The 72,089-nt window shown below is 41.2% G+C and overlaps 2 protein-coding genes across 2 annotated transcripts; both read left to right on the top strand.

Moving 5' to 3' along the window:
• The first annotated feature begins 18,135 nt into the window (after window positions 1-18,135).
• On the top strand, window positions 18,136-57,764 carry OBI1 (ORC ubiquitin ligase 1). The gene is made up of 6 exons (XM_081046638.1): window positions 18,136-18,251; window positions 28,221-28,356; window positions 30,639-30,730; window positions 32,981-33,229; window positions 36,464-36,552; window positions 54,315-57,764. The coding sequence occupies exons 1-6, from the start codon at window positions 18,180-18,182 to the stop codon at window positions 55,825-55,827; spliced, it is 2,151 nt and encodes a 716-aa protein (XP_080902764.1). The 5' UTR covers window positions 18,136-18,179; the 3' UTR covers window positions 55,828-57,764.
• Window positions 57,765-66,200: 8,436 nt separating this feature from the next.
• Window positions 66,201-68,492, top strand: POU4F1 (POU class 4 homeobox 1). The gene is made up of 2 exons (XM_081046000.1): window positions 66,201-66,440; window positions 67,094-68,492. Exons 1-2 carry the CDS (start codon window positions 66,318-66,320, stop codon window positions 68,234-68,236), a joined length of 1,266 nt encoding a protein of 421 aa, XP_080902126.1. The 5' UTR covers window positions 66,201-66,317; the 3' UTR covers window positions 68,237-68,492.
• Window positions 68,493-72,089: the final 3,597 nt, after the last annotated feature.

Raw genomic sequence — 72,089 nt, forward strand, 5'->3', positions numbered from 1 at the left:
CCACATCCTGTTCTAAGCAGTTCCATCCACTGACACTAGTTTTAAAAGTATGATGAAAAACAAAAGGTAAAGAATTTTCAGAGGTAGGAATGGAGTATATCATGTTTTCTTGATGTTATAAGAAAGTTCCTAATCATTCATTCTGTAAACATTAATTTACTGTCAACTAGAAATTCAAAGATATATGTGAGACTCTTTGCCCTTTACATGCTCACCATCTGGAGAGATATGAGAAGCACAGGTATGACTCAAATATGTTCTACATTGCAGATTAGAATATAACTCTGTGTGTAACTCCAGCCTCTAGAACCTTCTCTTCATATATTTAATTTCACTAGGAAACATTAGAATTGCCAGATTTCTATGACAGCCTTCTGGGGTAATGTGAAGAAGTAGAAGACATATAACCTGCAAGAAGCTTACAATTTGGTTGGGAAGGTAAAGCTCATGAAAAGATAATGAACCATGCACATTATGAAAAATGCCAAAGAAGAGGTACAGACTCCTACAGTTGCAGAAGAGGCAGATAATGGTAGACGTCCATGGTCAGGCAAGAACTTGAGAAAGACATGAGATTTATTCTGGATCTTAAAATATAGGTTGTATTAAAATAGCAGAAGAGGGGAAAACCATTTTAGACAATGGGAAAAATAGCAAATCTAAGAAAACAGATGTTGGCCTGTGCCTGGAATTATAAGGACAGTGATAAAACATACCTGGGCAAAGCAATGACTTTCTTCCCGCAGGAAGAAAGAGCTCAAAGTAGACAGTAGCAAGCTGTGGAGAATCTTTAAGCTGGAGGATGGAGGAGGGGAATAGGGATGAGGTTAGACAGTACCTGGTATTTATGACTACCATTGAAAGATGGATAGAATGACCATAAGAGTTAGAGGAAAATACATGGACAAGGACAAAGAGTTGGGGAATTACAGTGTATCTCCAACATGGCTGCAAAGCTCCACTGGCTTTGGATGGTCTCATGTGGTGGACGAAAGGGATATCTTACTTGCCCACAGTTTTTCGTATTTCATGGTAAACACCATTGCTTTTTGAGCATTGTGCTAACATACTAATTACCACAAACAATTACAAGGTTTGTATTTTGTTAGGAAAAAAAAAGTAAAAGTCACGCTTCAATACGTATTATACCTCTGCAACCCAATGCCAAACCTCTCGGAAACGACTTCTGCCATTCACTCCCCCACATTCGGACTTCAATAAAATGACATCCACTTTTCTCAGCCCCACAGAATAGGCAGTAAATAATGCCTCCCAACCACAGATGCCTCTGTCCCACGCCCCTTAGGGACTCCATTGCCTGCAGCCAATAGACTTAGGTGCATTCCTGCCTAGAGCAGGTAATAATCTAGCCCTGCTAGTTAGCATCTTGCAAGTTAACTCCTCCTCTCCCAGAGGCAGGCATGTTTTCCTGATGTGTTGTTTGGAAGCACATAATTTTGATTGTAAAAGGCAAGAGATATGCTATAAATTCTGCCTTCCAATGACCCTTTGGCCCCAGCACAGAGACCAGCATTAGTATTATATAACTGATTGAACATATAAAACAGACATTTCTGACCATGGTTCTCAAATTTGGCTGTACATAAGAATCACATAGAGACTGGCAGCTAGAAATTGTGATTCAGTAAGCACGGGGTTGGAAACAAATATCTGTTTTTACTTAGTTGGTTCTGACACAGGAACACATTATTATTAGAAGAGCATGAAGTATACGTTTTTAAAAGATATTTCAGACATCTTTCTGGAAATTAAGGCCAGTTGCTCTTAGCTTTGAATTTTTATCACAAGGCTCAGAATCAAATCCTCCATTTCTATATTAGTCACATTTTTCAAGAGATACAAGACACTCCAAAAAGACACTTGTCAAGAAATCTGCTTTCGTTGAATAGAAATCTTTTGGAGTGGGTTGAGTGCCAGTATTAGGTAAACTTGAGATCTGATGATAGTTCCCATAAAACCTCCACCTTACCCAATCATCTTTTACTCTATCCCTCCATTCTTTGCCACAGAAACCACGGAGTTACAAACTATAGAAAAGGGAATGTTGAACTAAACTTGGAAACAAGTTGGCATGGCCCTGCTTGAACATCAGCCAAGGTGGGCCAAAAGAATCTGCCTCACTCCTGGACTTGAAAGCATCGAAGAGATCAGCGAAGGAGAAAGCAAAATCTTCATGAAAATTAAAAATGTTTCTTCTTAAAAGATACTGTTATAAAAATAAAAAGAAAAATCACAAACTGTGGGGGGGGGAAATATTTGCGAAGGATATGTCTGACCACGGACTTGTGTCTAGAATATATAAAAACTCTTACAACTAAACAAAAGAAGACACTTTTAAATGCGGGCAAGAGATTTGAGCAGATACTTCACCCAAAAAGATGTATGACAGCAAATAAGCACATGAAATGATCTCTTAGGGAAATGCAAATTAACACCGTAACAGACACCCCTACATACCTATTAGAATGACTAAACTTATAAAAGCTTAACCATACCAACTGCTGGAGAGCATATGGAGCAACTGGAATTCCAATACACTGCTGGTGGGAATGTAAAACGAGAAACCACCATGGACAATCTTGTGGCAATTTTGTAAACACAAGCACTAACCAACTGAAAACTGTCCGTTGCAGGAGGGTTGCTGTGTACATAGCAATGACATATAAGACCTAAGACACTCAAAATGGAGCCTCCTAATCTTCTTTTGAAACAAGAAGGATAATCGGCTGGCATTTTCCCTTCCTGGGCAAGTGAAATACAACGAGTCAACCAGCAGAGAGGTCTGCCTCTAACGTGTGTCTCGGGATTGGCCTGCAAGGCTCAGTGCCCCAGTGCTTAGCCTTGCAGATTTCATGTCACTCCTGCTGGTGCTGAGCAGGCCTGTCACTAGCAGCAGCATGCCAGCGGGGGCTGTCAGTTGCAGCTGTTTCCCAGCTGTTTACAGCAGATCTCCATTGCTTCAGGCAGAGCGTCTGGGCTTTGTCCAGCCACCTGGTCTGATTTCTTCCACCTATTCTCCACACATCTAATGATGATTGTTTAAATTTCGATGCTATTGGGAACACCATAAAGTCTGATATTCTCGTTAAGAGGTGAATTGCAGTGTCGCGGCCCCAGAGTGGTGCGAGGCATCCCCCTTGGCTTAGACTTACCCTGAGATTAGGTCATGCGCCCCAGGAAGCATACCTGGCCCCTAACTCTGCATCCTGGGCTGATCGCAGAGCTTTCTGAACCCTCGGATTCACTCTGGGGGCACTCCTGTTTATTCACTTTGCCGTTCAAAGAGTATAAGTCTTTTTATTCCTAAAGTAACCAGAGCCTCGATGAGAGTGAACGCTGAAATCTCACGCATCCTCATCCTCATTTACCAAAACCTCCGTTTAGCAAATTTGACCATTCTTCCCAGCCCAGACCAAGTCATCCCTGCTCTAAGAAATCTTTCAATATTCTAGCCTATAAAGATTCATCTCTCTTATTCCCGCTGCATGCAGCATGCATAATATTCTGCTCTTCGTATTCTACAATCCAATCCAGTTTATATACGGTTGATAGGTCAGATTTTCTGAAGTGAAGCATAACTGATCACGCACACTCTGGGTCAGAAATTTCCATTGGCTCCCAAGAGCTTACGGAGCAAAGTTCAATAGCCTGGGGAACTCGACCACTGGCCTCAGCCCACTGACTCACTGGCGGCTGTACGGCTGCCCTTACCCAGCTAAACTGAGCTGCAGGCTGTTTCTGAGTGCTTCCCTATTGGTATAATTTAGTGTATGCTATCACTTCCAGCTAGAATTCCCTTCCTCCTCCTCCATCCTTCTATATACGACAAGCTCAAATGGTGTTTTCCTATGAAGTCTTCCCTTTTATGCCCATTTAAAATAACCTTTTCCACTAACCACCTCCCATTGTCACATATTTGAATCTCCCTTAAGACTCTTGCCATTTTCTTTCTTTTTAGGAGTTCTCTCTGTATAAGTATTCTCCGTCCCCCTGCTGATCTACGAGTGCTTTAGGAACGGTTGGACCCACGTTCCATGTGTCTTTGTTCACTATATTACTATATAACTATATATACTATATAAATATATATATAACTATATTTGTTGAATATAGTTAAGAGGTTAATAAACAACTCTTTCCAAGATAAGTTCAACCGTGTCCTCCAAATAGAGACAGCTGGGCCAGAATTTGTGAGAATTTGAGTCTTTGTCCCAATATTTGTAGTTCCGTGTCCTAGCGCAGCCACTTAGCCTCAGTGTCTTCAAATGTAAAACTGAAATAATAGCATCTCTTCAGTCTGCTCACTGGGTCATGATGATGAGCTAATCAGATAATATGTTGATAGAGCTGTGAAAACTATAAAATTCTGCACAAGGCTTACATTCCCCAATGTCAGCATCTGGTATATGCTTTTGGAGTGCATACATTTTTATACACTGCATCTTAAAGTTTTAGGCACATAAAACTATTATGACATTAGAGTGACTCAGTGACATCTCATCCAGTAGCTGTAAGGCCAGAGAAGCTTGGGAACTTGCCCCTAAATAGTGTCAGAGACACAACTAAAGGTTGCCTAACTCTCAGTCTTGTGCTATTTCCATTAAGCCATGCACAATAGACACCCAGAAACACTGAACCATAAATTCTGAAACATACATTCTGTGACATTTTGACTTAAAAGCTCAAAAGGCACTGTAGATTGAAGTTCTCCTTAGAACTTCCATGGCTGAGAAAACAATGCTGGAACAATAGTTAGGAGCACTTGCTCTATGTCCCACCCCACAATAAATGTCCTATTTTTGATCAAGGTCTCAAAACCTCTCTGAGCCTCCACCGGAACATACTTGTAAACTCTAAGAGGATGGGGACTTTCGGTCTATTTTATGCGTTGCTCTGTACTCAAACCTAGATCAGTCCCTGGCACATAATATGTGTTTGATCTATATTTGTAAAATGAATGAATGAATCTCCATTTTTCTCAAAAGTAAAATAGTAACAATCTCACTAGGTTGTACTGCTGTGAATTAAATGAACAGAAGCACTTATAGCTCTTAACAGTGACTGGAGTCCATTAAACTGATCATTTATTAGTCTCCTGAAAACAAATGAAATCATTCCTTCCAATTGGAGAGGGGAAAAATGAGAGGGCTCCAAAAGAATGGGTTCTCTAATCTGAACACTCAATCTTGGTTACTAGGGATGGCAAATCTAGAGAGAATTAAAAAGCACATTCTGGCAAATGTTGATTGCCTAGAGATGCCTCTACCAAACCAAGCATGATCACTGAAGATCAGAACTTGGAACAACTAGAGACAAACAGAGTTACAGAACAAAATCTAGAGAATGAAACACTACACTGGAGAATGAAAAGAGTTCACTGATGCCATACACTAACATTCTATGTCAACTTTTTTCATAAAGCAAAAAAAAAACAAATCTCTTTTCTACCAAATACCTCAAAAATTAAATGTAGAAGCAAACATATAAATGAGGCAGCAGTAGGGCATGTAGATTATGTCATTTTTATATTAAAGGGATATTTTATTAAATGCCACATTTGTACTGACAGCTAAAGACCAGTTATGAAATCAAATGTGCATGTTAACTCACTTTTTCACAAACATTCACATACAGAAAATTAAAACATAGTCAATTAACTGCTTAGGTCAAATGACAGCAACAATATATCACACAGAAGGATAACCAATATCCAAATCATATAGCAAAATTGAATTAACAATAATATTGACCTTGACATAATATACCCTTCAGGATGCCACAAGCATCTCAAGATCCTTCAGAGTCACAGAATCATCATTAAAAATTTCAATTATAATCATGTAATATAGATTCTGGTTATCCAAGCTTTCTAGTTATTTGAATTTTGTACAATAGATATTTGTTATATGGGTATATAAAAGCAGGCATGTGGATGGGGGGAGGGGTGTGTATACACCTACAGCATAAATACAGTGTGAATACAGAATGTGTACATTTCCTTAATGCCTTGCTTTCCTTTTCTAGAACATTGCCTCCAGTTTTCCATAAAAAGCACACCATATTCTAAATAAAACATTTTCATCAGTTTAAAAGAGGCCTTTAGGCAGTACTTCAAAATTTTCCCATTTAGCACATGCTTTGACTCTCAAAAACTTGTGCTTTCATACTTCTTTCAAAAAGTTTATTTCAAAACAATGATGTTTTATCCTTTGTAGATCCGTCCAAATAATGGTTAAAAATGACAAAATAATGACCGAGTTACAGAAAGATCAATGAATTCAATATGTACTTTTAACAGTATCCTGTTATCATTCAACAAGATTGCATTTTCTGGTGATCACCTATCCATTATCCACACACTGCATTGGTTTCTCGTATCTATATAAACATTCTAAATCTGAACTCTCCTATTTCACTAATTTTTAGGTATAGATTTTAAATCGAGTCCTTCATGAAAAGATTTGCACATTGAAGTATACTGAGATATATTCTGTTTTTCCAAGATAAATTCCTGCAACAAAAAATACCCGATTTTAATTCAGTCATCTTTTCCCACAACTTAGTTATTTATGACAAATCTTAACAGTTTAGAAAGTGTTCATTCTTCCAGACAGAGAGTATCTATGTTAAAGTCACAATTCTGAATCTTGAGTGAACTTATAAAATTCAGTCATTGCCTGTCTATTCCATATCACCCCCTTGCTGTCCAAGCTACAAATTCTGGAATATTTCTGACTTTTCCCCCTCCCATAGCCAAACGCTTGCACCCATCCTGATAACAGAAGACTCTCTTTCACTCAGTCGGTTCCTCTGCACACACACCACTGTTCTAAGGGGCTTTGCTGTCCCCTCTGGTTGCTGGATATTCTCACTATCCTTTCTCCACGATGGAAAAAACTAGCTGATCCCTCCCTAAAAGCAACTTTCTCCTTTGGGTCCCCATAGAACGGTGCAGACCTCACAACTAGCCCAGAATAAGTGCTCCACAAGTGGTGGCTGTTATGGCTATATTGTCTTGCTATATGATCACGTTTTAAATGTATCTCTAACCCCAGAGTGATTCAAGCTCCTTGCGAACAGACACCATGACTTGTTCACTTTAATATCCTCCAGGTATAATACATGTTTTCTGGAACATAGTGTAGTCTTGACAAATGATTGTTGAATGAACAGCCACTGGAACACAAATTAGAAAATCCATTACAGCTTCTAATAGCTATGTAGTTTTGCTACTTCTCTGACCCTCAACTTTCTAACTATAAAACAGGAAGAATGGCAGGCTATGGGGGTTGTTATAAGGAACACATAGTACACACTCCAGAAAAGTCTGCTGAGCTGATTACTATTCTTATTGGCTTACCTTTTACAGCTCTGCTAGAGTTACGTGTCTGAGAAAGAAATTTCCATAAAAGTTAGACCCTTCCCTTTCGCTTCCCCTTAGTTTTTGCAAAGCAAGAGCTATGTTGATATTATTTTTTGAAAACATAAGATATTTAACTGTATGCTTTGGTGAATGGGGTAAGAAGAGGAGGAAATGAAGGCAGAGAAGGAAAGCATTCATCAAAGCCCCTTTGGGTTGGTAATATCCCTTCTAGCTTAGCGTGGGTGACTGGGGGAGGACTAGAAGACTCTTTTGGCCCAAGTCTTAAGTTTATCATATGACTGAAATATTGACTTTTAACATTATCTCAGAAAGAATGTAAATATTTCATCATAGACACACTGATGATATTAAAAGGAGACATCCATCATTCAACCTAAACTTGTATATTAGGATACTAGTTCTCAAACTTTTTAATATAAACCTCTGGAAAAATCTATCTTACATCACAACCCAGCACAAAATAATATTTATCATTACCATATGCAATGTATTGCATATTTGTGTTCAGTTGAAAATTTCTTAAAGTGTTGGTTGCAACCAGGACAGATGGAGGTGAAGGTGAAGGGATGGGAAAAGAGAAAAAAGTCAGTATAAATTACCAAGACCCTGTGGGCTAGAAGGGGGCAAACACAAATCCCACAGACAGACATTTCTCCAATTCAACCTGGAGGGAGAAAGAGAAGGTGCAGGTGTTTTTCGCACTTTGGTTGCCCTGCTCTTCACCCACTAATTGGTTTCTTGACACACTAATGGTGACAAGACCCATGGATCAAAAACAAAAACAGAAAACAAAAGTTTTATAAGACAACATTGCCTGTAGTGCCAGGAATTAATATTCTATAATGAATTCTATAATTATTTTGGGCAGTGAAAGTAATTGTATTGTATTTGTGTGCTAAAGGAATTAATGTGTTAAATGTAAATTTTCAAAATATACCACAGTATTTGTGAGACTCTATCGGCATTTTTTCATTGTTTTAATATACTGAAAAATATTAAAAATAAATAAAAAGAAACACAAAGTGGTCCAGCCTCTTGACCTCTGAAAGTTCCTTCTTATACCAGTGACTTTAAACCAAAAAAACTAGGTCACCCTGTAAAGTTAAACTTGCACATTTGACATATCCATTGGAAAAAGGCAGACGTCTCTGAGGCCCACAAGAGCGAATACTGACTACAGCTACTTGGCACTAATAGCATATTGACAGAACAAAACAAGGAAAGGGAGGAGACACCAAAGCACAGAGAGCCATTGGCAGTGTATACGAGGTCAGACAATTACATTTGCGAACTCATCCTAGAAAAAGTGCTACATACCCCATTGCTGAATATCACCATGGTCACCTTCAAAGTACTCCCCTTGGGAAGCTATGCATGGACGCCAGTGCCTAGTCCACCTTTCAAAACAATTTTGGAACTCCTTTTCTGGAATGGCCATCAGAGCTGTCATCGAATTATCCTTGATGTCCTGAATATCATAAAAATATATTCCTTTCAATATTTCCTTTATCTTCGGGTAAAGAAAGAAGCCATCGGGGGCCAGATCAGGTGAGTAGGGAGGGTGTTCCAATTTATTTGTTTAGTGACTAAAAACACAGACAGTGCTGTGTGAGCTGGTACATTGTCGTGATGCAAGAGCCATGAATCATTGGCGAAAAGTTCAGGTGGTCTAACTTATTCATGCAGTCTTTCAGCACTTGCAAATAGTAAACTTGGTTAACTGTTTGTCCAGTTGGTACAAATTCATAATAAATAATCCCTCTGATATCAAAAAAGGTTAGCAACAGTGTTACAACAAGGTCGCAAACTTAATTGTCAGACTTTGTAAGTGCGTGTGTACACACACACAGACACACACACACACCTTATTTTTTTTTAAAGATAGACATGTTGCTGAAGGTTGGGTTCTGTGGGCAGAAGCCTCTGAAACAGAGTTGAGCATGTAGGAGGTTTATCAGGAAGTGCCCTTGTCACCAACACCTGTAGATGGGAAGGGAGGGAGTAGGGCTGGGCATAGGAAAAAGTCAAGATAGAGGCAGGCCCATCAACACCTCAACAGATCCCATGGGGAGCTCTAGAGCTGAATGGCCACCCTCAGAGTCATCCTTTATATCACTACCTCCATCAGTAACCAGATGAGGGCCAGCCTCGGAAGACAGGACCTCGGTTGAAACAGTTGTGTCTCTGTAGCTGAGGCAAACCCTGAAGGGACTGAGAGCTGAAGGACGTCTGCTGACAATACTCTCAACAACAAGGACTGAAGATCCCTCTGAAAGGGAAAACGGAGTGGGTTATCTCTGTGTCTATCCCACATGTAGTCCCACGAAAGGGTTAGCCTGTGCTGTGTGCACAGACACTGCAGTCTCACACAAAGTGAGCCCTTAGAGAGCAGGGCTGTTGTATCTGTGAGGAAGGGCTAGGATTTGCAGCTATAAAAAAATACTCCAAAATCTCAGTGGCTTATAACAGCAAAGACTTATTTCTAGCTCATGTTTCAAGTCTATTGTACATGACCTGAGGCTCTGCTCTGTGTTGTCTGCACTGCAGGACCAAGTCTTAGAGAGCAGTTGCCTCTGCAAGACGTCCAGCAGCTGTGGCAAAGGAAAAAGAGGCGTGAGGAGGCAGGGACAGCTTCAGCATGGAAACTAGCTATGTTACTCCTGCTCACATGTCATTGGCCAAAGAAAGTCACCTGATCAAGCCCAACATCAGTACAACTCTAAAATATAATCTTCTCCCAGGCAGTGGAGGGGACATTGATTTTCGTGAACAGTCATACAAATTACCTCAGTTAATCACCATTGAAGTTCATGAAGTACAGAAATGATGTGTACTATCATTACAAGTCCAGCTGCAGAAAGCGAAGTAGGAGATGTGTGTGAGATCCTTAAAATAGTGGCCATGAGAGCAGTGGCTGGACACTCACAACTTTTCTATGAAATTGAATTGAACTGAGATTTTCAGGTGGGTTTCCTTTGAATTAAGTTCATTAGAAAGACAACCTAGGTAGCCTATCTACTAAAATATACGGTAGAATGATGCATGTTTTGAAGGATATTTTTTTATGTTAAAACTTTTATGGTTATAAAAGTAATACGTTTTATAGCATAAAAAACATAAGTAAGAAAAATCATAAGAAAGTCATCTGAATAAGTATAAGTAAGAAAATATGAGTATTAATTTTTTAAAAAGTGTCTTAGTGTGCAGGTTGCCATAACAAAATACGATAGATTACATGGCTTAAATAACAGAAATTTATGTAATCACTGTCTGAGACTAGAAGTCCTAGATCAGGGTGCTAGGTCTAGTTGAGTTCTCTTCCTGGCTTGTAGATAGCCACTGTCTTGCTGTGTCCCCCACATGTGGTGTGTATGGGGAGAGAGACAGAGAGAGGGAATGAGACTCTTCTCTTTACAAAGCCACAGTCCTATCAGATTGGGGTCCCACCTTTACGACCTCATTTAACCTTAATTGCTTCCTAAAGACTCTCTCGCTAGATTCAGTCACATTGAGGGGTTTGGGCTTCAACATGTAAATTTTAGGAGACACAATTCAGTCCATGGCAAAAAGTATAAACAAAATAAAAATATATCACCCAAAGTTATATCAGGGGAGACTAAATTATGCTATGATAACATCCCTTAGTCACATATAATAATAAAGGTTTTAGTTCCCTTTCAGCCTCATATTGCTTCACTCTGGAACTGAAACTAAATAGCGAAGCATGAACTGTCTTAGGTATTACTATAGGTCACCATGGCAGACAAGAGAGCTCTCAACAACCTCCAATAGGCAACAAAATGCTTCAGTCAAAAGGTAACCAGATTATTTCTATTTGCATCTTATTTGCCAAACTACGAGCTTGTAGAACCAGAGCCCCGCCATAGACAAGAGGGCCAAGCAGGACAGACCAATCACATGCTCAGGAGGCGGGGACTTGGACATCACTATAAACAGGATTGGTGGCTACTGTTATAGGTTGAATTGTGTCCCCCTCCGCAATTCATATTGAAGTCCTAACCCCCGAACCCCCAAATTGCGACCTTTTTTCAGAAATAAAATCATCACATATGTAATTCATTAAAATGAGGCCATACTAAAGTAGGGCAGACCCCTAATCAAATATGACTGTTATCCTTATAAAAAGGGGAAATCTGGAAACAGACATGAACACAAGGAGAACACCATGTGAAAATGAAGACAGGGATTGGAGTGATGCTTCTATAAGCCAAGAAACACCAAAGATTGCCAACAAAGCAAGAAGAAGGTTCAGCTAGGAACATTGAGAAAGGCTTCATGAAGAGGTGACCTTTAAGATGGAGATTTAGGGGTGGATAAAATTTCTACTGCTAAAGATTAGGGAAGGCATTTTATGCAGAGGAAATAGCATGAACTCAAGTTTACAGGTAGGAAAACACAAAGCTAGGAGAGAAGCATGGAACTGATTCTTCCTCACAGCCCTCAGAAGGAACCAACCCTGCTGACACCTTAATCTCAGACTTCCAGCCCCCAGAAATATGAGACAATGCATTTCGATTGTTTAGGTCACCCAGTTTCCAGTCATTTGTTATGGCAACCCTTGCAAACAAATACAGCTCTCATTAAATTCAGTCTCGGTGAACAGTAATACTTGTTCACTGCAAAATGACCTTCAATTACACTGTTAATTTATGGTGGATTGCAATGCGTATTTGTTCATGCCTTTGCCCCCACTGGATATCATCTTCTCTAGTCACACAAGTTGATCTCTAATAAAATAGCCAGACCTTCACTACTAAGCCATGCCAAAGAAGGAGAGAACTCTAAGTGTTCCTAGATAACTATGATTTGACCATCAAATTACCACAGCTTCAGAATCGTTTTGTGTATGTGATAGTTCTAAAGTGATCACATAATTTCATGCCCTCTTTGAATGGCAATCAGACTCAGCTACTTAGACGGAGTCCACTGGCCTTGTGGAGACCACTTCTAGACACTTTCTGGGGCTAGAAGGCCAGCACTCTGGAAGGGAGGGGAATGCAGACAGTGGACGCAGTTGGTGGAGCAAGGGTGAAGGAAAGGTGTTTTGATGCTACAATCCTCCCAGCTGTTTCTGAGGAAACATCGCTCATTACCTGTTTTGTGATGCGGCTGCACCTTTTCCTCTAAGTTGAATTAAAACGCTGTACAGCAGAAGAGGCCATTCCTCTAGCTACCCCACAGGGCTCTTGACCATCACTTTGCTATTCTGAACAGATCCTCCTATTTCTTGCAAAGAAACATCAAATTGTTTGATGGGTTGAAAATATCATTCTTAAGAATACACACACACACACACACACACACACACACACACTTACTTGTTCTCTCTAATCCTAAAAACTGCTGAAATGAATGAATATACATTCTAAAATGGTGATATGACGATAGAGATAGAAAGACCTAGAGACAGAGCTAAGGAAGGGATAGATTGCCAAACAGTCAGCCATTATTTGCTGAGATCCACTGTGTGCTCAGCACTATGCCACCCATGGATCTTCCGTCTGGTCAGGGAAAGATTTTTCAGACATGGAGAGCCCGGTAGAGGTGTCTGTGCCTCTGTGCATGGCAGAGGTAGGTGCTTTCCCTCCTACTCCTGCACGAATTCACTCACGACATAATTGGTGACTTTCTCATATTTTTGTTTTCCTGCATTTAGACTATAAACTTCACCAGGACAGGGCTGGACCTTCCTTTCAACGTTTTAGCGTTAGCATTTGTCACAGTGCTTGACCCACAGGAGATGTTAAATAAGGGTTTGTAGCATAAATGCATAAGGTAAAAAAAAAAATTGGTTCATATAGAACCTACATGATAAAGAATTTGAAAGGCCAGGGGATTAAGAGGAGGCTGGAGTGGACAGGAAAAGTATCATGAAAGAGATGAAACTTGAGACTTGGTCATAATAAATTGTGTGAGGGGGGGAAAGAAAGAAAAGTCATAGATCAAACTGTTGAGGATAGTGATGTGAGGAAATGAAGCCATATCTTAAATAACACTTGTAATAAATGATTCAGCTGCTAAAACAATGACTGGGGGTGTTGAGTGTAGAAAGGAGGTGTCGATGTCTTACCTAAAAAAGGAAATGCAACTTGGCAAGACTCCAGCCAACTGCTGAGGACATGGTCAAGTGTAGGATGCCCTCCTGGGAGAGGTGCCCTAAGAGAGAAGGCAAATATTTACAGGGTTTCAGTAAATAGGATGAAAACAGGGGCCTGACTTTAAGATCCTACGGGAGGATCTTATTTTGGAAGGTGTGCTCACACCTACACTACGAGCAGGAAGAAGTGCTCTGTCAGCAATTTAAAGACAAAAACAGTCAGGATCTCAGAGCTGGGTTCTCTAATCTGCTACTCTGGAAAATCCCAGACCCTCTCTGTTTAAGTGGTTCCTGTTATGATATTCCAGGAGATGATATTTGCTTCATTTATTCTCTAGCAATCAACAAACATTTGTAAAGTACCACTTAGCCTTAGGCGGAACTAAAATATTCTTTTAAAAATTACCTAATTTAAAACAATCATCCAATTTGCAACATTTTTAAATATTTAAAATTATAACTTGCTGTGTCACAGTCCCAGGGGCTAACCAACAATAAGACCATCCAGAAGAAAAATTACTGTAGAAATAGACATTTTATGGTGGAAGAGAAGAGTTGGGTCATTTATAAAGTGGCTCATTAATAGTACAGTGGCTGGCACATCATTGGTAGTCAATAAAATATTTTTTGAATGAATAAATGCAGGCAGTGACCTTCTTTGTCTTATCCACAGCTGTATATAACCAACCATTAAACCAATGCTTAGCACATAAAAAATATTTATATTTTGGTGGAATAACAAATAACTAATTACATGCATTATTTCTTCTGCAATCACTTATATTGTGACCACATACAAACTTGATGTGCAAATTCAGTATTAAAACGGTAAGTGCTAATCCCAGGAGGCTGGGATTTGGTGCCAAGCCAGTGCAGCATAACTTTTCTACTAGAATGTATCCACGAGACAGAACTTTGCCTGAGTTAGTTGTTCCTTAATGTTTTTAATAAAAATACATTAAATGAATGAATGTTAACTTTTGGCAGTATATTAAAAAGAAAAACTGTGCAAGAAAAAAATCAAGCTACTCTGCTATAGTAACAAGCATCTTTCATGCCATGATCTTCAGACATTTTAGCTCAGAATTGCCAGCCTGTGAGAAGATGGTACCATGCCTGATGTCCATGCAACTGGGCCAGAACCTCTGATTAATTTTTAATACAACTTTTATGAGTTTTATCAGTGTTAACCACAATCCAAGTGGGGGTGTATAAATTCAAAACAAACAAACAAAAAAAGATTGTCTTTCAGGAATGAAAAATAAATGTAATCTGAAATCAATATTTATGAAGTTGTGATTAATTGACTGATGACCAAATGATTACAAAATGTCTGTCTGAAACATCTACTCAAATTTATTAGCTTTGACCAAAAAAAAATTAAAAAAACAATCTGAACTGGGTCAATGAAAGAATAATGCATTCCTAATCAATTTTTAATAGCACTTAAGATTTTATATTTTTTTAAGCTTGCTTTTAAATAATTTATCATAAAAATGAATCTGATTTAAACAAGGGGTAAAAGGTGTTCCATAGCTATTTGATGGTTTTCTTAGGAAAGAAATTCAATTATGACTGGCTTTTTTATTACTGAATTACTTTATTAATAACGATACATCTTGCACTTACATGAAGGCATTGGGCCAACTATCTCAGAGAGCACAAGTAAGATCGAGGATTTAGCTCTAATTCCACCATTATCTGGTGGTTTGCCTTATCTATGCCTCAGTTTCCTCATCTGTAAAATGAAAGTCCCACATAAAAACCCCCAAGATCCTTTCTAGTTCTAGAAGGTCGTAATTCTAAGGATTTAGGAGGGTTTAGCCCCTTCCAGGTGCAATATCTGCTAGAACTATACAGGTCACAGGACTCCCCGCTAAGGCTACTAACAAGTCGAGAAAGAAATGAAGCAGAAAGTTAGGGAGCCATATGTAATCTTTGTTTTCCTATTAGAGTAATGGCAACATTATTTAACAATTTTGGCCAAATAATGACTAAATGAACATGATTTGTAAAACAGCAAATGCCCTTCATAGAGCAGAGGGAAGACATAGTTCCCGGTCTTAAACCATCTGCATTATTAAAAGCAAAGCCTGGGAATTGGCCTGGAATCAGTCTGGATCTAGAAAGAGTCCTAATCAGCTAGTATTGCTAACAGTATCATTTAGATGTGTGTGTGTGTGTGTGTGTGTGTGTCTGTGTGTGTGTGCTTATCTATAAAGCATTAGTGAACAAAGCAGGTATGCTATTGTATGATCCTATTTGTGTTTATGCACACAGTAATATATCAATTAAAATGTTTGTAAGGATATGCTCTAGAATGTTAATAGTGATTACCTCACAGGACAGAGTTGAGGCATAAGTGTAGAGGAAGTTCTACTTACTATTTTATATATGTATAAATGGCTTAATTTTCTTAAGACAAGCCTTATTATTTTTACAATTAGCAAAAAGGAATACAGTCTTCCATTCTGAAGTGAAACAAAAACAAAGACAATCAATGTTTAAAACACCCTGGGTCTGTAACAAAGGTACTTTGTAGCTAAAGAAAATATTATGGTTTGCGGAATAGTACTTGATACCAGATACTAGATAAATCAGATACAATCCCTGACCTCAAGAAACAGACAGGTCTGTTGTAGGGGCAAACAGATAAATAATAAACTCTAATACAATGTAATCAGCACAGAAATATATGGGTCAGATAGATGTATGGACAGAGCATTAGAACAGCTCTGAGAAGCTGTGACAATGACAGTAAATGTGGAAAGAGATGCTGGAAATAGTCTAGGTTTTAATATTCTCCTTAAAGTGTTGGTTATGATTTTTAAAATTTATCTTTGTGACTGAGAACACCAATCACTGGAATGGTTAACAAGAAACGAACTTGCCTCAGTAGCAATGGATAAGTCTTTCAAAGGAAAATTGTCTTCAACGTGTCTTCCTCTGCACCATTTCCAGGGATGGATGTGAGAGGCAGAACATTCTCAATCCTACATCCTATTCAGAGGATGGGAATGACAGGCCCTAAAATACGACCTTAGGTATAAGCAAGGTGAGAACAGGGAATGGGCAAGATGAGAATAGGGGAGAACACACTAAGATGGGGGAATCGGAATGGCACTAGAGTTTTCTCAATCTGAAGCCTGAGTTCTACAGCCAGGAAATGTGAAAGATGCATTAGCAAACATGTGTATTCTAGTCCCCGTATAAATATGACTTCAAACAGCCAGGAAATAGCCACACCAGATGACTTTTATGCCAGGCATTCTGGAAAAAGTGACATTAAACCATCAATATGACTATTTTGCTCAGTTCTCCAATTCCAAGCACATGATAGTCCCCAATTCCTAGGAAATGAAGTTATTGAGCTATGTGGAAGAATTCTTACTGTCGCCGCTGAGGACTTGGGCTTCTTCAAGTGAACTACTAGATGCTCCAATCTTACTGTCTGTTCCTTTTATAGACATGGTAGTAGGCATACAATGACCTCATTTAATACACACACACGTTTTACCAAGGAGGAAGCTAAAAAGGCAGAGAGGTTACACAAATTGTCTGAAGCCTGGAGAGCCAGAAAATTGTTCCCACAGGGATTTCTACCCTCACAGCCCAGGTTAAAAGAAAACCTATTTCTTTTAACCAGGAGGCTGCTTCTGTGATAATGCTGCCTCTCTTTCCAGAAAGATTAGTAAAAGTAGTTCCATTGGCTTTGTTTCCAAATCTCCCTACTCCTAGATTGGATTTGTTTGCATAAATTGATCACACTGGCTCTTCCTCACTTAAAAGTTGCAGTTAAATTCCTAATGTTACATTCAAGATTCATTTAGGAACTTTCATTAGCGTTTTCCTTTTTCCCTGGGAGGGCATGGGAACTCACAACCTCATCTATTCCCCTTCGGAGTTCAGCAGCAGTGGCACGTTTCACATCCAACCTTGCACCTTATGAAATAAGGGCTTTGAACTCGAGTGCTTTCGGGGAGTGTGGAAGACTCACTATCTGCAGCTTCGTCACCCGTGGGTGCTAATCAGTCTGTGGTTCCGTCCCTTAAATCTCGTCTTGGCTGGAAACCACAGACGGGCCAACGGTGAAAGCGTGTCTTCAGGGAAAGCTGCGACAAGTGTGTCCACCGCGTCTCCTGAACAGATACAGGGGGACCGTCGCACTGTGTTGCTTTTCAATGACATCACCTCGCTGAAGGCTCCAAAGAGAGCTGAGAGGGGCCAGGTGGTTTTGAAAAGTGAAAATGTAGAGGTCGTCTTTTCTCCTCCTGGTGTGACGGCGCCGTGTGCCTGCGGAGGGTGCAGGGAGCGACTCGGGGACTTGAAACCCAGCGTTCCTGCTCTGCCTGTCCCCTCCCCACCACGACGCTTTCGTTTCGCGTTGGAAGCTGCTCCGCAGCTGTAGCAAACCGCCTTCCCTTTCCCTCGCTGGAGCCTCGCAGCTCCCGCACAGCAGGAAGTTTTGTGCTTTGTGGTGGTTTTGTAATGGAAAGAACGCGGAGCGGAGCGCCCGCGGCCACGGCGCGCCCCGAAAGCGCGTTTCCGTGCGGGGCCCGCGGCCCGTGGCCCCGCCGGGCTGCCGTAGCCGCCCTCGCGCGCCCCCGGAGCGGCGGGCGGCGGGACTTCCGCGTTGGCGGGCTTCTGAACGCTGCCATGGCTCAGGCGGTGCAGAACGTTACATTGTCGCTCACCCTGCCCATCACGTGCCACATTTGCCTGGGGAAGGTAACGGGGGATGCCGGGCACCGCGGCGAGGCGGGATCGGGTCGGAAGGAGCTCGCGGGAGCCGAGGGCGCGCTCGGCGTGCAGCGGGGACGGCGCGGAGACGGGCGCAGACGCCGCGGCCGTGCGCTCGCTCCCCGGCGGCGGGAGGCCGCCTCCCGGGTGGGGGCTGCGGGGAGCGCGCGGGCTGAGCGGGCTCCTCCGTGCGCCCCTCGGGGGAGGATGACAGCGGCCCGGGTCGGAGGGAGGCTCCGCGGCGGCCCCCGCGCCCGCCGGCCAGCGCCCACCTCCGAGGGGGCCTCGTCCCACGCGGGTCGCGGCGATGGCTTACGCCTCCGGCGCCGCCGCGTGTGGCAGGTAGTGAAGCCCCTGAAGGCACGTTCCCCAGGGACCTCCCCGAAGGTTCCTTCGTCCCCTCCACAACCGGGAGGGTCATGGTGTTGGGCCCGCAGGGCCGGTCGGGGAATCATCCACGTCCCACAGCCTTCTTTGTGCCTCCCCGACCTTGCACGGCCTTTGCTCCGGGTGCAGAATTTGAAAAGTCCATAGAACGGGTCCCTGAGTGGTGGTTGGCATGAGGGGTGTGGTCTTGAATCCCACGGAGGGACGAGTCACGCGATGGAATACCCTCTCTTTGTGCTGCGAGAGGCGCCTCACGTGGGCGTGAAACAAGGTGGAGAAAGTTTTGGATGAGAAACGCGCGTTTGCAGTGTTCCGTGGCGTGTGCTTCCCATTCGGTTTCCAGAAGAGCGTGTCTTTACCATGTGCATCAAGAATGGGGAAGATACTGTGAACGACCAGATTTTTTTTTTTTCCACTCTTAAATTTTTCTTAACGTTTGGGGTGTGTCAGTGTGTCCCCCCTCCCCGACCCCCCAAGTGCAGACGGAACCTACAGCTGCAGGCTTAGCATTGAGAAATACAAACTTCATGGAGCAGATGTTTGAGTGCCAGCCAATACGAGCAACTAACTGCCTTAGGTGTTTGGGGTTCTGTGTGACTTTACTAAGTTCAAGAAGTAGTAAGAAGTCAGGCGTGAAAGCAGCTAATGACGCTTGATACCCATCAGAATGAAAGGGCAACAAAATGTGCTGTGAGAGCACATAGGGAACGGCTTGATCAATTCTGACTGCAGAGATCAAGGAGGGTCTGGCGTTGGGTGGTGTTTGAGCTGGCCTTTGCTACCACGGCCTGTGTAGGTGGCTGGCAGCAGGACGAGATGATGTATCTATTCGCTGCCATCCACATTTGGCCCTTGCCATGAGTGCCCACACGTACGTGCTCAATTCTGAGTGAATGCCCTAAAGGCTGATGAAAATATCCTTGAGAAATACATTGCATTCGGTCTTAGTCGTGTACCTTATATCTAGTTTCCATTAGTGAATAGGCTGCCTTTTTCAGTTGTGTTGAAAATGTGTTCTCTCCTGGTTGATTTTCCATACCTATGCTTTTTGTGTGTAACAAAAAAATGATACCTAATAGAATATAGGGATTTGCAGATTACAGAATGCTTTTGTATGCATTTCATTATTCTTTCACTCCCTGTCACCAGTGCTATAAGATAGAGGGGGCTGATTTCCCCATTTTTTAAATAAGAAGACTAAAACTTAGTTGCCGCCATTTGAACCTCTATTGCGACCATTGTCTTGAGTAGATTACGTCTTAAAAACTCACTTGAGCTCATCCATGACAGCAGACACTTTTGGGGTCCTATATTTTTCTTCCTATATTAGTTAGCTGTATTGTAACATTAACTATGATAATAAAAGATGAACAGATTGTAAACAGGCATTTTTATCCGTCTACTATGAAGGCAGAAAGGTGTTGTGGTGGAGGGCCGGCCTGAGTTCTGTGTTCGTACTGCATGAATTCTAATCTAGGCTCTTCCACCTGTTAGTTGTATGAGCTTACGTAGGACAAGTTACTGATCTCTCTGAGCATTTTCGTTATCCGTAAAATGGGAATGGCAATAGTATCAATACCCCTCCTTGTGTTTGGAGGAGGATTAAATGAAGTAACTCGTATGTAGAGCTTCGCATAAAGTCTGGCACATAACAGTATTCAATAAATGTTAACCTGCACTATGGGCACTGAGGCAGGCCCTCAAACTGAGGAAACCAGCCTCTTCTAGTAACTGTTCTTCCCATTTGCTTTGTGAGGCCATTGCACTGACTGGGTGTCTTGCATTCCTGACAGAGTGGGAGACCTGTTTTGTCTGGGAATTGCCACGGTACAACCCAGGGTTCTAACTGGTTCCATATGACTGTTGCCTGTGGTACAGTTAAAGCAAATCTAATTTGCTTGTGCTCCTCACCCTCCTACACACACAGCTGTATTTGTAGGGTACTGGAGACGCCATGGCCTGGGATAGTGCCATGTTCCAATGTCACTTCCACTTCTCTGACGTACAGCATCTCCAGCCACCTCTGAGGTCTGCTGTAAGGTCCTTCTTGCCTGTCCCCCTTCCAGATAATGACTGTTGTGCTGCCCTCAAGATTTTGTCCCCAGATCTTGCCATCAGCAATCTTCACTTTTGATTGTTCAACAGAATTAGGGGCCATTATTTCTGGAGGGTCACTATGGAGGCGGGAAGGTGTATGTTACAGTAAAAGAGATGTGGGTGGGGGGCACTGAATCTGAAGAGATCATCTAGATACTGATGGGATGGGGGTGGGGAAGAATGAAGAGGAAAGAAGTAGTGGAGATAGCAAGTATGCATTTGGTCAGTGCTTTGTTTTTTGAATACAAATGTAGGACTTAAAATTGGAAAGTTGAAACATTTTGCATTTACTACTTCTGTCTCTACCTTAGTCGTAAAGGTGAATTCTCTCTGCCCATTAACGTTTATCAACCTTGTCAGTGTTGTAAGAGCTCTATGTGGCCTGAAGAAGTTAGGTACAGATCCTATGGGATGACTTATGTATGACATTGTCTTGCCTCTTTCTCCTTAATTTTTTCCCGTGCTTTGGATTAGTGAGCCAGCAGAAATAAAGGAATGGTCTAGCCCAGGATATCTGTTAAGGGACATTTTGGTACTGCCACCAGAATACTGGCAGACCAATTTATCTCTAGATAATTCCAGGCATTTATCGCTTCAATTAGGATTCAAGCCGAAACCAAATTGTTGTTGCATGGAATACTTTAATTGACCATGTCTGTGTTTAGCCATGACAACCAAATGTGGCCCAGTTTTATGAAAGGATGAATTACAGATTATAGGGTTGATCTTTCTCCACCTAGGACTGCCCCCTCAGGCCCATTCCAGTGAGAAGAGCCCACTTGCATACCTTGCTTTCTTTCTCTTCTCTCCCTGTCCTGCTCCTCCCCTCTCCCACTCCCTCCCTCCTCCTCCTCACCTGGCCTCAGGAGTCATTACCTAGGATATCATTTCAGCCTGCTTACTCCAGATGAGTTTGGAATTGTACATGTCACTTACCCTTGCCATTGTCATCTTGCATTTTTATTTCGTAAGAGTACTGTTTTATTCCCACAGCTCATCTGAGATTAAATTAGATATAAAGTCTAATAACATAGGCAAATGATGACCATTTCCGTCATAATTAGATCTTATTAAAATTATGTGTGTATTTTGGTGTTGTATACAGCAGAATCTGGGTCGAGGGAGGTGGGTGGACAGCAATTGAGGGAGGGCTAGATTTTTTGTATTTTGCTCCTAGAGTCAAATAAATAACAAATGCTCTAATTTGGTTTAATAGTTCTTTCTCCTTTATAGGTTTCTATTCTCCTAAGCTAAATTTAAACCTAAAAATCATCATCTGATAAGTACTTGGTCCAAAGAAATGAATTAGTCAAGTGTTTTAGAAATCTGATACAATGACAATACCAGATACTGAACAGTGAAAATCATTCTCCTGTAGGTGGGATTGCCAATGGCTCTTAGATTCAAGTAGTCTGCCTGTGGCGGTTCTTCTGTGTCATTGTGACAGCTTAAAGGGAAAGGTTCAACTTTCGCATTTTCAGTTCCACAGTGGCCGTTGACCTTTTGCTTCTTGAAATGCTTTCAGGAGCATTATCTCAGCCTTTCATTTTAAAACATCAGAATTCACTTTTATTAATGTTAGAATGTGCAAGGCATGGTACCAGGTGCTGTAGGTGGATACAGAGATGCCCAGGACACTGCCACTGCCCCCAAGGAGCCGGAAATCTAGTAGGGAAGGTGGGATATAAACTGTTTTCTAAGCCCAGCACAACACAAAAAGCAGTGAACATTACGTCCGTACAGGAGTACCCTTATGCGGATCAGACAAAGACCCAATCGCTTCTAAAAAGCATCAGTAAGGCCTTGCAGAGGAGACAGCATTTGATTTTCATTTTAAAATGTAGGAGAGATTTTGTTTTGATTGGGGAAGCTGGAGATAAGCAGAACAAATCAAGCTAAGTCTCTACTATTCATATTCTTTTTGGTGAACGTCACGTAGGTCTGTGTGGTTGCTGTAGGTTATGTCAAGTATTGAAATAGCAGATCAAGGGAAATAGCTATTTAAGAACAAGAATATGTTGCTCTTTGAGTGCTATACTTAAAACTGTGAGTAGAGAAAAACCATTGCTGTTTTGCCGGAGAGCAATGAGAGCTGCTTATCTATATTTTAGGATGATAGCTCTGGCATCAGTATGAAAGGTGACCAGAAGTGAACATTTGGAAGCAAGGAAGCTTGGGAACGGGTCATTATAATAGATGAGAGATAAAAGAATGAGAACCTGAACTCACTGAGGTTAAGATGGAAAAGAAGGCATTGATGATAGGTAAAAGAACATTTAGAGGTAGATTTGCCATATTTCAACTCTTCTGGGATGTACTTTTTTCCACATTGTAACATCTCTGAAGTCTGGTTGTATCCTACAAGTGATAGCATCTTCTAATTGGCAGCATTTTACATTCATTGTACTTAGTGATACATAAGATACTGTTGTATCTTAAAATCTCTTGATAGATGATACCAGGATTTGTTGACAGATTGGATGGTGAGAAGTAAAAAGGGTGCGTTAGAGACAGCTCTGAGTGTTCTAGCCCAAGTGGTAAGGGGGCGGGTGCCATTAACTAGAACTAGACAGGAGGGAGTAGAGGAGGAGGAGCGCTCGTGTGGAGGCCAGGTTTGGTTTTGTACACGTGGTGAAGGCAGTTACAGCACCCTCACAAGGAGGATCAGACCTACTCTCCAGCAATATTTCAGCCTTACCCAGACCCATCTTGGACTCTGTGACCCTCTCCCTTTTTCACTGTCATTACCGTTCAAGTGCTCATTTCCTTTATTAGCCATGGTCATTTATTATCATCAGTCCGTTATCTCTATCTTCCTCCTTGGCAGAACTCCAACTCTGGGTAAACCCAGCTACTCATTTACTTCCTGCCTGAACCTGAGCAGCTAAAAGTTGGTAAGAAAAATATACACCTATGTTACTGTGTTTCCTCGAAAACAAGACCTAGCCAGACAATCAGCTCTAATCTGTCTTTTGGAGCAAAAATTAACATAAGACCCAGTATTACATTATATTATATTATATCATATTATATTATTACTATACTATATTAAATTATATTATATTATATTATGTTATACCTGGTATTATAGTAAAATAAGACCGGGTCTTATATTAATTTTGCTCCACAAGACGCATTAGAGCTGATTGCCTGGCTAGGTCTTATTTTTGGGGAAACACAGTAATTGGTCTTATTTTACCGTCAAAACCGCAGCCTCAAGTAGGAACTCATCAGTGTTTGGCAATCCTGCTACATATCCCTAGTAAATTTATTTTCTCACTTTTCAAAATAACTGCTTTATTCTCCTGTATTTTTCAAGTCGATGTCCCTGTCCGCTTCTCACTTTCACCTGGTAACCTCACCTCATATTTAATGAGAAAATATAAGCAATTGAAGCATCTGCAACACGAGTTCACCAATCTTTCCATCAGCAGATCTTCCAGCTCCTCCCTTTGTGTTAATTATCATTCCCTGGGTCTTCCCTTCTGTTACAATGGAAACAGACCCTCATACCTGTACAAACGAGAATTTCCCCTTGTGCTTTATACGTCATTCCACCTCTTGACTTAGGAACTTGGCTGTGTGGCTCTCACCCTCCCTTCCTTCTTTCTCCATCATTAATAGCCTCTCTTTACTGTATCGTTCCCATTGGCATTCCTTAACATGGCCTTATTTTTGTTTTCTCCTTTATAGCAAAACGTGCTATAAAGACAGAATTGTCTATATTCTCTGTCTTCACCTCCAATCGAGTTTCCATCTCTGCCATTCACTACAACCGTGCTTGTCAGTAAGCGATCGCAGTGACTTCCATGCTGTTAAGTCCCATAGCCACTTCTCTGTTCGCATCACCCTCAGTCCGTCCTCAATCTTTGACATCCTTGGCCACTGTCTGCCTCGTAAATTTTCTTTTCTCTCAGCTTCTGTGAGACCCTACTCTCCTGTCCTCCACCGCAGGCCCCGCCTTAGTTCCTTTAACTGATGGCTCCTCCTCTTCCTCTGCTTGCTGGAATGCCATGTCTCAGCTTTCTGCCCATGCAGGGGATTTCCTCCCGTCCTGTGGTTTAAATGCCATCATTTTTTATGCCATTGATTTTCAGAACCCGCCTTGTCCACTTGAAAGTCAGCGTGGCCTCACAAATTTAACATGGCCAAGACAGAATTCTTGATTTTCACCGTGTGTCTTTCTCACCTTAGTTAATGATGGCACCAGCCATGGAGTTGTTCAAAAAACCATGTTTTTTTTCAGACTGGGAGATATTTAACCTTTGTTGTGGGCGCAATTACATAGAAAATACTGATTGCCTTTAAATGAGAGCTTCTCATAAGGGAATCCTGTAAGGGGTAGTAGAGCATCTTGAATCCCCTTAAATAATGTGCACAGTTTTATGTTTTCAGCATTGGCTTTCATCCATTTTCCGATGGGTTCGTGACTTAAAAAACGAAATTAAATCACTACTCTAAAAGTCCAAGGAGATAAGTCTTCTTTCTTTAGCTCAGCTTCTTAATTTTGGGAGTATACGTACATCTAAGAGTATTGTGGGAATTTGGTGTATGTGCTTGTGGGGGTACATGCATGTGTTTGTGGAAGCTATAAGACAGACACAGGAATATCTTCTTGGTACTTAGCTTGAGACTTCTTGTTCTTAAAACATCTCATGACTTAACGATGAAATTAAAACACACATGAATATATATGGTCTAGACTTTCGAATCACATGAATTTTTAGGGAAAAAAACAGAATCTGCAATGAAAATTCAAGCTTTTCTGCCTCTTGAGACGCTGAGTAGGAATACCTCCCTGAAAGTTCCTAGACCTAATTCCAACTTGTAGTGTGTGTGTGTGCACATGTGCGCTTCCCCACACCAACAAGCACTTCTCAGAACCCAGTAGGTTGTCTGAGAAATCAACTCTCTTCTGGCACTATATACCCAGAGATAGAATCAGATGCCACAGGTAAAGGGCTTAATCCCACAAAACCACCGTCCACTTTTTGGAAGCCAGCCCCAATCCCAGGCTGTTCCCTGCACTTCTGACTGACTGACTCTAAATCAGAGGTTGCCATGACCCCCTCCTCGGGGTTCGATTAATTTGTTCGAACAGCTTACAGAACTAAAGAAAACCCATTTACCCACTAGATTACCGATGTATTACATGGAATATTAAAGAATACAAATCAATAGCCAGGTAAAGAAACACATAGGGTGAGGGCTCAAACAAAGGAGCTCTGTCCTCTTGGAGCTTGGGGCCTGGCACAGTGGCATATGGAAGCGCTCTGTTTCTCTGACGTGGAAGCTCTCCAAAAGAGGCCAACAGGCTGTCCTTTTGGGTTTTTATGGAGGCTTCATTACTAGTCATGACTGACTGAGTCATTGACCATTGGTGATTAACTCAACCTCAAGCCCTTCTCCCCTCCCTGGAAATCAGGGGGTAGGACTGACACCTCTAACCATAAAGTTGGCTTCTACCAGCAGCCAGCCCCCACCATTGGGTGGAATCCAAAAATCTCATTGATAGAGACGCCATTGTTGCTCTCATCACTTAGAAAATTCCAAGGATTTTGGGAGCTGTGAGCCAGGGCCTCTGGATGAAGACCAAATATATCTGAGGAATATATGGTATTTAGGTCATCTGAATGACTATATATATATTTGGTATATACACGTACACGTGACACACACACACATATGTATTTCTTATAAATCACACTCCATTTCCTTCTGGCTGTTGGTAGGAATACTTTAGAAGAGTTTGAGAAGCTGTGCTTCCTGATCTGTCTTACTTATTTATTTACTTTAGACCTATCAAGTCAGTTGAACTGAACGGATTAGAATTGGTTTCTCCAAGAGGAAGTTTAAATCCATGTTGAATTACCTTCTTTGTTTAGTTTCTTGTTAGGGTTCGTAATCCAGGAAGCATGTAAATGTTTGGAAAGGCAGATTAAGACCAGAGAGCACTTTGCAGTGAGCCTTGAACTGCTGACGTGGACCGCCATGTGTCTGTGATTCCTTTGAGGGTAGGGACCCCTTTAAAACTAATGAATACTCCTATTCTGAGTATTCACATACTGAGGTGGACATACAGCAGCACAAGTGTTTTCACTGCGGAAAGCAGTCTGTGGTGGTTCTGTCCCTTCTTCCTCCCTTTGCTTCCTCTGCTTTCCTGTGATCTTCCAGTCGATAGTCTTATTATCATTAGGACAGAAGAATACTGAAAATTCCTATAAACGTTTTTTAAGTCCCATAGGAAAACTACCATAAATCAAGTGAAAGCCTAAGCATTTTTGTCTTTTTCTGGTTGTTTTTATTGTTAAATTTGTGCTATGCGAAGAACATTAAGTCATTATTCCCTCTGTCAAGTCCCCCAACTAACTGAATGTTAAGTACTGTCTTAATAGCAAATGACTTCATTCACCAAACCTTTATTGAGTACCTGCTGTGTAGTAGGCTGTCTTCTAGGCACCAGGAATTGAGGAATGAATGAAACTGCGGAAGTTCTTGCCCTCATGGAGCTTTCATTCTGATAGGGGAGATAGAGAACAAATACGTAAATAAATATTTATCAGGTAGAAAACTAAAACAACTTTTCTATTTTCCTTCTGGGGTGATAGATAATAACTATATAAACAACCACAGCATAATATCAGGTACAAAACCAAAGCAACCTCTTTTCTGTTTTCTATCTAGATAACCCTGAGCAAGCCACCTACATTTTTCCCACTTTGGTTTCCTTATTTGTAAACTATATTTACTCTGTTTATCTCACAGGGTTATTTAAAAACAACACAAACCCACACACACACACAGAGAAAATGCATGTGAAGGCCCTTTGTAAAATATAAGACTATATACATGTAAAGTATTACTAATTTGTACGTGGTTAAATGGAGTCAACGATTTGTGTATTTGGTGTATGTCAATATTTCTGTCAGCATTGTTTGCTGTTTAGATTATATACCACTTGAGAGTGGGACTCATGTCTTTTAGGGTTGTTTTAGCTTTCATGCCTCTGGTTTGGGGGATTTTCTAGTAAGATGTGAATGCTAGTAAGATGTAGTTTGCTGTTGCTCTGTAACATACTAGTAGAATGAATTGAGGGAAGGGTTCAAGCATCAGATAGGTGTTAAAAGAACCTTCCAATCCTCATTCATAATTATAAAATGGAATAGTTAAAGGAAAATTGCCCCAGCCTTAGTGGAACAAAATGTATTTTCTTTTTGGCTATGAGTGTGGTTTGGAATAAAATAAAACCATTTCATAATATGTCAAGAGTTTCAGTCTCTATGACAGGGTATCTCAGGTAGTATCTCTGTTAAACATAGATGAGAAACAATGTGGTAGCAGAAGCAGCTACTCTGCTTCTAAACTTACTCTGCTGTACTCTAGAGAAGCAATTTGTTTGCTCTTAACTAAACCTACTGGGATTCTAGTTACGACTGTTGCTCTGTATTAAAAATAATGTTTCTTTTTTCAAAGGTGCGCCAGCCTGTCATATGCATCAACAACCATGTATTTTGTTCAATTTGTATCGATCTGTGGTTGAAGAATAATAGCCAGTGTCCAGCTTGCAGAGTCCCCATCACTCCGGAAAATCCTTGCAAAGAGATTATCGGTAAGGGCCTATTTTATAAACACATAGAAATAGATGTGAAACAGTCTATAAATAGTGTATATTTAGAAGAAGACCAAAATAGACAACTTTCAATGATGTTATTTTGCAATATCATACTGGATGGATTGATCATTTATATCATCCATAAGTGGAAGAACTGAGGAGCACAAGTCAGTATGAGAAATCTTAGAGCTTCTTGGAACTTACATTCTGGTAGAGGTTGTGCTTGCAGACCAAAATATTAATAGTTTAAAACAGCAACTGTTGAAAGGCCAAGAAAAGACCCACAGAGTTCAGGCAAGCAGGTTCAATTAGGAACATCGAGAAAGACTTCATAAAGAGGTGGCCTTTAAGATAGAGATTTAAGGATGGAGAACATTTCAACTTCTAAAGATTAGGGAAGGCATTTTATGCAGAGGAAATAGCATGAACTAAAGTTTAGAGGTAGGAAAACATAAAGCATGTTGTTGGAAATGATCAGTAGTCTAGTTTGGGTCTGACTACTGAAATAAGACTGAAAAGGTAAATGAAGACTTCAGTGCAGAGAATCTTGAGTGACAAATTCAATCGGGGACTTGCTCTGTGGGTGAGAAGGATGAGGTGGGCATGATGGTTTTGAGCAAGGAAGTGGCATGACCCAAAATATGCTTGAAGAACATTACTCAGGTGATGATATGTAGGTTGGGTTGTAGGGGAGAGACAGCAGTTCAGGTAGGAGGCTTTTGCCTAGGTGAGGGAGAATATGAGTCTGGATTAGGTAAAAAAAGAACATTCAGGGCCATGCTAGTATGGGTAAGAGGGGGGATAAGAATTGAACTAGAAGATCCTTGAAAAACATTCAAAGAGCTTTTTTAGTGTTGGGTTTTTGTTCTGCTCATATAAATTATTTTTCTTAGGTTGCAACAATTAAAATTATTTTTATTTGTTTTTGCTTTAGGAAAAATTGAAAGTAAATATATCATTAGCTATGTGTAGAAAACACCTTTCTGAAAACTTAAATCATTGTAGTAGTCCCAAATTAGGGGAAATAGACTTAAATAAGATTTTCACAATGGAAAGGGAAAAGAAGATATAAGCTAGAATAAAAGAACCAGTGGGACTTGGGAACTAAGCTCTGAAGGAGGATGCAGAGATAGCTCCGAGGTTTCTGTCTTGGGTGATGGGGTGAAGTCTGATAGAGGAATGTTTTTCTGTCTGCTACACACCGCAGTGTTAACCTCTCTGCTGCGAGTTTTTTAAGGGATTTTTTCATAAATTCTTTCAAGTAAAGTAGTTCCTCTATCCTTGCATTTGGATAGAACGTCCTGAAAAAGAACATCTGTAAAATGCCTTTGTTATGATGATGCTAAAAAGCATAAAGTCACCACAGCATAAGAGAAGAGCTCTCAGGAAAAACTCATTTTGAGTATTTGTAATGAGTCATTACTGGTAGACGATAATGCGGTAATTTATAATCCATTATAACTGAGTTGTTAGAATCAGTGAAAACACACGTTAATCTGTTAGTCCTTTACCAGTACCTAGATATGTTTGAATGAATATATTGGTTATGATAATGTATATCAGAATGTATCTATTATATGTTATGATACATAGGTAATTATATGTGAAATATATAGATACTATTGATAACATTATTTTTGTAATGTATTGGTATATATATATATATATACACATACATACATATACAGATATATATGTATGTATGTATATATATCATGTTTCCCCCAAAATAAGACCTAGCTGGACAATCAGCTTTAATGCGTCTTTTGGAGCGAAAAATAATATAAGACCTAGTCTTATATTGTGTTATATTTTATAAGATCCAGTCTTATTGTAAAATAAGACCGGGTGTTATATTAATTTTTGCTCCAAAAGACGCATTAGAGCTGATGGTCTGACTACGTCATATTTTCAAAACATGGTATATACATATAATCATTGGTTTTATCATTATTTAACAATTATCTGGTATTAATATTTGCAGTAGTCTAAATGTGATAATTAATAAAATACAGTATTTGCCTTCATTAAGTTTGCTATAATAAGATGCATAGGTAAGTAAATTCAACATGATATTTTACTGAAGGTATTTCTCATGATGTTATTTGATATTTATCTTTTCTTAGGTTTGAGATAGAGAAAAGGCCAAGATGGCAGCCCGAAGTATGCATATAAGTAGAAATCAAGCTGGAGAACTGTATAAAACAATAAGGAAAGGGTTCATTTTTTATTTTCATTCTGCCCAAATGAGAATGAAGTTAGATTTTTTTTTCCTGTAGGAGGGACCAGTGAAAGTGAACCTATGCTGAGCCATATAGTCCGGAAGCACCTTCGGAAAACTAGGCTTGAGTTACTCCACAAAGAATATGAGGTAAATAATAATTAAAATTCAAAATGATGACAACATTGAATTCAAGGTAAAACTGAGCTGTCTCAGTTCCTGGACTTCTTAAACATCCAATGAAATCTTATTTTAATGCCAATTTAAAAATGCCTTATTTGATAAATTCTTTTTTCCCTTTTCTGTTTCAAATAGAGGAAAGAAACAGATAGAAGCATTTTCTTTTTTTCTTTCTTTTAATTTAAAATTTGTCCTCAACAGATAGATCATTTTGTATTTACTCCCTCAAGAAGTTGGGAGATAAAAGAAAACCTCTTATAAAAGTCCAAACCCCACAAGAAATTAGGAATGCTCTGGTAAATAATGACTACAGTGCTCATTCTGTTTTTGTTTTTGCCTATAAAGTCACTGGTAATTATAATCCACATCAGTTCTGAAAGTAAATATATGTCAACTACCAGCAGAGAGAATTTTTTGTGTGAAATACGGTGTTTTCTAATTCTTTTTTTTTTTTGCGTGTAAAACTTCTTTTTTAATAAAAATTGTATATTTTTAAGGTATATAACATGATGTTTTGCTATACATGTACACAGAGAAATTATTACATCAGTGAAGCCAATTAACATGTCTATCTCCTGACAAGGTTACTGTGTTTTTGTGGGTGTGCGCATGCGCATGTGGTAAGAGCACCTTAAATCTCTTAGCAAATTTCCAGTATACAACGCCATATTATTAACCATAGTCATCATGCTGGATATTACCTCTCCAGACTTATTTGTCCTACATAATAACAACATTGTACCCTTCAACCCCACCTCCCCATTTCCCCTCACCACCCCACCCCTGCTAACCAATGTATAACTCTCTGCTTCTATGTATTTTAGACTTTCTTAGATTCCACGTATAAGTAAGATCATGCAGTTTCTTTCTGTGAAGGTGATATGACACGGTGATGGAATTTTTCCAAATTAGCCTCATGCTGGTAGAATACATATACTTTTGAATAGTAAACATTAAGCCCAGTTTTCATTTTATATAGACTAATAGGGGGTTATTATTGATCTTTTGATATTGAATATCTTTAAGTTAAACTACATACATGTAAACTACTTCAGGTGCCTCAAACTTTTTTTGAATAGAATAGGGCATAAACAAATGACTGATAAATATTCATTCATATATGTTTTTTTCTGCTTGTATTTGTTTATTCATTAATATATTAATTCAAACTAAGTGATTTTCTCATTTTATAATTGTATTTAACTTGAAATGAACTATGATTTAAATAGTAAGTAGTACTATCTGTGTTAATTCTAAAATGTATTCTTATAAACTTAATGAATATCATACTTAGATACTAATCAGTATACAAGAAGATCACTGGCATATTGAGGTACTTGGAGTTTATTTTCTAATAACAGTATTATTCAGCCTTAGTTTAAGAAGAAGTATCCATTATAGATGAATAAGTGGTATCACAGAAAAAAATTCCAGTAGGCAAATGTGTAGTAATTGGATTTAAGATAATAAGCATCTAATGTATGGTGATGGAAAGAGAACCGACTCTGGGTGATGAACACACAATGTGATATATAGATGGAGTAATACAGAACTGTACACCTGAAATCTATGTGACTTTATTATTGTCACCCCAATAAACTTTAATTTAAAAAAAAGATTATAAGCAGTTCCAGATGGAGAAATCTAATACTTGGAATAGTCACAGGAGTAATTGAAGAAACAGAACGTAGAAAGTTAAAAATTAACTACAGGTATTATTCTGAAATGGAAAATGGAAGGAAATGGTGTATGGCTTCAACTTGTCAACTATAGAAGGAAAAATACAAACATGAAACAAAACTATAATATAATAGATCACCTTCATCAGCACTGTATTTTTAAATTTCCCTCAGTAAAGCAATTAAATACACCTCAGAATTTTTTTCTGAGGAATTTGCTTCCTTTTTGAATTCATCCGACTTTCATTTTCTGGACATTTTAAACAGAATCAAAGAGTTGACAACTTTATTTTTAAAAAACCACAAACTATCACTGAATCTAAACAAAAAAACAGTGGGAATGCCAGTTTTTCTCAGAGTTAAAATACATTTTGAGAATTTCAACTGTGGTGACTTTCTACCTACAAAACTGTTCTGATGCATAAAGAATCTGTATCTACAGAATTTTGAGTATATAATTTAAAAACGCATAGGCCTCGGATTAGCTTATGTATGTGCTTAATGTCTGTGTCTACCTAATGGCTTTGCAATGCTTTTTCAGGACGAAATAGATTGTCTGCTGAAAGAGGTAGAAGAACTCAAGAGTAAAAATCTCAGCTTGGAGTCACAGATCAAAACCATTCTGGATCCTTTAACCTTAATGCAGGGCAATCAAAATGAAGACAAACATCCAGTTGCAAATAATCCAAGTAAAACTGATCCAGAACCTGGAGCAGAGTGGAAGGAAAAGCTTAGAACAGCTAATGAAATCTATGAAAAAATGAAAGATGATGTAGATAAGTTAAAGGAGGTAAGTTGTGGTTGTTTATAAAATTCTATTATAATTTTTAAATTTCTATTAGAGTTGTTTTTAAAATTCTGTAATATTTTAATTTCCTTCAAAACTATAAATATCGATATTATCTTGACTCTCATCATTAGATGATTTGTGGTGAAAGGACAGAATCCCCAGATGAGTATTTATAAGCAAGAGGAAAACTTTTTCTCCTTAACTGTCATTAGCTGCCAAGAAATATCAGGTGGTTCAATTTGCGACGATAATTGGAGACTCTGTAGTGCTTCTGTGTGAGTTTGCGTCTTGTAGGAAAGGGACATCAATTTAAAGGATGTGTTTCTATTTCCCCGCTTTGTGGTTTACCTTAATTTTTTTTTAAGCTTTTGTCAGTGACTGCCCTGTATGCATAAAAACAAACACATATCCATTTCCCTACCTATAAAATGAAAGACTTGGACTGTGTCTTTTCCAGCATTACCATTCTCTGATTTTTCAGATTGTAAGTAGTTAAAGGCTTAATGAAGAATGCCTCTTTAGACTACTTCAGACAAAAGGATATTGTGGCTTATGAGGCGGGTTCATTTTTTTCAGTTATTCTTCCATCCATCCAACAAGATAGAGAAAGCATACCATAGGTGAAAAAGCCAAAGCTCCAGAATTTTCCATTCTGGAAAAGGAGATAAGATCCATGCAGTCAGCACTAGAGATTATAATCGAGTGCTGTATGTCCTTGTTTGCCAGAGGGACCAGCCTGTCGCTTGACTTCAGGTTTATCCACAGTGCAGTCCTGTTGTGCTGAGTGGAGATCGTTTTGTGGTATCCAGGCCTACCACTACGCATTCAACCTATCTGCATTCCCTTAAAATACTGTAACTGCACTGAATTACTAAATCCTGCCTCCTAAAATCATTAATGAGCTCCATATGATACTTTAAAGAAGTAACCACCACATACTGGCCCTTTGATCCTCCTGTGGTTAAGTAGCAGAGAAGTATCTGCAACTTAGTGTAAATACTAAGCCATTTTCAGATATCTGCATATAAAAGAAATGCCATTTGGGCTCAGAAAAAAGAAAATAAAACTACAGACATAATTGTACTGAGTTTGTCACAAGTTTAGGGGAATGGAATATTTATGGCCAACATTAGCCTGTTGGTTTGTCTAAGAAGAGAAAAGGATGCAAAAAGGAAAGGCAGCTGGGAAATGACAGTATTTGTCTCTCTGCCATGTCCCCGTTATCTTTCCTTCCTCTTTTTGAGCCATCAGTAAGTTTTATATGGTCTCCTTTATAGTTATTAAACTTCATTTAAGTTTCTGGCATTAAATGCTTCTTACAGCATGTGGCTTGGTCTCTTAAGAGTGGTGTAGGGGATGTATGTAAAGGGAAAGTACATAAAGCACAGTTTTTCTTCTCCCTTTTAAAGGTCACGTGTTAAATTCAATGTCCAAAGCTACCGTGAGACCTCAGAATTATTTGGGATATTTAATAAGCCCATTTTGGGTGCCTAGTGATGGTATTAGGTAATACTGGGCAATAAACTGGGGCACAAATGAATTAAAAAACATGGTTTGTAGGGCAAAGTTTAAATGTGAAGGACAAAATAATAACATACTATAAATTAAATGCAGTGTTCAAAATTCAGAATAAAGGAGTACTTAGAATGAGGAAAAGTGGACCTTTTTTCAGGGCTAAGTGAGTTTTGAACCATTATGAGGCCATACCCAACAGTGTTGAGAATGTAAAATAGCTGAAGACTTCATTACTCTTTTAGATGCAACAAATAGACAGAACTCTGCCCTTTGTAGTCTTTATGACGCTAACCCTCCTGAATTTGAAAATATCTCCTGATAGTTGAGGAATTAGCCGGCCTTTAAAGAGAATGTGAGAGAAACCCGGGCCTGGTGAGAGACCTTGAAATACAGTGATATAGTATAGAGGGGAAAAGAAATCTCAAATGAGTTTCTCATTTAAGCTTATCATCATCAAAAAGTATTCACTAAGTGCCTCCTCTTATGGTGCTATGCCTGAGAGATTAATTCATTGTCTGTGTGTATGAGGAATTAAATGACTCTTCTTACTATTCAGAGGGGCAGTAATGGTGTTTATCAGTCACTTAAAGAATTAACCCTCCACAATCCAGGTTGTGTTGCAACCATGAAGATAAGCAGGTGCTCAGAGCCCAAAAGGAACCTGCATGAATCTAAGAGAGTTAGGCTTTGTTCTCTGCCTTGCTTCTCTTGTCATCCTCTTGGGCATTTTTGTGTGGATGGGCAAGTAATATAGTCAGAAGTTCTGGAAATTAGTCAAAAACATTGGTCAAATGTTTGAAATCTGTCTGTTTAAATCTTATTGGTTTAAACCTTTCAGTTGACAGTTCTTGTGACCCATTAGTTTGAAAGTTAATGTTCTAGTCAAACAATGAATTTCTCTTGCCAGGTTGGTGAGATTGGTTTCCATTCTAGAAAGTCGTATATTTCTTCAGAATTCAAAAAATGCAATGACGTGGCAATTTAAAGGCGGAAGCTTTTAAGAAAACTCTAAAATTTATATACACTACTTTTCAGGCTGTCCAGAATCAATATTAAGCCTCTAGATTTTCCCGCAATTAATGTTTTGTTAGGTAATTTTTAAGTATCGTACAATTAAAAAAATAAAGTCAATCTTGGGATTTTTCTTTTAATCAAAAGAGAAACCATAGAATTTATTACAAAATATTAACTCAGTTTTGAGAGTCTCAGAAGTTGTGAGCCAAGGCATTTGGGAAAGCCTTTTGAAGAAAGAAAGCAAGTGGTTTAGTCATATTAGATTTGGTATCACTAAAAAAACTTTTTAAGTAGCAACCAAAAATCAGTCTCAAAGTCAAGAATTAACTCAGCATAAGTTTTGCAAATAATTGCATGTGGTATAATGTTGTCATGCTTAGAGTATTCAGTTATGTAAAAAAGGGAAAAAATGTCATTAGTATAGTCCCTTAATGACTCTAAGCTAACTAACATAGCTCCGTTTATTTCCCTGGATAGGAGATTTGCAGAGTGCCTGGGAAATACTGATTTCAAATGCTTGGTTGTATTCACAGTTTCACAAGTCATTCCCAGTGGTGATTTTAGGTTTCTGAAGGCCATGCTCTAGCATTCAGTTTTCTGATATTATTACTCTAAAAAAATACTGATGGCTCATGTCGTAGTTTTTACAAGGCACTTTCGTGTTAGCTTGTGCTTGATTATTTTCAACTCTTTTTTTTTTTTAAGGCAAATAAAAAATTGAAATTGGAAAATGGTGGCCTGGTGAGGGAGAATTTACGACTGAAGGCTGAACTTGATAACAGATCACCCCAGAAGTATGTATTTTGTTCACAGAGCAATGTTTCAGATTATGTCAGTGTTTTAGAATAAGTTGTTATTGTATGTGTTCATTTGATTCTTTATTGAAGCATGTAGGTTTAAGAAGAATGTCTTGCTTCTAAACGTCAAGTGTATAGCGATGGTATTGAGACTAAACTCTTAGTCTCAATTAAGACTAATTCTGAAGAAAGGATTTCATTCTTATTGTTTTACCTTATCTGATTAGCAAGAGGATTGTTTTGTGACCTAAAACAGATGAACTTCCACTTGGTTTTACATATAACTGTTTAATAGCACGAACAAACAGTAGGGAGACTAACATAATGCCCTTTAGAAGTCTTCTGAAATAATCTTAATAATAGTTAATGTTCATATAGTGCTTTCTCTTTGCCCGGTATAACAACCTGTGATGTAGAACTGTTTTCATTTACGGATGAGGAAATGGAGGCATAGAGAGAAATTAAGTTGATTTATCAAAATCTGCACAGCTAATAAGTAGTGGAAATAGGACTTGAACACAGGTAGTTCAGCCCCAGATTCCGTCTTCTGTGCCATTACACTGAAAATCATTACACTTTTACACTACCCATTACACTAAAAAGCCTATCTGAAATAGAATTTAAGGCATTAATTGTTCATTTTTACTGATCTGAACTATACAACTAAGTGATTTTATTCTTCCTTTTATGATGGGATAGTTTTAATTCAGTTCCAAAATGTAAGAGATTGCAGGTATTGACCCGCTTAACAATCTGTTTAAAATTCTAAGAAACAGTTGAGAGTTAAGAGTTGAATATGGAGAAAAGATGGAATATGGCACTTGAAATTTTTCTAGGGAAAAAAATGACAAATGAGAAGAGAATATGGCCCCCATCCCTCTCTGAGTGGTGGCATGCCACACTTTCTTCCCATCTAACCACTAGATTTCATTCCTAGTGGAAAAAGACAAGGCAGGCATAAGCAAACAAGGGATATTTGTCCTACCTGAAATAGCTCTCTGCTTGTCATTTGAAAAGGAGAAAATGTTGCCTTCAGTAAAACCAAGTGTGGTAACAGGAAATGGTAGAAGTAAACCATAATTACTCAAAACAGAGATAACTAACCAATAGGAAAAGAAGCATAGTTTTTACTTTTCAGTAGTTCCTTCCCCTGTCTTCTCTAACCTCATTTTGCTTTCACTCCAGATAATGACCTTCTTTGACGAATTAGTGAAATAAGCTTAGGAAGTGTTGCTGTTATGTGGTGGTTTTGAATCTCTGCTCCTCTCATTTATTGGCAGCGCGCCTTGCCAGTCATAGTAATGCTTGTCCATTAGCCATTTCCCACAGCATGCTGAATGGAACTAAAGCTATTTTGTTTGTAGCTTTTATTTCTTGAAAAGTTGCCCACCACATTTCAGATTTAATGCCAGCTCCCAGTATGTGTGTTTTTAAATATCCGTGGCTCCAGCCTGATAAGTAACTGACGAACCTCACCTGAAAAAACCTGGCCTCTGCCTATTCTAACAAGTGGCCACACTTCTGAATCCCATGTAACTTTAAGATTTGCTATCTTTAACTTCCATGCCTTCCCTTCAGGGGAAGGCGACAGTTTCACTTAAAAAAATGATGTTAACTGACCCCTATTCCAGATCAATTTGCAGTGCACTGGGGTATCACATGCACTGCATTTGATTTATAGCCTTGCTCACTCTGTGTCGCCAAACCCTAGAGGAATACAGAAACTGAGCACTACTGAAAATACCCAGATCTGGTTCACCAGAAGAGAGCCTCTATTTGTATTGAAAAGAATATGAAAATTCAGTTTAAAAGTACATGCAAGGAAGTAAAAACCATTCTATTTTGTTCCCTTGGTTAGGAAGCACCTTGACCAATTATTTTCTGTTGTCTACTTAGTTAGATGTCAAGGAATGCTTTTTATACACATGGCCTTAGTTTCTGATGTATCCTTCAGATTATGCAGACATATTCTATAAATCATGCAGGAGAGGTTTAAAATTTAGACACTAGAGAATTTAAACTAGGAAGTCATGTTTGCCATCTTGGGCTGCCATAACAAAATACTATCGATGGGGTGGCTTCAACAAAGGATATTTATTTTCTCACAGTTCTGGAAGCTAAAAGTCCGAGATCAAGGTTCAGCAGTTTGGGTTTCTGGCGAGGACTTTTGGCTTACACACAGCCAGCCACCTTCTCACTATGCTTTCACATGTCAGAGAGAAAGAGATATCTGGTCTCTCTTCCTCTTCTTAGAAGAACACCAATCTTATCAGATTAGGGCCTCGTCCTTATGATCTAATGTAACCTTAATTACCTCCTAAAATTCCTCTTAAATATAGTCACATTGAGCTTTAGGGCTTCAGCATATGAATTTGGCAGGTGGGAAAAACAATTCAGTCTATACTAGAATTTCTTTCTTTTCAAGATACTCAAACGAGTATCATGCTAGTGCCCCAAAATAGATTTGATGTGTTTAGAAAGAGGGGGACTTAAACGTTTACATTGTTCTCAAGTAGACAGTATTGTACAAAAGTAATACATTGCAAACAGTGCTCTAATCTTTTAAAATGAAGATCTGGATTATCATTTATCTCCTCTGTTACTGTTTTTCTATTCTATCTTTTACCCTCCGTTATATCCAGTCTTAAAGTGTACCCGGATACTTTTCCTTCCTCAACTTTAACTTAAAATCCCTTTGGAGCAGTGTGGCAGATGTCCTACAAAGTTTCAATATCCATTCTATTCCTCGTCAGAAATTCATTGTGCTAATATCTAAACTGGCGGTCAGGAAATTTGATCTTTTTCTTTGACTTTATTTAGCCACTTCCTGAATTCTTTCTGTTCTAAAATAAGTTATTTCACCTGGGAAAAACCATCTGTTTGCCCTTTCAGTTTTCTCCTAACATGGACTCCTAAGAGAATCAGATTTGATATTCAGAACTCAGGAAGTGGTGCTATATCCTTTAGTTGAAAGGCTGATATCTGAAGAAAACTCACTCTCCCAGCCAACCCAGAAATACTGAATGTTTATTTACTTAACATTGTATGAGATACTTTGAACTATACAAAATAAATACTCTTCCTGACCTCTAAAGTAGGTTAGATTTCTTAACTATATATAATTTATCTTACTACTGTGTGCTTTCCCTTCTTAGCACATACGCAATTGCTAATAATTAATATTTTGTGTAATTATTTGTTTTATGGCTTTCTTCTGTTTGAGCTAGGGCTGTAATTGTATTCACTGTTGTAGCCACTGTATTTCCTAGAGTTCTGGCTCATACTCTGCTCCTGATAACACATTTGTTGAGTAAATGAATGAAAAACATGGGCCCTCCGACTGTGAGGAAGCAGACAGACAAATCCAGAATGTGGGACACTCAATGGGAAAAATGACTAGATTCAGTGATTAAATCATTGGCACAGTGGGAGGGGGAGGCCTGCTTTACAATAAAAAAGAACTAAGAGACACGATAACCGAATGCAGTACAGTTGACCCTTGAAAAACATGGGTTTGAACTGCATGGATCTGCATACTGTGGACTTTTTTCAATAAATATACAGTTGGTTCTCCATGCACCCGGGGATTTCACATCTTGCATTCAGCCAATCACAGATTGAAAACAGCATTTTCGATGCGCTGTTAGGAATCCCTGGATGTGGAGGGCTGACTGTGGGTTGTTCTGTGCCCTTTTATATAAGGAACCCATCCACCACAGATACCAATGGATGGCAATAGTTAAGTTTTGGGGGAGTCAAAAGTTAGTTTATATAAGGGAATTGAGCATCCACAGATTTGTCAACTGTGAGGTGGGATGAACACCCTTAACCCCCACGTTGTTCAGGGGTCTACTGTATATGAATTATGTTTGGATATTGATTAATAGCAAATGTCCAGACATTTTTGAGGCAATTACGTAAATTTAAATATGAATTATATATTAGATTATACTAAGGAATTATTGTTAATTTTGTTTAGGTATTGTGGTTGCTTAAGAAAATGTCTTTTTTTAAAGAAATGCATACTAATATATGGACTACAAAATGTTTTAACAAAATGAAAAAGGGATATATATACATATATATGAAATGAGTCAAAATCCTGATAAATGTTGAAAGTGGGTGATGAATATATGGGAGTTTGTTACATATTTCTCCCTACTTCTGTGAATGCTTGAACGTTTTTATAATAAAAAATCAAAACCAACAAAACATGGTTCCTGCCTCCAAGAAGCTCATAATCTAATGAACTTGAGAGACAAAAATATATGAAACCATGAAATACTAAACAGATACGAAGCCAAAAAGCAGAGACTGCAATGTGAGTTCAGAGAATGGCAGGTGGGTTGTGGTGATGACAGTCTTTCTCAAAGAAGCAGGATTTGAGCCCAGCTTTGAAGGATGGGGATTTCAGTGAGCAAGAAGGCATTCTGAGCAACAGGAAGAATGTGAGCTGTTAGAAGTATTATGGTCCCTTTAGCTCCAGTCCCTTCTCTCTGGTAACAGCCACAGGTCATGCTCAAGAAAGGTGGTGGCTTCCCTCCCAAACTCATCAGAGCAGAAGTCCTCTGTGTAATTTGCACAGCTCTCTCTTGTGACCGTCATTAATAACCCTAGTAAATAGCTGGTTGGCATGACTCTGCTGTCTCCACTACACTCTGCTCTCAGGAGGAAGGACTGTTCCGGGTGCCCTGTTTAGTGGAGAATGCCAACAGTGTCACACCTCCATGTGGTAAGAAACAAGAACAGGAAGGAAAGACTTAAGTATTGGCGTTTCTCATATTCCGAAGTTCCCTTGGCTTCACTTACTATTCCTGATCTGTTCCAGGAAATGTGGATATATTTGTCCTTGATAGAATTAGGAGTTCTTTAGTGATATGTTAGCTTGAAGAAGTATGAAGGATTTACCTGTAAAGCGTTTGAAAGTTCCATACCCTCTCACCGAGTTCTCTCTGTTCCGTTGCGCCATTTTTTTGCTCTTGGCGCGCGTGATAAGCAGGTTTGTTCCATGTTGTCAGCTATTATGAGGCTGTAGCAGAGCAGTTCTTGCATTCAGCTACTAACTCACCTTAATAGCATAGGGTATAAAACTTCATAGGTCATTATATCAAACTTGGTTATAATTGGATTAATGGCCTTCCTTTCTATAAATATGTATTCAGGAATGTTAGGTATTCTTGTGATTGTGTCGTTAGTGAGATCTGTGGGTTTGATAATCTCTCCTTGCACCAGCACCTCTTTTATGGCACAGCAACTCCAAGGCTTGTCATTATGGACCAGTCTTCACCCTTGCCCCAGCTTCTTCTGGGGGAAGATAAAGGCTGCAGATACTCTCCGGACAGTCAGCAGTATTTCCTGTTACAGCATATGAAAAGAAGTGCCCTGAAGAAGAAAGAATAGGCTTCATAGATTAGGGCCTGGCTTCCTTCCCTTTTTGCTGTAATTTGTGTTCCTTGAGCCATCTCATCTATTCCCATGGCTTTAATAATAATCTACCTGTATGTGAAAGATTACAAAAGAAAATTTAAATCATTGGCCTCACCTTTTCTCCTGAACTGTCTACTTTATACCTTCACCTGAGATCCTGTACCTTAAATTTAGAGCAAAGAGGTTAAATACAGTCTTGTGCTGCATAACTTTGATTAAGTCAATGAACAACCATATATACAACAGTGGTCCCATAAAATTATAATGAAACCGAAAACTTCTTATCGCCCATGACATCACAGCTGTTGTGACATAGCACAGCACATTAATCACGTGTTTGTGGTGATGCTCGTGTAAACAAACCTACTGCGCTGCCAGCTGTTTAAAAGTATTGCGCATACAACTAATTACAGTACTTGGTTATACCACCCAGGTCTGTGCAAGTACAGTATGATGTTCGCAGAAAGATGAAATCTTCCTAACATCGCATTTCTCAGAACATGTCCCCATCTTAAGTGGTGAATGACTGTACAGTAGCCCGCCACCTGCCTTTATCTGCAGTTTTGCTTTCCACGGTTTTAGTTACCTGTGGTTGACAGTGGTCTAAAAATATTAAACGGAAAATTCCAGAAATAAACAATTCATAAGTTTTAAATTGCACGCCATTCTTAGTAACATGAACTCTCAATCTGTCCGGCTCCCTCTTCCCAGAACTGCATCATCCCTTTGTCCAGCATACTCAGCATGGATGTGCTCCCCGCCCCTCAGTTGCTTAGTAGCCATCTCAGTTACCCGGATGGCAGAGTGGCAGTGTAGCTGTACTGTGTCAGTATAGCAGTGCTTGTCAAGGAAGTGACCCCAAGTCATTCACATAAATTTTATTACAGTATATTTATTATAGTTATTCTATTTTATTATTGTTGTTAATATTTTATTGTGCCTAATTTAGACATTAACCTTTATCATAGGTCTGTGTGTATGTATGGGAAAACACATGGTGTATATAGGGTTTGGTACTATCCGTGATTCAGGCGCCCTCCGAGGGGCTTGGCCTGCAGATGAGGGGGAGCTACTGTAAATGCTTAGCTCTGGAGACAGAATATCTGGATTCAAATTCCCCTGCTTTTGCTTTGCCTCTTCTTCCCTTACCCAGTTCATTCATTTTCACCATACTCAAAGTTCTCTTTTTATCACTATAAATTAAGTTTAAATCTCCTACCTAAAACTATCCAGTGTTTTCCTGAAATAAAGTTCAGATCCTTGACACGCTAGTCTACGCCTGCTGTTCTTCACCTCATTCCCATTCCTCTAGCTCATCCTGCTCTGGCCATACTGACTTGTTTCTGTGTCTATTAGGTTGGTGCAAAAGTAACTGCAATGTAAAAGGCTAAAAATAATTGCCAAAACCACAGTTACTTTTGCACCAACCTAATAAAACATGCTAGACTTTCCCTCTCTGCTTAGAATGTTCTGCTTCCAGATCTTTATGTGGCTGTCTCCTATCATCGATGTAGAGAGGCCTTTCTGATCATTCAGTCAAAGCAGCTCTCTGCTTTAGCACCTTCTACTTCCCCGCTCTGTCTTACAGTGACACCATCGTAACAAAATCATGGTGGGGTGAAGCAGTTTAGTGTGGTTATGAGCTCTCCTAGGAGCCAGGCACCCTCGGCCTGAACGCTGGCTTTGTTTACTTACTACCTCTGATTTGGAGGAAGATGTTTTAACCTTTCTGCATCTCAGTTTCTGTCTTCTGTGAAATGGGGACAGTAGTACTACCTATCTAGTTGTAGTGAGAGTTAAGGGAATTAAAACTTGAAATGCACTTAGAGCCCATGGTTAATGCTCAGTGTTACAATATTACTGTCTTAGCCCTTACCGCTGTCTTAAATTATCTTGTTTGTTTAATTGCTTGACTTGTTTCTTGTCTGTCTCCTTCCTTCTAAACTTTAACCTCCACAAGGGGAAGGACCTAGCTGTTATCTCCCTCACTTGCAAAACCCCAGCACCTGAAAGGCACCTGATAAATATTTGTTGAATAATTAAATTAATAGATAAATAACATCCGATAAATAACCTCTTGGAGCCATCATTTTCTTTGTGTAAAATGTCGATAATGTGGTATTGTAAGGTTTAAAGGAAATAATTTTGTCTTTGGCATGATATGTAGCACAAAGAACTGGTAGACGTGTCTGTGCGTGTGTGTGTGTGTGTGTGTAAATAATTGTGTCTGTATCTATCCCACGCAAAAGATTGTTTATCCTCTTGCTTTGTTCCTGTTCTTAATGGCTTCACTGCTCATCTGGTTGCCTAAGATAAAAACCCCAGTCTTCCTATGTTTCTCCACCACTTCTCCTCATCCCACACTTAATTGTTCACTATATTCTGTGCATCCTACCTCTTAAATGCCTTTGAAATCCATCTTCTTCTCATCCCCACTGGTTTAGAGCCACATGATTTTGTGCTTGGTCTGTTTTAACAACCTTCCTGCTTGTTCTTCTTTTCCACTCTCAACCCTGAACATCTGCTTTATCGTTGCCTCAGTTCTAGAATATACATTTGATCGTCTCACTCTCTTGCTTAATAACCTTTGGTGATTCCCCCTTGCCCGTAAATTAAAACCCAAATGTCTTAGTATCGTATATGTGAGGCTCCTTACTAATATGACTTAAATTTGGCCTTCTTGTCTCTTCTCCAGCCTCCCCTTTCTTGCACTCTGCTTTGGCCATGCTGAATTTCTCACTGGGCCCAGATTCGCCATGTTGTGACAGATCTTTGTATCTTTGCCTTTTCCTTTGCCTTCCCTGGTCCTCTCCATTAGTCTCTCCTTTTTATTCTGCCTGGTGCATAACTACCCATCCTTTGAGATCTAGCCAGGTTGTGTCTTTATCTGTAAGGTCCTCCATGATTTCCCGAGACAGAAGGAACACTATCCTCTTGTTCCTCCCATTGTTCTATCATATTGTTTTAAGGATCACACTGTATACTGACCAGTTCCATGATTGTCACGCTCAGTTAATCTACCAGCTCCTTGGAGCTAAGACATATTTTTTAAAATGCATGTATATATACATCTATATAAAAATACATGCGCGTGGATGCTTGTTATTTCCCATGGCAGAAAGAAGGAGTCCTTATACTCTAGTACTCTATCCTGCCACTGGGAGAGAACTGACCAGGGGATTGAAGTTTTCAGCTTTCTTGAAACTCAAAGTACAAAAGGTGTAAGAGGGCAAGAAACCAGATTCCTGGCATTTTCTCCAAATGAGGAGAGCAGAAGGATTTCCTGAAGTTGTCCTAAGCTGTAATAGTGACTGGGAGTCAGACAGGGGAAAGGAGGAGGTGCTGTTAGGGCTTGCCTGGCTCCCCGACAAGGTTTCTTGTCTGAGTCGCCTCGTTTGAACTGGGTGTCCTACCCGTAAGCTGTCTCCGTGCTGACTCTGTGCTGTGGCCCTTTTCCCATCCTTGGGTCTGCTCTTCCTAAGCTGTGTTGTAGGCTAGGCCTATGTCACTGGGACGACTCCTGGCTTTCGACTTCCTCAGCAGCACCTCTGGTCTTGCTGACCTGGCCTGTTGTCCCTTCTTGACCTATTCTGGCCTTTTCTGTTTCTCGTGATTCTGCTCTGACAAATGCCATGATTCCTGGTATTTGACCCCAGCCTGATCCAATGAGTGATTCTGTTGTGCCCTTTGGTTTTCCCGGAAGGGGAACTTGTAGACTGTCAGGGGAGCCTGATCATACCCTGGGGCCAGACTGTGACAGCCAGGTGTGCTCAGGCCCCTCAGCTGCCTGAGGGGCCCTTCTCTCGATGTGCAGCTAATTGGGGGTGGACAGTTACTGCAGTTTTCTGTCAGCTTGTCTTTATTGTATTGATAAGATATTTCAAGAGCCCGCAGTGCATGCTAATGACTGAGCAACTGGGTTGCCAGAAAGATTATGAACTGCTTCAGAACAAGGATAATGTCTTTTACTCCTTTTGTTTCCCTTCCTCATAGCCCCTCAGCGTACATTAGTCCTCAGTAACTGTTATCTGAGTAATAATTACAGGGTGGTTGGATCACAGTTTTTAGTTTTGTTTTATTTTGTTTCAGATTGTTCCTTGTACTGAGAGAGATTGATTTAACTATAGGGAAAAATATATCGATAGATACTAGTCCAGAGTTTTAAAGTATGCTTTTTTCACCAAAGCATAGCTGTACTCTTACACTATTGAGATTTTGTTATTGTTAAGGTTATTGTATTTTTGGGAAAAGTGTAAGTCCTTTATTCCTCTTGGAACTGTAAAAAGATATGAAATAGCATGTCTTAAGGTTCTCTCCTTCCATGAAAGATCGGGATCCCCACTGATGTCATGTAAACAAGGTTGATCTTTTCAGATAGAAAATGAGGGCATTTCTGAGATTGAAATGAAATGTATTTATTAAATAGAATGGACTTTATTCCACAGTAAGTTAGCCCACCTTCACAGGCAGTATATACATATGGGACAGTCCTTTTAAGAGACCGACCACAAATGGGAATCTGTTCTTCAATTTATACCTGCTGCCCAATACTCGGGTTGTTTTTCGTAAGAATTTCCAGGTATCTCAGCAAAAATTTTCGACACCACAATTTTTGACTACACATGCCTGGTAAGTTTAATAAAATAAACATGCACACACATAAAATTTCCCTTAAAATTGTGTTATAATATGAACTACTATTTTTAAATTCTGCTCTCCATTTGAAAGCTTGCAAAGCAAACACTACCTTAATTTTTAAACAGTGCTTTTAGAAGGCATAGGGAGGAGAAATGGCCGCAAAGGTCTCAATTCTTCATTCTTTGTCTAGTTCCACTGTCATGTGACCCTTGTCCTGAAGGGGAAAAAGTGTGGCTTTTTTTTTTTTTTAATTCTTGCAAATAATGAAACACTTTAGATTTTATGATTAAACTAAGATGCAACATAACATAGCTGGCATTTTTCTCCCTCGATATTAGACCCTGAAAGAAGTACCTATGTGATGTTTAAGCCTTAAAATTTTGTATTTAAATTTTTGCCTGTTTCACATAAGTCGCATTGTTTCCCATAGCTGAAGACACCTGCTGATTGTGCATGAGGTAGACAATATGATCGTGTATACTTTCTACACTTAGCACACTTAAAGGTGGCACTTTCAGTTCATAGCTCTGGTTCAGATTTAGTCTTCATATCTCTGGTTAAAATAGCCACCCTCTTTGGGTTGGCATTTGCCAGGGTGATCTGTTTGTGCTGTAGTTTTCTGCAAGACTGCTGTAAAAAAGTGATCTTTGGTAGTTTCAAAATATTCTTGAGCTTGTGTCTAAAACATAGTAGGTGTTTGATAAATATTTATCAACTTTGTATTTATCAGCATACATCCCTGCATGTCTTCCCACATCTTGTTTCCTTATTTTCTCTCCATGTTTCTATTAGCAGTGTACTAATAAATATTGCAACACTGCTAGTCCCTTGACTGTGTATGTAGACTTTGTACTCAGTAAATCTAGCTTGCATTTTATACCATTACATCGTATAAATAGGTGCTGATATTACTTATGAAGGGAACTCATGTTCAAACACTTCAGATGAGTTCAAACATGGTATTTGGACTGAAACAGACTTGAATTCAAATCCTTTCCTGCTGTTCACTTTCTGTATAACCTTGAACAAGAGACAACCTTTTTAAGCTTCTTGTTTCTCATCTTTAAAACAAAAATAACATATTTTGCTTGACATGACAATTGTTGTCATGTCAACAATAAGGTTGACAGTTAAATTAGATAATATATCAAGAATATAGTAATGTGCTTGACACAAGGAAACATCAATAAGTTGTGGCTGCTGCTGTTATTCCTGTCATCATTGTCAATTGTTGTCACTTAGACTATTGCTAAAGATTTATCTGTTACCCATACTCTTGGTAAGTTCCATCCCAAAAGTTCACTTTCTTTTTTTTTTTATTATGGGCCAAGGAACAAAAATTTTATCTTGAGTCTTCAGGGGGGGAGAATCTCTTCCTGTTCTCTCTCAGTCTGCCTCCTGTTATATAATACATTTTTTTGTGGAACCAATTTGTGTGACTAAGATTGGCCATAGACAGAACATTTATGATTAACAGATTCTCTAGGACTGTAGCATGTTCATAACTGTTTAATTTTAAAAAGAGAAAACTCTCTTGAAGAAACACTGCAAGTCCGATGGCTCTGCAGCAGATAAAGATGTATATGCCACTTCCGTAGCTTTCCTAGTAGTTTAAAGACAGGTGCCCCCCCCCATCCTCCTGACACACACACAGGATGAGGTAGATAGGAGTAATGCACAAGCAACTCGTTGGAAGCAGGTGAGAGAAAAAGGCCCCACCACCAAATACAGTTTTGAGCTCCCCATAGCCCTGGTTCTCCCTGTCCTCTTTCCCCAAAATTTGCCCCCTGCCTACCTTGTACACAAAAGACATAGCAGAGCACAGAACTGGGACCTCTCCCTTTTCGTCCACTCCTAGCATAACTCAGATTCCTGAGGAGCTCATGTTACAAGCTACTCACTTAACTCAAAACAGAGTTTCCAAACTGAAGGAAACTCTACCTAGTGGATTACACTTTAGGAGAAAATACTTAGGAAAGGGAAAGAAAAAATGGAAAATTTTATCTGAAACTCTACTGCTCCTCCATGTTTAAAATAAAGAAGACACGGGGCAGCCAGATGGTTCAGTTGGTTAGAGCGCAGTTTCTGAACAACAGGGTTGCCGGTTCGATTCCCACATGGGCCAGTGAGCTGCACCCTCCACAACTAGATTGAAGACAGTGAGCTGCCGCTGAGCTACCAGAGGTTGCTTGTTCAATTCCCACATGGGATGGTGGGCTGCGCCCCCTGCAACTAAAGATTGAAAACGGCAACTGGACTTGGAGCTGAGCTGTGCCCTCCAGAACTAGATTGAAGGACAACAACTTGGAGCTAATGGGCCCTGGAAAAACACATTGTTCCCCAATATACCCCAATAAAATTAAAAAAAAAATAAAATAAAGAAGATACTTTCCTAACATCTCTGACAGTCCAGGAATGAGAAGATATGCAACTACAGCTATGTAGAAGGCAACTGTGCAATAAAATCTACTCTATATGAATGGGTCTTACAATAAAATTCACTCTATATGAATGAATCATTCTTAGGGTAAGTATGGCAGTTCTTTAAAAAAAATGATTTTGAGACCCGTATAAGTTTACTTGGTTTTCTCACATACCAACCCCTAGGTAAGCCCATGCTTGCTTCAGCAGCACATATACTAACATTGGTAATCCTCACTTTGCATGGTTCTATAAGACCATAAAAATGACCATTCAAACTAAAACCACGCAAAACAATCTTAATAATCAATGGGAAAAATCTAATTGTTCTATAACCTTTAACAATTTTTGTCAAAACATTAAATCTCTTACTGTCAATTATAAATGTACGTGAAAATGGAAAAAAAACAGTAAAAGTAATACGTATTTCGTATGCTAATATTTATGTAGTACAGTTGAAAACATTGAGAATTAAAGTATTTTATTTCTTTGTAACAAACTTATGGAGAATAATCTGAATAGTGCTTGCCGCCTGATCAGATAACTTATGATAGGAAGCTCTAGCATCTTTTCTAATGCCTTAACAAACTGTCACACTCCTAAGTTTGCATCTGCTTCCAGCATTTTGTCCTTTGTGCTTTCAATGTTGTGCAATATCTCCATATTGCTTTAATGTGAAGTTTTTTGCCAGCCTGTCACTTCCTCTAGATATCTTTCGCCTTTTCGTCACAATCACTATCCTCATTTATGTCACTAAGTTGGCCTCTCCCAGATTCCTCTGGCATAATCTAGGGTCTCTGAATGGTGGTAGTTTCAGCTAGTCATGTATAACGACATTTACATTTGATTCTAATTTCACTTCTAACATTAATCACTTCTCATCTTTGCTGCACCTTCATCTCTGCTTGCTAATTTATCCACCTTTGTAAAATACCATGTGGCAGCACAACTCCATGTTTTACTGTGTATGAACTGAATAACAGACAAATAACACTGGCCACTTTCAGACTTTGAAAGACGTGATTGGCCACTGATCACCATGAACATCTGTTATTTACGTAGTGTTTTGTGAACTGAAAAGCTAGCAGTGAAGTTTTTGCCTTATGCAGTTACTCACAGTTAATATAATGTGGTATGTTTGAACCATGTTGTTAAGTGACTGCTGTTATTCAATTAAACTGTGGTAACTGAAATTTGTGTGTATCAGAACCATATACAGCAAGGGTATCAACACTGAAAATCTGTCAGGCCAGATTCAAAGATTGCTTTCATTTTGTTTCACTGTTACGTCAGCTAGTAAGTAAGGAGAAGATATAAAATCAAAGATACAATGGGAGGCAGGTGGGCTCACTTCGCCAGTGTCTCCCTTGTATCTCAAGCGGTTGTTTCTGAAGTTTGGTGGTCTCAGCAACCCACTGGGCTTCCTGCATTTATCCCTTTTGTTGGGGATGCCATGGAGAACTAGAGGCAAAATAAATTGCTCAGTTTTTCACCACTAGTTAACGGCAGCATTCCACTGGAGGTTAGTTCTTTTGATACTTGGTTCTGACATTTATTCTTTTATTACGCTTGCTTTCTTCTGATCCCCTTCAAACACACCTGTTCCTCCTATGTGATGGGCTATGAGAACATGTGATCTTGGGAACTTTTCTTTGTTGGAGACACCCTTACAATAGCCATAATATCTCAAAGGTGAAACCAATAGGACTTTCATTTCTCTTACTTCTAGTAGGGACAGGAACAGTCTTGTACTCTGTAGCTTTTTGGACAAGGGGAGCCCTCAACCAGATTGTACACCTCAGTTAATATTCCAAGATCAGAAATCCTTTAAGCTTCTAGATTCTAGCAGAACACACTTCCAATATCAGGTGCAGCTCCCATACTGCTCTACGATGTTTTCTCTGACATAATGAAGCCTTTGGCCATCACTGCTACTTTGAAAATCAAAGCCTTTTGGTCTCTAATGGAATGTTTATGAAAATACTCCGTTTTGAAATTTGCTCGGGAAAAGGAAGTACGTATGGCAAATGATGTTAGAAATCCCTCCAGCTTGCCTTGGCACTGATTTATTTAATGATATGTACTGTGGAAATATCTGGAATGAGTGTGAATAAGTGTATTGAGACCCAAAGTTAAATACGTCCTCATCCTCACTGTGTTCTCCTATGGAAGTGTAGCGTCAGATACATGCATCTGTCGTCGTCATTTCCGTACGATCAAGTAAATGGCCCTTTGCCAAATTTAACATACGTATCTAGGGTAAACTACAAATCCCTAATCCCTACGTCAAAAGCCTCATCTGTTTGCATTCTTTTGCTAGGATGAAAATGAAAGTTTTTTGGATAGAGTAGAATGGCAAGCCTGTATTTAAAAAACTATACTGTGTATATGTCATTCTCTGTGGCTTTCCTTGGTGTCAATGAAAAAAAGGAAATAGTCAATTATATGAAACATTTAATTTAGTAACATAGTGACTCGTAATACTTGTGTGTAAAAGAGGCCTAAGGAATCCTGTGGTGTTGGCTCTGCCTTGATGTAAGGCTTTTATGTATATGTTAAATAAAGTAAGGAAATAATATTTATTCAAGAAATATTTAATGAGGGGCTGCTGTATACCAGCAACTGTTCTAGGGAGCTGGCAGTAAATATAAGATGGTCAAACTCCTTACTTTCCTGGAGCTTATCGTCTAGTGGGGAAGAAAGAGACGGAAAACAAATAAATTATGTGGGTTGATTAATTAATTGATCAGTTCCATGGCTTTCACTCTGTGTTTCTCTTCCTTTGCCCATCAGCCCAGGTCCCTTACTATCATGGTAAAAACATCTGATCACTCAAAGTATTAGACACTTGCAAAGTATTGAAATGGAACTTTGGGAAATTGAGGACAATGACCTTTTTGAAAAAGCCAGCCTCCATCAGTGACTTCTGCTTGCTTGTTCCTCTCAGATATGCTGGCCTTTGTGGTCAGTTCTCATGGTACTTCAGCTTTCTCTCGGAAATAACACAAGAAATATGGCTAAGGCTATCATTTTGACTTCAACTCAAGACCATTTGTTAATTTATGTCTTTTTAAAAATAATTTTAAAAAAACACATGGGGCAAATATAGCATCTTTAAAGATGTTATTCTTGAAATTCTAGGCTAAAACCTGGAATAAGAGGCTGCTTGTATTTTGGGTAATGTTTCTTATTTGTCACTAGTCTTTCCTTATGTAAACCTCTCAGTTCCCAAGGACATCCTTTGGAAACAGACTTACTATCTAGTGACATTATTTGATTTTAAATTGTTTGATGTTTTTCATCTGAAACTATCTTTATTGGAAAAATTGCTCTTAAGAAAAAACAAATTTTATCTTGGTAAACAAATTGAAGACTGTCACTTCTGCTGTGTGCATTAAATAAACATGCTATATAGTTTTTCCATTTAAAAATATGGGGGTTATTTGATGATACCAGGGTAGTTACAATCAAGAACTCACATTTTTGCAGAATGCACTACAGATCTTTGTCCACTTTTTAAAATTCTATTACAGAAACTACCGCTCTGTCAAATACCACATTTACAAACCAAAATATTTTTCTTTAACAAAGAAGGAAAATCTCCCATCTTTCATTTAACCAAATACTCATTTAACCAAAAACTTTGTCTTTGAAACAGGGAGGCTTGTTATTGTGGCTACTTTGGTTTTGTTATACCTATGCTTTTTTCTTTTGCCTTTTAGAGGTTGAAGGGAGTGTGCTTTTTATGAAAGTTCAGTTAATTGCAGTGAGTAGATCAATATTTGGCAGCAAGTCTTTGAAGGCCCTTTCTAAGTCTGGGATTTTCTGAGTCTATACTTGCCTTTGCCCCTGCTTTTCTCCCTTAGTGGCAAGAGCAGGGATCGTGTCAGGAATCAGCTGGAGAGTGAATTGGGCTGTAATTTAAGTGGAGGTGATGGGCATTGTGTGGGACTCACAGAGTATGCAGTGGTTGGCTCTGAGAGGTGCAGTTACTATTGGTCCCTTCTTTATAGTTTTTATTTGTTAAATACTTAATCCATTTATTAATTGTAATCATTTTTATTGTTGGGGGGAGAAAAAGATAAAACTATTTTAAGAAGTCAACTTCTCAAGTACCTTCCTCCAAAGAGAAAACACCTGAATTCTTCAAGATGGAAAAACAAATGATTTTAAAAAGCCTTTATAAAAGAACTTTCATGGAGAGAAGTTATTTTTCATGGGGTTAGAATGTAAGGCTTGTGTTTACTGGCACATAAGAAGCAGTTTCCTGAAAGATGGAATTTTCCTTGATAGTCAGATGGAATTTAATGTCCCTTGAAGCTGGAGGAGTCTTTTTGATCTTTGTATCCCCAGTTCCAAATGTACTACCAGCTCATACTAGGTGCTCAAAATATGTTTTCTGAGCTAAACCCAATACCTATTCTTAAGGGAATAATGAAAACAAGGTAATCCCGAGTAAAAAGTGAATTTTTTATTGTTCTTTTTCAGTCTCTCTCCAAAATGTTCCTTTTCAGAAAATGTGAAAATGTTTGTATGTGTAAAGTATTGGAACCACAAGTACTGACTTTGTATTTCAAAGTTGGAGGAAATGAGATTGATGTTTCACACAGTTGTAAAATGCCAAAAATAAATAGAACTGAAATGAATTAAAGCCCAGTGTTCAGAAAGGCCAAGTCAAAGCGTCAGATCAAGGGTGGTTATAATGGAAAGGGTCCAAATAAGTATTTAAAACCACCCCTGCTGGGACTGCTAAGATTTCTGAATTTCAAATTGGCATTTTATGTTTGACAAGGTGACATTGTATAAGAAATGTATTATAAAACAGTACTGTACGATAGGAAAATGATTGAATGTAAATATTTCAAGATGTGGACCACTGTTCAAATGTTATCATAAATCTCTGCCATTGTTTTAGGGGATAACTCTCCATGCATATATGAGCTGAATTGATAGAGCTAGCTAGGTCTTAGGAGGGAAATCTTCAGTGAGTTTCTGCCTCTTTGCTACCACCAGTTTGATTTGACCATAAAAGTATTCTATTAGATCTTTGCCATTATTATCATATGCTTATTATTACATAAGTGAGAAAACCCCTTTTTTTTTTTTTTTTTGGAAGATACTATGTCTGGTTTAGTTCTTGTCCTATTCATCGAGTGGTCTGAAATGTCACTGTCATATGAAATTAGAATGGGCTGAGACAATTGGCAGTTAAATTTTGAAAAGGAAAGAAAAAGTTTGAACTGTAAGGTTAACTATCCTTCCATTCCTTGCAGGTTTGGAAGGTTTACAGTAGCTGCTCTTCAGTCCAAAGTAGAACAGTATGAACGTGAAACCAATCGACTCAAAAAAGCCTTGGAACGAAGTGATAAGTACATAGAGGAACTAGAATCTCAAACTGCACAGTTGAAAAATTCAAGTGAAGAGAAGGAATCTATGAATTCCATTTGCCAGAGAGCACTTTCTGCAGACGGCCAGGGGAGCGAAGGCAGTGGGGAGGATATGCCATCAAAGAATCAAGGTGATGGTGCCGGAAAGCAGCTTGGCTCATCCGGCTTGAGTGCTCACCTGGCACAGCATTCTAACAGTTCTGCCCGGCAGGAAAGCACCAGCAGAGCAGAACCAAACTGTTCTAAGAACAAAGACCTATGTCAAAAACAGGTGGAAATAATGTTAGATGGGACAGATACAAGTATGGATACCTATTTGGAAAGAGAATGGGGTAATAAGCCAAGTGATTGTGCGCGCCACAAAGATGAAGAACTTTATGATCTCCCGGCTCCCTGTACCCCCTTGTCCCTTAGTTGCCTTCAGCTCAGTACTCCAGAAAATAGAGAGAGCTCTGTGGTCAAAGCAGGAGGCTCCAAAATGCCCTCAAACCATCTCAGAAAATTGGTGTTTGATGATTTTTGTGATTCTCCGAATGTCTGTAGTAAAGATTCTTCAGAAGATGATAGAAGTGAAAATGAAAAGAAATCAGAATGTTTTCCTTCCCCAAAGACAGGGTTTTGGGGTTGTTCCACAAGCTATGCCCAAAGCTTGGATTTTGAAAACTCAGAGGGGAACACAATAGCAATTTCTGTTGGAGAAACCTCTTCAAAACTGAGTGAGAAATCAGGTTCATGTTTATCCAAGAGGTTGAATTCTATTCGCTCTTTTGAAATGAATCGGACAAGAACATCCAGCGAAGCTTCAATGGATGCGGCATACCTTGACAAAATCTCTGAGCTGGATTCCATGATGTCAGAGTCAGACAATAGTAAGAGCCCTTGTAATAACGGTTTCAAGTCAGTGGATTTGGACGGGTCATCAAAGTCGTCTCAAGGCAGTGACTTTCTTGAGGAACCAGATAAGTTGGAAGAAAGAACTAAGCCAAACCTTTCCAAAGATTCTCTAACTACTGGTCAGTTAGTGAATGGAAATGAATGGAAACCCACTTCATTTTTTCTCCTTTCTCCATCTGACCAAGGAATGGATGAAGATTTTTCACTCCATCCCTGTTCTGACTCAGGAACTAATGAAATCAAACCCCCAAGCTGTTTGTTTCAGACTGAGTTTTCCCAGGGTGTTCTGTTAAGCAGTTCACACCGGCTGTTTGAAGATCAAAGGTTTGGGTCATCTGTGTTTAAAATGTCCTCAGACATGCGTGGTCTCCATAACCACCTGCAGTCTCCTTGGTCTGCTTCTTTCGTGCCTGAAAAGAAGAATAAAAATGTGAATCAATCGACCAAAAGAAAAATACAGAGCAGCCTTTCCAATGCCAGCCCATCAAAAGCAACTAAAAATTGACTCATTAGAAAGATGTCATTTATGTTTTTGTCCTGAGAGGAATATAAGTTTTTAAAGTTACTTTTTTCCCCTCATAAAAGTTTTTTGAATTGATCATCTTTAGTCAAGTGTCAAGTCAGAATGGTGGATTGCCTGTACTTAGAATACTTTGTTCATTTTGAAGAGTTTGTTCTTTTTCATTAGGGAATCTTTTTGACCAGAAAAGGTAGAGAGGGGGTTTCTTTTTAATGAATAGTGTATGTATCCGGTTTGGGTATATTTTTTTGAATCTCTATTAAACTGTTAGATACAATGGCCTATTAATGAGCCTCAGTCGTCTCAGATCGTGTATTTCTTAAATGTTATAAAACTTTATGTTTTATCTACACACTGCTCATAGGACACTTGAGTTTCTTTAAAGTTTTTCCTAGAGTGGTCATTATTTTGCCTGCCCCCTTTTATTTATGTTTAGTGGTGGCCTTTTATGCAAGGCCATGATGGAGAAATAGCACTCTAACCTTAGACCAATCAATATTCATTTACCTTTTTTTAGGTTTTACATAGATGTTTGCATTTTTAATATGTTTGTTCAGTTTTTGTAAAAACGTTTTGCTAGTATGAAAGAATACATTTCTATGTGTATGTTTTATGTCAGATAACTTTCACTTGTTCATCTTTTTGTGTGTGTTGAAAATCGGAAATTGAGCCTACTTTGAAAAAAAAGGCATAGAACAGTTAGGGTTGGGGAACCTAAACACGGTAACGTCATACTGCCAGATGTACCGGTACAAAATCACTCACTGACAAGTTCTTGATCCACTGACATCCCAGGAGAGCTTTTTGGAGTGGTGAAGTTCTTGTTTGCATGTCATTGTTCTTTGTGAAAACATTATGCATGGTAGCATTCTTGCTTGCACTGTTTTTTCTTACTTAAGAAAAAGAAGTTTCAGTTCGCTAATAGAATATCTTTTATGTAGGACAAAATTTCATTTTGTTTTTCATCAAGAGTGTTGGGATGAGAACAGGTCAGCTAAGCACAATTTTTAATTTAAGCTCTGAAAAAGTATATTCTAAACATGTTTGGTAGGCCTATATAGGCTTTTAAAAATGATTTGTATGCTAATGACTTGTTTATCTAATGCGCACTGAACATTTTACGTTAATACTGTACTGTTTTACATTACTACTGCATGCTTTTCTATGTGAATTGAATAAAGGATGTCATAAGCACTGTAATCTTGTTGTTTTCTCAGATATTGAATTAGCCTACAAAGATCAATCAAACTTACCATTTTTAATTGATCTTATGACATGGGGGTTGACACACTATGGCCCATGGACCAAAGCTGGCCAGCACCTGTTTTTGGGAAAGGCCGATGAACTAAAAATGGATTTTGCACTTTTTAATTTTTTTTTTTAATTCAAAGGCTATTTCATAACACAGGGAAATATATGAAATTCAGATTTCAGTGTTTCTAAATAAAGTCTTATTGGAGCACAGCTATACTCATTTGTTGATTATCTATGGCTGCTTTTGCCCTTGCAGTGGCAGAGTTGAATAGTGACAGAGACCATGTTGCCCGCAAAGCCTGAAATATCTCACAGAAAATTTTGCTGACTCCTGTTACAAAGACTCTAAGGATTCAATGAAACTATAGATGTATAACAAATCACTTTTGATGTGGAGAATCATGCCCTCCACTTTCAGAAGTAATAAGAACCAAAATAAAGTTTTGAAAAGCTAATATAAAGCATATGTTTTTGGTTTTATCATATATTTTCCAATAAGTATTTGTGCATCATTGTATCTTTGTGATACGGAAAAAGCTAATGGATACTTTCAGAGGTATTAGCAGTTGAAATATCTTTGAGAGTGTTGTTATATACTTGAAATTAAATGTAGAAATATGAAATTTTTCTGAACTAATAGAGTAAATTTGGGGATAAGTCTCACTCTCATTCTGTGTGTAACTCTTCTTTACCACGAATGTATCAGTTTTCAATCCAAATGTATACTGATACTCTGCCATGGAAATCCAGTGTGTAATCTGATTTACTAATGCCTACCCGGGGTGACAGTATCTGTATTGGACCAGGGTACTTCCTCTCTGCTTTAGAAACAGTGTTCCATCCTCCCCAAAACTGTGTTTCATATACTAAATTAATCAATCCTGTGACATTCCTTAGATGAAGAGAACAATCTATGCAGGATTTGATTTTAATCACACATTGTCATTTGTCCTTTTTACCATAATCTGATATATCATGACAAATACGGTGGTCTCACATATTTTTAAATACACACACACACACACACACACACACACAAACTACCTTTTATTGAAACCAAGTACTTTGCTAACCTCTATCTCATCTAATCCTCTTTTCAAATTCTGTAAGCCAACTATGGTCCCTTTACAAATAAGTGAATTGAGGATTAGTGGTCACACACTGCTGGAATGGGATAGCACTGTCTTGGAACTGAGTCTCTGACTCCAGAGCTTGTACTCTTCATCCCCCATGCTTGGGAGCTCACATTTGTAGACCAAAGGACCAATGGATTTGAAGTTTCCAAGGATTCTTTCTAAAGTAGTATTTTGGAAGTATTAGCATGTTTCTTTTTCAAGTAACATTTAATTCCTGCCTGTTCCTGGATCTCACTCTACTACTGACAGCTTAATGATGGGTGTGCGTGTGTGTGTGCAACTTTTAAGTTTATAAAATTCACATTAACGCTGACATTTAGGTGATTTTAAAAATAGCACTAAGGCTATGTTAGAGAAAGATGCACTAGTGAAAGGAAGCAGACACTTATCAGTTCATGTCTTTATAAAAACAGCGTCTATTGACTGTTCACCTTTCTAAAATGCTATAGCTAAGACAATGTGACATAATGCTAGATTTTTTTATGACAGGACCTGTAGCATTCATCTTCTAATTTTCAAAATCATCCCATCCAAAATGACAAGTCTTTTCCCTGTTTTAATGGATTAACTAAGACCAAAACTTGAAGATGTATAGCCCCTTAATTTCAAATTTGCTTTGTTTTTCTATAATCTCTCAATCTATTTACTTTGGTTTGAAACAATTAAAGGTACCACCAAGCAAGGGAAGAATTTTGGTCTTGAACCCTAAGATGTTTCAGGAACTTGTTTCTATATAGTTGAATGGTTTCGATTTTTCAAAGTAATACATGCACTAGATTTTTTTTCCCCCGCTCACTTTTGTACCTATGAATGGTATTTGTAGAGAACATCAAACTGACATTAACAGTTTAACTTTATGGAATGTGATCTATTAGATTAGAAGGGTTTCCCAAGCCTCCTAAGGTCTTTTCATTCCTATTTGTGGGAGTCCTGCAACACAGTCGGCCTGTCATGATGTAATCTGATCCTTCTAATAATACTTGGCAGAGAGAAAACCTTTTAAGCAATGATCTCAGAGTGCATAGTGAACATTTATTGCCTAATTCTCGGAACCCCACTCCGAGGAGGAAGCATCTATTAAATGCAGATTTAAGAACTCATCTGGAGCTCAGGCTAGGGTGATCTTCAGTTTTATGACAGGCAGTCTAGAATACCTTGAATTCAAGCTCTTCAAAGACAGTAGATTCCTAGGTCTGCTGTGTCTTAACAGGGAGTAGACCCCCTCTAATAAATGTTACTTGAAGTAACCAAATTTGTAGACCTGTGTGCTTTGTGTGACACTTATAATTTTGGGGTGTAAAGATCCAGTCCCCAAGGGCAAGGATTTGATAGGCATTTACTGAGACTTTCTGTGAGGAGGGAGGACCTACTTCTGGTCCATTAAAATTCTTACAACATTGGTGAGTGAAAATGTGTCCGTGTTGGAGATAGCGTGGGGCAGAGAGGAAACCAGGCGGCCTCACGGAGGTACTATTTGTATTGGGTCTTTAAGGATGAATACGAGTTCAGTATGGAGGAGGACATTTCTTCTGTGTGTCCGCTATCCTGGAGGGGGCGCCTGTTCAGACAACGACTTAGAAAAGGTGCAGAAGGAACCATTCCCTAACGTCAGGGCTTCTGATTTAAAAAGGTTTCCAGATTGCTCCAGCCTGAGCTTGCGAGTTTGGCTTTGCCCCGCCTTCTCTCTCTCAGCATCCCCCGAGACTCCAGGCTCGCCCTAGCTGGTAGGGCCGGCAGCCTGATGGCGAGACACTGACTCCCCAGGCGCTGGAAGGCTCAGGAGGTGGCAGGGCTGGCCCATCATCTGTCCATTAGGCCTGCGCTTCGAAGGCCAGAAGGTGCGACCTCGTCCTACTTACAGGGTTATCTTTGTGCTGACGGTGGAGGAGTGAGGTCCTGCCCGCTGGCCTCGGCTACGAGCCGTGTTTCCGCCTGATGCTAGCAAAACCAGCCTTCCGGGATTCCCGCAGCCGCTGCCTCCCCCCCCCCCAACCCCCCAGTCTACCAGGAGGACTGTCCCGCCCAGGCCCCACCCGAAGAAGCGACTAGCTCTGCGGTTTCCTTTCATTTTATTACCACTCACGAAACCTGGAGATTAAGACGCGAAACCAACAAAGAGTTTTCTTTCCACCTTAACCTTGCACACAATCCTTTAACAAATTAATTAATCCTAATGAATTAACACTTCATTTATTTAAACGCGCTACAGTCCATGAATTAAATTTTCATGCAGTGATTAAAGGCTGTTAAAATATGCATGATTTCGTTAAAATTTTATAATAAATCAGGGCAATGTGTTACATGACAAGGCAACTATTTCCCAGTCCCTCGCAAGGGGCTTTGATTTGTGCGGGTGGCGGGGAGGAGGGGCGGCTGGCGGCGGCGCCGGCGAGCGTTGCAGCCGGGCGACAGGACCCAGCTCCACACTGGCGTTTGGACTCGCGGATTCGCGCTTTCCTCCGCGGCTTCTGGACCCTTTTAGTGCTCCTGCTCCTGCAGGCAGAGCTGAGACTACCAAGGGCGACGGAGCTCGCCTCGGTGCTCCGAACTGCACTCGTGGGAGTGGGGGTGGGGGGGGAATCTGCCTCCAACCACGGCGTGCGTGCATCTGGGTCGCAGCGGCGGGCAGGCGGCTACCTGGGGAGAAGGAAGGCGACAGAATTCCGTCTCCTCGCGCGGGGTCATGGGCGGGCGTCTGTCGTAGAGTTGGTTTATTCGTTGTTGTTTTTATCCCGGGGACCTCGAAGCCTCTTCTCTGACCAGCGCGCTCTTTGAAGGTGCCTGGGCAGGGCAGGGATGGCTCTGCTCCTCTTGGGACCTAAACCGCAGGGGACCGTGACCATATTCAGTGGCACAACATTGTCCCCTTGGACAACGAAACTGGTTCTGGCAACTAGCTGGCGGGGGAGGCGTGCCCGTTAGCTTCGAGACTTAGTTATCTGGTATCACCCATAGGGCTTTCAGGAGGTAGGTGGATTTTGAGTCCACAGAGATATTAGAGTGGAGGTGTAGACATAGATCTCTACATGTGTAGCACCAAGAGTGATAATGACCTGCAGTGAACCTTCCCGGGAAGCATCATTCGGGTCGCAAGGGTATCTGCGACATTTCGGGGTGGGGTGGTCCACATCCAGGAAAATGATCCCAACGGAAGTTGCATTTGAACTAAACGTCCAGAAAAAAAGAAAACTGGGTTTCCCGCCGGTTTATGCAAGAACCTCCTGGGCTGGTCCCAGCTGAAACCCAGTCTGAACGCGGGGCTGAGAGACTTTCAGATCAATACCGGCCCCGGTAACTCACCCACCGTGGCTTTGGGGATCGAGGGGGACGAGCGGCCCCGGGTACGGGCCCGGCGAGGTAGGAAGGAAGGACCCTGGCCTCCTGGAGATCTCCAAGACCTCGCCCCCAAGACCGTGGCTCTGCACGCAGTACCGTGGGCTGGTCTGGGCCCTGGGGGAGGCAGAGGGCAGGGCTACCGCCCAGGCCCCGAGAGGTGGGCGCCGCGGCCTTGCGGGCTAGTGGAGGAAGGTCCGAGGCCCCTGGCAGGGCCCGCGAGTTGCCTGGTCTTCTCTCTTGGCGAAGGACAGGGCGGGGATACGCGATAGGGGGCACGGAGACAGGCGGAGGATCAAAGCAGTCTAAGCAGGGCCTGGGGGAGGCGGCCCCAAGGCGTAGCGAGAGTGCCTCAACAGTCCTTCCTTTGGCTCTCCTCGGACCGTGTCGGAGCTGGAGGTCGCGGAGACCCACCTAGTGCAGCCGCTCTTCCGAGAACCGACTCCCCCCATCCCACCCCACCCCTGAACACACTAGTGGGCCCGTTCCTCCCTGCCTGCCCCTTCCCACTGCTTAAAACCACCCAAGCCGCTTCTAAAGCCGGCTGACTCAGGACTCGGGGGCTTCTCCTGCACGCGGGGAATGCCTCGTTTCAAACTGGGCAACTGCACCCAGGAAACCTGGAGCCCCGACTCTGAGAGGGCAGAGCTCTCTCTTGGGCCGCCTGAACCCGAGGTGGCCCGGCTTACGGGTAGGGCCAGATTCCTGAGTTCAGGCAAGAACGTGCGGCCAGATCTTCTCCCCCTGTGCACACAAAACCTCCACACTTAAGTGGATGTTCCTCAGGGCCAAAACCCTGTCCCTGGATCCGGACAAATAACTCTATGTAATCCCAGGGTTGTGGGTGGGGGTGTTGGTGCGTGCAGGTAGCGGCTCCTGAGTCCAGCGCGAACTTTCCCGGAGCCCCTTCGGAAGGAGAAAGACAGCCTGATCCTGCAGCCCCCGCAGGCGCACTCTCCCGAACTCGGTGTGGGGGGGGCGGGGGGGTAAGTGGTCCGAGGCTTGTAGGGTTCACCCGCAACGCTGCCGGCCCTTGCACAGCGCCTCTGTCGCCGGTCCTCCCTCCAACCAACGAATGTCTCCTCCCAGAGCTTGGGAAGCAGGCGCTGCCAAAGGAAATGTAAAGTGGGGCCTGCCAAAGGAGGAGGAGAAAATTAATTAATGAGGGAAAGAAATGTGTCTCTGATCCAGATGATAGACTCCCTATCCCTGGAGGCGGAAATTCCTTGGAAATCAATAGCTGTGCATTCATTATCCCCCTCTTGATAAAATGCAAAGCTATGAGATGGGGGGAGGAAGTCTGTGTTGGTCATTAAACAAGGAGGAGGGGGGAAACCTGCCTAGGAATCTATGCCAAGGTTCAGACCCCATGTGGGCATCATTAGCACAGGCAGGGACCAACCAGTTACCGCACTTGCCAAACTGGGAAAACAAAGCAGTGACGTATTGGTGGGCTGAGCCCTGGTGGTGGTGGGCCACCACCCTTTCCTTTCACTGCCTTGGGGTAAGTAGGGAAAGGCTAGATGTGGTCCAAGAAACTGCCTACAGATGTACCTCTGCTCCTCACTCTCTAGCCTAGGGCTAAGGCCCCAGCAGGGATGTGGCAGGACAATTCTCAAAGCAACCCCCACTTCTTCCCATATTTCTCTACACCTCCCTCTTGTTGCACCTGTCACACCTGTACCATAAACACCTCCACCTGTAGCTGCCTCAACCCCAGAGATTGCCACTTCCTGGAAGACAGGTACCCATATTTTAGACCTCATTTTATCTCCCTTGTTTTACCCTGGTCCAGACTCGTGCGCAGCAAGCATTTGAGGAAGGAAGGTAAAATAGAAAGTAAATGAAGTAGGGATGAAATGATCAACTTCCAAAATACCCCTCAGGTCCAGTCTCCATCTCCTTTTTTTAGGGAGGGAAGAGACCACTCCAGTGACCTTCCTGCTTGCCGCCCATTAGCCCTGGCTTGTTGAACTCTCTGGCTTTGCTCCTGGCTCTCCCCATCTGCCTTCTCTTCCTCCCTACACATGTATATTGTTTTATGAGGCATTTTTATTCTGTGACAAGCACCTTGTTAAGTGCCACGGTGGACACAGATATGCCCAAAATGGACTTCCAATCCATTGGTTGGGGGGTTGGGTTGGAAATTGTACTCACAGCCCTCATATTTCTAGCCCCAGAAAAAGCGAGATATTCTGGGTCAAGATGTGACCCCATCTTGAGGATAGAAGGGACCTGGTGTCCAAAGAAAGGTAAGCTAAGAGTGTAGTCTCCGTGAGGCAGTGAACTCTTGACCTCAGGCTGGGTGACTGCCCCCTAGCTATACTGGTGCCCTCCCAGTATGGGAGGGTAAACCGAGATGAGCTTCAGGTACTCTGGAGTTCACCTCGCTCTCTGGAGGTCCCCCTGGGCCCAAACCTGTGCTGTTTGCATTTCTGCCCCCTGCACCAGGATCCCTGATGGCCATGGTTTCCCTGGGGGGTGGGCAGGATCCAGGCGCTCGCCCTCTGCAAGGCTCTTCCTTCACTCTAGGGAAAACTCAGGGAACCGCCCCGAAGGGTTTCAGGAAGGATTAGGTTAAGCCTGGACACCCGGCGCGACGACTACGTAGGACTCACTCGCTCCCTCCAGCGATGTCCTGCTCTTGGTCCGTTCCTCGTAGAGATAAAGTTGCATTTAGCACTCTCAGGGGACCGCGTAATGGATGGAAAAGCGGCTCCTTCTCGCACCAGCAAATGAACATCCTTCTTATTCCCCTCTCGGGCTGCAAGGGGGGTGAGGGGTAGAGGGAAAAGAAAAGAAAGAAAAAGCCATGGTGACGCCTGTGGGCTCCTCTTGGAATTTGAGTAATGAATGGGTATGCTAAACACACTCGCGTTTGTCCAAAGCAAAGATAAAAATCAACACGAACACGAATTTAGGTTTATAGAGATGAGAGCTGCTCTTTGGTGGAAATACAGACCTCTCTGGTGTGGAAGAGACCAGAAAAATTATTTGTCTGATCTCTGCCTCCCATAAGCAGCCCATCACCGCTCTCCAGCTCTCTCGCCGCAGATGTGATAACATCTGGGCTGTTATTATCACCCCAGGCAAGCGCTGCGTCTCTGGGGACGCAGGCACCTGAACTGTGGTCCCCGGGAGGCCCTTGATCTGCCTGCCACATAAGGGCTATATAATAGGTTGAGTAATTAATTTATTCTTATTAGGTTTTGATTTTTACAATAATTAAAATAAATAGTGTAAAGACCGGACCAGCTCTTGGTTTGAATTAATATTTTAATCACTTTTTTAAATAAAATAACTTGATTTTATAAAATGACTTGATCCTGTTTCCTATTAAAGAAAACAACAATACACATATTCAGTACAGATAAACAGTTGAGAAACCCAAAACTATGAAAGGAAAAATAAAGTTCTCTTTTCTTCGACATCTTATTCCCTTTTCTCTGAAGCGATTCCCTTTCCCTGGAGTTTCCAGGATAAAGTGTGTGTGTGTGTGTGTGTGTGTGTGTGTGTGTGTGTGTGCGCGCGCGCGCGCACACACACACAAACACATTGAGGAGAGGAAAGGACCCCAACTACACCCTGTTAACTATTTTTCCTTTTGTTTACTAGAAGCCTCAGATCACCCAGAGCTCGTTTGAAACGTGGGTTTGTACACAGTTAAAGGAGACAAACAATAGGAGAAACCCACAGTTTCATTTCAACAGCCATTCCCTAGTAGAAAGCACACGTTTCTTGTGGCTCCTAAGTGGCTGTCACTGTCGGTGCCTGACAGTTATATTCACAACAATAACAACAACAACAACAACAAAGTAGGCGGGGGAAATTAAATTATATGGAAATCAATAGCGTCTGACTGCTTCAAACAAATGTCTGTCACCGCGATTATTCTTCAAGAACCGATTTCTAAACCTTGAAAGAAACAGGTTCTCGCAGCAAAAGACAGCACCTCCTGCATTTTTGCGTTATTTATACTGTGTACAGAGAAACGCACGGGCATAATTTAACATACCAATGCCCAGCTGTGTACATTATATAACAGCTTGTTAGACGTCCCGGAGCCTGGAGGTGTGCCTAAGTAATGAGCATATATTCAGGGCTCGAGCTGGGGCGGGAGAAGAGGGGAACCTACAGAGCTGCGTGCGAACATCTTGTCTTTCTCTGCTTAAAAGACGCCTACCCTCAGACAATAGCTGGCCCTTTTGATCTTTCTAGGCCCGCGGTGGGGAAGGTGAAGCGTGCAGTGCGCATGCCCCGGCAGCTACAGGTGCATCACCTGCGCTGTCCTTGCTGGTGGTCACTATAAGAGCGGCTCCCACGCGCGGGCAGCGGCCGGGCGAGCGCGCGCGCGCGCAGACGCACGGTGCCGCCGAAAGAGAGCGCGCGTCAGACGGACGGAGACAGCTGATGCCTGTCAGCGCGGCTGGGCCGCGAGCTCTCGCGAGAGCTCCCCGGGCCGGCCGCGAGAAGTAGGGCTCAGGTGTAAGAGGAGTGCATCCCGTCCGCGCGCGGGGCTAGAGCTCTTGGAGAACTGGGATCGCGAGGCCGGTGCGCGGCGCTCTGCGCGGTCAAAGCGAGCGCGGGGCGGCAGCGGCGGCAGCAGGAGCGCAGCAGCCCCCCGCGCGGCCGCCGCCTCCGTGCCGCCAGCTGCCGCGGCTGCAGCCTGGGAAGCGAGGCCGGGAGAGCCGGCGTGCGCACTTTCCCGCGGACTTTCGGAGTGTTTGTGGATTTACATGCCAAGCCATCAAGATGATGTCCATGAACAGCAAGCAGCCTCACTTTGCCATGCATCCCACCCTCCCTGAGCACAAGTACCCGTCGTTGCACTCCAGCTCCGAGGCCATCCGGCGGGCCTGCCTGCCCACGCCGCCGGTAAGCGCCCCTCGCCCGCGGTTCCAGCCCGCGCACCCGCCCCCTCCCCGTTTCCGAGACGCTGCATGTCGGGTGCTGGTGTGTGCAAAAGTCCCGGTCCGGGGATTTGCGGGCAGGGATTTTTAGAGGAATCCCGCTGCTTGGCACGTTTTGTACAGTGGGGCTGAGTGTCGTGTTTCTGTCGCCCCTGCCTCCGTGTCCGGCGCCTGCGATGAGTGGGGAGCGCTGGGGCCATGACTCTCGACTTTCCTCCACTTTCTCTGTTAATTTCATGCCTCCGAAAGGCGACCTCTGCGTGTGCGGGTGCGCGACACGGGTCCCCAGCTGCGAGTTACATCTCCATTTCTTCTTTCCTTCCTCCTTTTTCGTCTCCCACGCCCGTTCCCGGAATGTGTCCCTGTGTCCCTCTCCTTCCATCTGTCCGCCCACCCACACTCCGGACCCTTCTCGTCTGTCTCCCTGTCTCATCTCCAATGTGGCCCCCATTCCGCCTTTCCCGGTCTCCACTACCCCCACCCCCGTTGTTGTCATTTCGGTTGCTTTGTGTTTGTCCTTTGCTTGTTCTGCTTTCTGGCTTGTGTGTGGTTTTGTTTTGTGTTCTGTTTTGCTTTTTTGGTTTTGTGGTTTTTTGGTTTGGTTTGTGTCGCCTGCAGCTGCAGAGCAACCTCTTCGCCAGCCTAGACGAAACGCTGCTGGCGCGGGCCGAGGCGCTGGCGGCCGTGGACATCGCCGTGTCCCAGGGCAAGAGCCACCCGTTCAAGCCGGACGCCACGTACCACACGATGAACAGCGTGCCCTGCACGTCCACGTCCACCGTGCCGCTGGCGCACCACCACCACCACCACCACCATCACCAGGCGCTCGAGCCGGGCGACCTGCTGGACCACATCTCGTCGCCCTCCCTCGCGCTCATGGCTGGCGCGGGCGGCGCGGGCGCGGCGGGCGGCGGCGGCGGTGCCCACGACGGTCCGGGGGGAGGGGGCGGCCCAGGGGGCGGCGGCGGCCCGGGCGGCGGCGGCCCGGGGGGCGGCGGCGGCGGCGGCGGCCCGGGGGGCGGCGGCGGCGGCCCGGGCAGCGGGCTGCTGGGCGGCTCGGCGCACCCGCACCCGCACATGCACGGCCTGGGCCACCTGTCGCACCCCGCGGCGGCGGCCGCCATGAACATGCCGTCGGGGCTGCCGCACCCGGGGCTGGTGGCGGCGGCGGCGCACCACGGCGCGGCGGCAGCGGCGGCAGCGGCGGCGGCCGGGCAGGTGGCGGCGGCGTCGGCGGCGGCGGCGGTGGTGGGCGCCGCGGGCCTGGCGTCCATCTGCGACTCGGACACGGACCCGCGCGAGCTGGAGGCGTTCGCCGAGCGCTTCAAGCAGCGGCGCATCAAGCTGGGCGTGACGCAGGCCGACGTGGGCTCGGCGCTGGCCAACCTCAAGATCCCGGGCGTGGGCTCGCTCAGCCAGAGCACCATCTGCAGGTTCGAGTCGCTCACGCTCTCGCACAACAACATGATCGCGCTCAAGCCCATCCTGCAGGCGTGGCTCGAGGAGGCCGAGGGTGCGCAGCGCGAGAAAATGAACAAGCCGGAGCTCTTCAACGGCGGCGAGAAGAAGCGCAAGCGGACTTCCATCGCAGCGCCTGAGAAGCGCTCCCTCGAGGCCTACTTCGCGGTACAACCTCGGCCCTCGTCTGAGAAGATCGCCGCCATCGCCGAGAAACTGGACCTCAAAAAGAACGTAGTGCGGGTGTGGTTTTGCAACCAGAGACAGAAGCAGAAGCGGATGAAATTCTCCGCCACTTACTGAGGGGGGTAGGAGGTGCCGGGTGGGACAGAGCGGGGAGCTGAATGGGGCATTCAGAGGGCTTTTCCCGGGCCTGCTTCCCCACCACCCCATTTGGAGTGTCGGTTATCCTGCTTGCATTAGGAGAGTTCTTCCTTTTGCGCTCTCTTCCGCCCCCTTTCTGCTCTCCCTGCCTTCATCCTCCCCTAGCCTAGAAGACTAGGGTGTCGGGTGTGGATACTGGAGAGGATGGTGGGGAGAAGAGGGAGCATTTGGGTGATCGGGGAGTGGGGGGAAGGAAAGCGGAGACTGGAGGGTTTTGAGGAGCAGGATGGTTCTGGGGGTTAGGGTGGGGGGAGACTCGGGAAGGGTAGGGAAATGGATTGTTTTGGACCAGAGACACCTATCAAAATCTCCTGGGGACCAAGGAACTATGTACAAAAACCTACCGACCACCAAAAACTAGGCAAATAAGGCCAAACTAAAACAAAACAGAACAAAAGCAAATAAAAGATGCTTTAGAAATTTTAACTCCAGAGAGCCGTATTCTGCAGCTTCATTTCCCCCTAAGGAAGAGAAAAAAAGAGCACCATCATTATTTACCACTGACCACCCCCCCCCCCACCCACACACACGAACTGAGTCAAAAACCGAAAAAGAAATGTGAAATTCTGGGTAGCGAAGCTAGTTGTTCTGTGTGTTTAATATTAATTTCCCTCTAGGTCTCACTTCCACCCCATCCATGTTCTCTTTAATTTTTTCGTTCCAATGAGACTCCGATGGCTGCTCTCCATTGCCAGAAAGTGAGTGGGGGGAACTGTTGGGGGCGAGGTGACTGCCACTTTAGTTGGAGTCTAAATTTTCCAGTGACCTGGCCTATACTCCTGTGGCCTGGGCCTAATTGGGGGGTGGGGGCTGTTTAAGGAGACAGAGGTAGTCTTTGAACTGATTAAAAAGCAAACTTAGGAACTCCGAAATAAATATTTTATTCTAGGAAAATAAAATAATTTTAACAAGGTTTTTCTCTTTTCAGTTTTGCTCTTATATCTAAGATCTAGAAACAGACTATTTCAAAATCAGCTCCCTCCCCCCTCTCATAGAACTTGCTTGCCCTTTATTTTTCTGAGTGTGGTTTACTTTAAACTACCTACTGAATTTTATTTCCTATTGATTCAAATAGACTGATGGGATGGAAGGCACTAGGAGAAATACTTTGTCTCCTTTTCTCCACAGAACAAAATCCATCTAGCTCTTCTAGGTCCACTTTCCTTCTCTCTTGGAGAACATGAAATCAATGAAATATTGAGAAGTTTCTGCTTTCAGTTGGAGTAGGATTTGGCTATGAGAAAAATCAACTAAATCCCAAATGAGAGGAAGGCAGGTTTAAAGTCCTCCATTTGTTTCAAAAGGGTCTGCATGTTGGGGGGGTAGGGGAAGCAGAACAACTGTGTTTCATTATTATTATTATTATTATTATTATTAAAAAGTAATTTATTGATGGGGATAAATGTTGGGTAGCAAGAACTTTAATTTGCACTATCAGTCTCCCAAATAGAAAATCATGTACAGTATTTCATAGTAATAATCAAGGTATTTGATTGCAGATGATTTTAAAAATAAGAAAGACAGTTGAAGGTGGTTAGGTAAAATGCCTGCTTGGTGCACAAGGTACTCTTTTGATCTTGTGTGTAGGGATGGCTTATTCTCATCCTTTAATAATAACTAAAAAATTGAAAACAGAAGAAATGAGAAAAGAAAAAACCTGCCATTTAACAAGACTGAAATCATGCATGATCTAAAAGGTACAGAAAGAAACACAATTAGGTCTCACTCTGGTTAGGCATTATTTATTTAATTATGTTGTATATCATTGTTTGCAGCGCAAACATTCTATGCATTTGAAACTGAGCACTAAACTGGGCTAGCTTTCTGATAGACCGTTTTGTGGATAGAGTGATTTCACAGTCTACTGCCTGTTTTCACTGAAAACACAACATTCTTGTCATATTCTTGTATTTAGAGGAAAAGTAAAAAGGGAAGATTATTGTAAATATTTTCTTTAATACACACACTCACACAGTGGTTACAAACTGCCAGTGTTAATCCTGAAATGTCTCATGGATTTATCTACCTGTCCATGTATGTTTGCTGAGCTTTCTCATTGGTTATGTCTTTGCTCTATTACCTTTTCCCCTCCCCACTTCTATCAGAACCATTTCTGTGCGCCAAAATACAACAGGGGGATGTGTCCCGGTACACTTACAAATAAAACATAACTGAAAGAAGAGCAGTTTTATGATTTGGGTGCATTTTTGTGTCTATACTGGGCCAAGTCCTGGTAGAGCGGGACAGCAAATGAGACTCAATTCAACCAAAAATATAGGGGAGGATGTTGAAAGGGGGATGAAAAGAAGAAAGGGTGAGAATGATGTATTTTTCTGCTGAATCAGAATCAGACAACTCATGAGAAAAGTGGTGCTCTGAATAAAATGAATTCTATATTAGTTATCTGTGTTATCAGTTTTTTTTTTTAACTGCAGAAACTCGTAAACCACAGCCCTAACTTCAGAGTGGTGGAAGCTATTAACCAGGCACCCCTAAAATATTTAAATTGAGGTTCAGGGACAGAGGCATTTGGAGATTTATGTGTGTTGTTCTAGCCTAAAAAACGTTTCTTAAAAAATATAACTAAACTTTTTTTGGAGGATAATAAATGTAAAAAACATCCGCTAATCTGTCCTGCCACCATGTCAAATGCCTCTGTTCATTTGGAACATTTAGTGTGCCACCTACTGCTCCAGAGGGACCAGAGATTCTTTATTTTTTGGTGACTTGGGACCAGATCAGATGCCAAATGTACAAAGTTTCTTTATTAGCTGGGATTATATCTTCTGAAATCATCATACTTTAGCCAAACCTTTTTAATTTCACCGGCAAATCTGTGAAACAAAACACTTGATGTTCAACAAGGAACAGTACCTTTAAAAAGCTGTGATTTAAAACAGTTGTTAATGTTTAAAAAAAAGCACTGAGGTATTTTTAAAAATAGACTCTTCCATCAAAATTGATTTTTTTCTGTTGTTACAGACTTGAAATGTCATCAACGTTTTTTAAATAAAATGCATTTGTAAAAAAAACCACGTTATTTTATAGAAAAGTATGACCGGATTTCATTGTTGGAGAACCAGGAATGAACAGACGAAAAGCCTGCTTAAAAAAAAAAAAATCTGCCCCAAACGAAGTGTTGCAGGCAAATGCATTTATGTTATATAATGATGACCGATGTATGTAATAGGAAGTTAAACATTTGTTTTGTATTAAGTAAAATGAAAAGAAGACAATATTATGCTAATAAAACAGATTATGAAAATACATGCTTTGCAGAGTTTCCTATTTTCTGTAGTAGGAAACTATGCAAAACAAGAAAATGCTTTGCTCTCTAGTGCGTGAATTTGTGTACCGCCGCAAGGAATAATAAGACTATTCTAAGACACCTTTAACTGTCAATTCGTGAAGAAACAAACAACCAAGCAAACAAATGTCCTGGAGAGAATGCAAAGGCTTGTCACTCAGCGATAGGTGGCCTTGTTAAAGTTTTCTGGTTCAGAAGAGCAGAATTTCACTCTAAGCGGATGCACGGCACCAGTCAGTGTGTGGAAATCTTAAGATGTGTGGCTCCGGTTCTCTTAAAGAATATCTCAAAATAATTTGGAGAGAGTTGGGGGAAATGGGTCTCCGTTTGCATTTCAGCTTCTCAGGAAATCCTGGCGGTGGTGGAGTAGGAAAGGCAAAAGAAAAATAAGCATGAAATACACCTGCTACGTTCGTGCCATCTATTCGTTTTAAATTTTCTCTTTTCCCCAGCCCTAGCTCCAGG

Source organism: Rhinolophus hipposideros, assembly GCF_964194185.1.
Source record: "Rhinolophus hipposideros genome assembly, chromosome: 4".
Lineage (NCBI taxonomy): Eukaryota > Metazoa > Chordata > Mammalia > Chiroptera > Rhinolophidae > Rhinolophus > Rhinolophus hipposideros.

Bases quoted from the DNA above. Each gene is read 5' to 3' on its own strand.
- OBI1 (XM_081046638.1), top strand. From the start codon at position 18,180: ATGGCTCAGGCGGTGCAGAACGTTACATTGTCGCTCACCCTGCCCATC. The intron at 28,357-30,638 runs GTAAGGGCCTAT...TTTTTCCTGTAG, and splicing joins TCCTTGCAAAGAGATTATCG to GAGGGACCAGTGAAAGTGAA. The intron at 33,230-36,463 runs GTAAGTTGTGGT...TTTTTTTTTAAG, and splicing joins ATGTAGATAAGTTAAAGGAG to GCAAATAAAAAATTGAAATT.
- POU4F1 (XM_081046000.1), top strand. From the start codon at position 66,318: ATGATGTCCATGAACAGCAAGCAGCCTCACTTTGCCATGCATCCCACC. The intron at 66,441-67,093 runs GTAAGCGCCCCT...TGTCGCCTGCAG, and splicing joins CCTGCCTGCCCACGCCGCCG to CTGCAGAGCAACCTCTTCGC.